The following is a 72089-nucleotide window of genomic DNA, read 5'->3' as shown; positions in this document are numbered from 1 at the left end:
TATATCCCTAAAATGTTACACTTTACCTCTAGATTTTTATAGTAAATAATTGACATTAGTTTTCTATCATATTTAAAAATCTAATCTACAATAATCCAACAAAGATATATTGAGGCCTATTATCTCCCAAGACTGATCTGAGGTCTGGAAATATAGCAGCAAATGAAATAAAAATTCTCACAGTCATGGAGCACACATTTCAACATAATTTAAGTATTATTTCTAATATTCATGATTTAGGTATTTTATTTTTAATTAGCTTCAATCGAGATTTATCCATTTTTATTAACATATTGATATGCTGAACCTTGTAATGTATATAACTTAGAACGCCTGTCTATGTTTCTAATTCATCAAGGTGTAATTGTTATTGATAATTGAGAGACAGGACTAGCTGGATTTCCTAGGCTGACTAAGAATTCCTAAGCCTAGCTGGGAAAGATAATAACACATTTGTCTGTATACTTGAGATTGTTTCATTGTTTCTTGTTTTCTGAGCTGAGACAAAAGGCCAGTCTTTCCTTCCACCTTTCTCTTTTACTATTTTTCCTCTCTCTCTGGCTGCATTCCTTGCTTTCTTCTTGCTATATTTATAGGTAAAGGCATACTAATGGCCTTATTATTATCCATTCAAATAAAAAAATTCTTAAAGATTTAAATAGGAAAAACTTGAAAGATTCTTTTTAAATAAGAAAAATTTAAACAGAAAATAAGAAGGCCATCAGAATGCTTTTACATGCAAATATAGCTCTATTACAAATATTTTAACCTGGAGTTGTATGCATTAAGTTGATATTTTAGACAGTTTATAATTCACAATTTGTTTTCCCCCTTCCCCCAAAATTTTGTTATGATTTACCTTGTTTTTATGGGGGAAATATTTACAATTTTCTGAATAATTAGATTTTTAAATTGCTGTTCTAGCAGGGTTGTTCTTTTTACATTTTACTGGCATTTTTCCAAGGAGACATAATCTGTACTATTTTGACTCAGAACGTACTAAAGGTTTTTGTTATGAAGAAACCATAAATATATGAAAAGACTTTTATAAATTAAGAGTTTTCTATTATTTTTAAAAACTAAATCCATATTTTTTTCCTTGGATATTTTTAACATTAAGGATTCAGTGTAAAATTTGGGGATTTTCTTGTATCTCTATTAACTTTTCTTTCCATTTATATGCATTTTGTTTTGAAAAAATAGCAAATATGTATTATAGATTATATCTCAATACTTCAATCTCTGCCATCATTATTAATTAATAGATGTTCATCTTTGTCACTTTTGCTGCAAGCCTTTTATAAAGAAACAAAACATTTCAGTTAAATGGTTTTTTTTACATGAGGTAAATCCCCTTAGGCACCTACCTGCACCTTCACCTTCTCTCCACCTGCAAGGTCTCTTCTGCTGCTCTCTAAGTCAGTCAGTCACTACTGACATTTTGGTTGGTATTCTTGTGGTCCATCTTTTTGCATTTGCCTTGCAGACATATTTATATAAACTTGGATTAATATTTTAAATTTACATAAGTGCTGTGATACTCTGCAATCATTCTGCACCTTGCTTTATTCACTTAATTTTATAATTTTTGAGTTTTATTTTTCTTTATACACACACGTCTCATTATTTTAACTTTCTCTAACATTTTCCACCTTTTTTCACTTTCCCACTGTCATATTAAATTATCTCATACCACATTTTTTTAAACACCCAATGCTTTTTCTCTTTTTATTTACCGAAAATTGAAATGAGAAAAGACTCCCTATAAGTTCTCACCACAATTACCACTCTATTAGTCCCCGAAACCTGTTAAAAAGAAAAACCTTAACCAAATTAAATTTAACACAGTCTAATTCAGCAAAGGATTTGTAAATCAGGCAGCCTCCCAAGACAGACTAGGCTCAGAAAGACCAGCACAGCCACGTGGTAGAAAAAGATTTATGGACAGAAAAAGGAAAGTGACTTACACAAAATGGAAGTGAGGTACAGAAGAAACAGCCGGATTTGTTACAGCTTTGGCACTTGCCTTAAGGGAACGTGGTTTGAACAGTTGACTCCCTTTGATTGGCCAAAACTTGGTGATTGGCACAAGAGTAAATTACAGTTGGTATACATTACCACTTAGATTATAGTTCACTTTGTGCAGAGAAACCCTTAGGCCCAACTTAAAATACATAAGGAGGGAGCTTTAGGCTAAAGTTGATTTTTAGCAAGCCCTACGCTCAGATTTCCCCCATGTACAATGAATGAACTTCCGATAAGCCTATCGAAGTCCAGATTCTCCACATATACAGTAGATTGCAGTAGATTGTATCCTTTTTTCCCTTTGTCAAAAACATTTTTTTCCCACTATTTCCCTTTCTCTCTTGCATCACATTTTTATCCTTTACCAGTGGATCGTTTGCATGAGCCTTCTTTTTTGTTGTTTGTTTGTTTTTTAGGTCTCGTTGTGTCGCCTAGCCTGGAGTGCAGTGGCGCGATCTCGGCTCACTGCAAGCTCCGCCTCACGGGTTCACGCCATTTTCCTGCCTCAGCCTCCTGAGTAGCTGGGACTACACAGGCGCCTGCCACCACGCCCGGCTAATTTTTTTGTATTTTTAATGGAGACGGGGTTTCACCCTGTTAACCAGGATGGTCTCGATCTCCTGACCTCGTGATTTGCCCGCCTCGGCCTCCCAAAGTGCTGGGATTACAGGCATGAGCCACTGTGCCCGGCCGCATGAGTCTTCTCTTGATCCCATTTTACCTCCTGCTACTGCTCCATTTGTCTAATCCCCTTTCTGGTAGAATTCTTAAAAATAGTTATGGACATTTTTGTATCCATTCACTAGTGAGGAGCCCTTTAGTTTATTCTTGCCTCTCTTGCAATGTATCTTGCATCTATCTTCCTTTCCCACAATTCTGGCACACCAGTGGTATACTTCTATAGTTGCTTTCCAGGAAGAAAGTTTCCTGTTATTTCTAGATTTATTTGGGTCATTTTTCAATGCTTAATTAATCATTAACAAGAAGTCAAATGTTATTTTGAAGAACGCAAGGTGTATAAATGAAACAAAGAAGCTAATAACCTTGAAAAATTGAAATGGAAATGTTTTCTACTGTGTGATGTTAATGCTTAGAATTTAGTGGCAAAGTCAAAATATCAGTAGCAATTAATATAATGTGTTCGATGAAAGAGATATTTGGTTAAAGGAAATGAATATTATTTATGATGACTACCCACCCTTTATAAGCCAGAGATAAACAAATGTTCTATTCAGTTTTCTTTCGTCTCAGCTATTTGCTAGTGTTCAAATCTCTAGAATAATTTGCCCAAGGCATAGTTTTCATGAAGCACTGCTCTAGCTAGGAAGGCTACTGGTAGTATAGAAAAATTACTTATGAAGTTAAATTGGATTTGCAGAACTTTAAATACTATAAATTCTCTTTCTTTTCTCTCTTTTCTGTCTGACCACCTAGGAAACCTCTATCACAAGGGTCTTATAACTTGGAATGTTGGTTTCTGAGGCCCAAAATGTCCAAATTATAAGAAACTGTTGGTCAAAAAGAGAGATGAGAAAAGGCTACTAATTGAAAGAGAAACAGGCTTTTGTGCATTCAAAAATAAGACCTTCACTTGGAGGACAGAATTGTTGATATTTGGCAATCTACTAACAAAATCCTTTACCCTACTTCTGCTAACAGTATTCAGTTTACCTTCTCTCTTTTACAAACATCACCATTTCCCCATTTCATTTTTGTTTTACAATTTTCTTTGGAATATAATCTTTAAAACACATTTCACCAGAAACTATGAAGTAAAGATGACTTTTCTAACTATCCAACATGTTCTTAATTCTATTAATAGTCGTCTCTTTCAATTCAATTCAATTTGATTAATCTATTACCATTAAACTGGATGGCTGCTTGGTAACAGGCACTGGGATCTGGAATACACATGAGCTTTTCCTCATGGAGTTTATGTTCTAGCATGAAAGAAATAATTTAAAAATATAGTGAGGGTAATGAAAGGTCATATAATATGAAAGTGTACAGTAAGGAGATCAACGAATAATCTCCTTGGGAAGTAAAATTTAAGCTGAGATTTGAAGAATATGTAAGAATTAGCCAAGCAGGGAAACTCAGGCATATCTGCCACATAATCTGAAATGGAACTGAACTAAAGCAGTGTATCTGGCTAGAGTATAAAAATACAAGAAGAAGGCATTTTTTACAAATCTAAAAAGGGAGGCAAGGCAATATTACAAATTCTCTTTTCAACAATGTGTAAAGAGGTGAATACTATACTACCTGATACGGTTTGGCTCTATGTCCCCACCCAAATTTCATGTTGAATTGTGATCCCATCGCTTCTCGGCCTTTTGGCTAAGATCAAGTGAATTGTGATCCCAAGTGTTGGGGTTGGGTGCGGGGGGCTGGTGGGAGGTGATGGGATCTTGGGGGTGGTTTCTAATGGTTTAGCACCATCTCCCTAGTACTGTCTTTTGAGTGAGTTCTCACGAGATCTGGTTGTTTAAAAGTATGTGGCACTTCTCCCTTAGCTCTTTCTCTCCTGCCACCATGGGAAGACATGTTTGCTTCCCCTTTGCCTTCCACCATGATTGCAAGTATACTGAGGCCTCACAGCCATGCCTCCTGTACAACCTGCAGAAATGTGAGTCAACTAAACCCCCTTTCTTCATAAACTACCCTGTTTCAGGTGTTCTTTAGAGCAGAGTCAGAATGGACTGATACACTACCTCACCAGTACCAAAGTGTCTTCTGGAGAAAAAGAAAACACTGTATTTGTTCAGAGAAGACCCTTGATTAGCCACTTAGTATATAAATAGAGTCGCTGAAGGCAGAGGTGTTCGCAGTTCTGTTCCGCCTGAGACAGGGAGAAAGTTGGGTAATTTTTCTTTTTTCTTTTTTCTGTCTGGCCTCAAAGGTAAGAGAGGAGAAGGAAAGGTGTGGAGAAGTAGTAAGGGACAAAGAGTGTCTTAATTTGCATTTCCCAAAAGCATAGCTCTTTTTTTTTTTTTTTTTTCCTCTCAGAGGTTTTGACATGCTTTTAGACACAGGAGTTTTTCTGGGAGATGATCTCAGGAAGCAGAGTGGGGGAGTCAGGAGGGAGAAACAGAAAAGGAAGAAAAGCCAATAAAAGGAGTGTTGTTGACCTAGTAGCTGTGATGGGTAATTATGTTCCATCCTGCTGGGGACCTCTGAGAAACCTGGAAGACTCTGCCTCAGACTGTCACTTTTATAGCTTCCCTCAGCCAAGCTTTTGCCTGCTTCTGCATACAGGCTTGGCAGTCTCCTAAGGTGCTGGAGACAGTCCTAAGGAAGAAAAGGTAACCACATGAAATCAAGTGCCATGATAAAATGTGGCATCGGATACAAAGAATCAACCAAATGATAAAATGCTGGGTACTATAGGAGAACAAGGTCATGAGAACCCTCAAGTGTAAAGTGGAGAGACAACTTTTGGTAATTCAGAAGCCTAATATACAATTTTCATCAGTTTGATTTGCTGCAATATAAACCTTGATCCACATCACACATCTCAGATTTATTCATGAAAATCTTCATCTCGCTCTTGCCCCCTCTCTTTCAAACACACATACAGGTGTACATACATCTTACACTCAACCTCATGTCCTATAATGGGGAAATAGGATGCTTGGTAGAAATTAATTAAAGGCTTAATCTTTATATGTTGGTGACCTGAAGTAAAGAAGATGACAGTCCTTGCCAGAGCTAGAACCTAGAGCCCACTTGACTCTGACAGCATACATACATCCTCCAAATTGGGACTTTTCAATAATCATAAAATTTTTGGATTCTCAGGGGGTATAGAATTGTGATATGATCTCCAGATTCATTGGGGCAGGAGACTTCAAGTGTTATCTAGTTTTTATATGTTAAAAATTTGAACTCACACGTTCTTAATGAATTTTGAGGACAAATTCATAGGATTCAATCTGAATTTCTGGTTACAGGGCAGAGATTGAATTAGAATGGGGGTAAGAGTAGACATAGGGAGAAAAATTAGCAAGTATGTTGCCATTGTCCCACCAAGAAACAAAATCATTAAGGCCTGGCTATTGAAAGATAAGGGGACGAATGAGTGAAAATGGTAAGCATTTGAAGAAATAGGAAATTAAGGTGCAATTTCGTAAAATTGGAAATACTGATGAATGAAAAGGTTTTAGGGACAAGATATATTTAATTTGGAGCATGTTTGAATACTCTGTGAGGGGAAATAAATGAATCTATACATATTGGGTGAGATTTACATATTTGAAATTCAAAAAAGACATTGGGTTAGAGATAATAATGTGGAATAAGAATCACCTTCATAAACTTATCTAAAACTATGGGAATGGGTTACATCTTCTAAGATTAGACTGAGCTATGGAGAGAGAGAGAGACAGAGAGAGAGAGAAATAGAGACAGAAAGTAAGGGGGAAAAAACTCTAAAATCATAAATCTATAAGGGCAGGGAGAGGAGACATTAAAGAAGACTAAGAAGGCATATCCAGACATGTATAAAAAAGCAAGATAATAAGCTCACAAAATTCAAGAGGAAAGAGTCTTTAGAAGGAGATTCTGAATGCTGTAGAGTGTTCAAATACAGTAAAGATTGAAATATGTCCATTTATTCTAACAATATGGAGGGCAGCGTGACTCTGGTGAAGAGTGTTTTAGAAAGTTTAAATATAATAAAGACTGAAATATATCCATTGACTTTCAACCTGGAGAGCTGGATGACCTGGGTGGGGAGAATTTCAGTGTAGTGATGGAATGAGACATATTGGAGTGAGTGAGAAATGAAGAAATGTAGACATCAAGGGGCAGAAACTGGTTAAAGAAATTTGGCTGAAGGGCTTTAGTTTGCACAAAAATCAAAGGAAGTAGGTATTATTCCTACCATCTTAGGGTTGGGCAAACTGAGTTTTATAGAGGTTATATTGTCAAAAGCCACAGTAAATACCAGAGCAAGAATTCAAAGATCTGCTGCCTTCAAAGATCCAAAATCTATGCTAAATTTACTTAAATCCATTATACCACATCATCACGTATCACATCAGCTTAAAAGTGTATATTGAAAACAACACATACTGAAGATGAAGCCATTTTATCATATGTAAATGATTTCTCAATGAAAATTAAACATTAATAATATATAGAAATAAACATGCAAAAAAATTAGCCTCATTAGTATCAAAGAAAAGCTAACCAAAAACATTAAGTAAAATGTATTTTTTTTACATATTACTTTGACATAGATGTGAAAAGATGTAAATTGGTTTAGGCATTATGAAGAACAGTATGGAGGTTTCCAAAGAAATTAAAAATAGTACTTACTACCTTATAACCCAGCAATTCCTCTTCTGGTCAATCCCAAAGGAAATGAAATTACCATTTTAGAAAAATATCTGCCCTCTTGTGTTCTGATGTAGAAATAACCAAAGTGTCTGTTGATGGAATAATGAATAAAGAAACTGTGAGATAGATATTAGTGGATATACATACATACATATATGTATATGTACATGCATATATACGTAGTTGACCCTTGAACAACATGGGTTTGAACTGTGAGGGTCCACTTATACACAGACTTTTTTTTCAATAAAAGATACACTGAATGTGCCTTCCTCTCCTGCCTCCCCTTCCACTTCCTCCACCTTTTCGGCTCTGCCATCCCTCCTTCTCAGGTCCTCAATGTGAAAATGATTATAATGAAAACCTTGATGATGATCCACTTCCTTTTAATGAAGAGTAAATATGTTTTCTTCTCCTTATGATCTTCTGATAACATTTCCTTTTCTCTAGTTTACTTTATTGTGAGAATATAGTATATAATAGATATGCAAAATATGTGTTATCAACTATTTATTTTATTGGTAAGGCAGTCAACAGTACTGTATTATTAGTTCAGTTTTTAGGGAGTCAAAAGCTAGAAGTGGATTTTTGACTGCAAGAGGAATCAGTGCCCCTAATCCCCCCTTTGCTCAAGGGTCAACTGTATGTATATACGTATTGATCTATATGTATATATGTATATACGTATATATAAGTATGTATACACAAATATATGTATATATGTATATATACATATATACACACACACTTACACACACACACACACTCACACACACACACACATAACGTATAGGAATATCATTCAGCCTTGACAAAGAAGGAGATCCTGCCACAATATGAATGAACCTGGAGGATATTATATTCAGTTAAATAAGCTGGACACACAAGGAGGAATATTGCATAATCTCACTTATATGTGAAATATTAGAAGAAAAATCGAGAAGTGAAATATACAGATGTAGAGAATCAATCAGTAGTCATCAGGGGTTGTGGGGGAGGGGAGTAGCAGGTACCTAAGATGAACAAGTCTAGAGATCTAATGTACAACATAAAGACTATAGGTCATAAAATTGTATTATATTTGGGATTCCTGTTAAATGAGTAGATTTCAGCTGCTCTTGCCACAAAAACAAAAATGAATAACTATGTGAGATGATGGATATGCTAATTTGCTTCACTATAGCAACCATTTCACTGTCTCTATATATCCCATAACATCATGTTGTATACCTTAAACACGCACAATAAATTTTTTAAAAAATGAACGGGTTAGAAAGGAGTTGTGAAGCATGTAATTTCTAATGCGCTTCTGGGAAAGCAATTGATATTCTCTCATGAGACTGTAAGCTCCTTTAGGGCAGTTTTCATGTCTTAATCATCTTTGTTTTTCTGCTTCCTTCTACAATTTCTGAAACAATATTCCCTTATGAAATATTTATTGTATTTTATTGAGTTGCACTGAATCAAATAAATAAGAACGTGAATTCTAGTTCTAAGATATGAATAATTGTAAAGTTATTTAAGTATACCTTGTGTATCATTCTCGTTGCATGTGATTTACTTCTGAATTACTTCACTTCCGAGAAGCATATTTCTGTGAATGAAAAATGTATGTGTAATGTGTGTCTGCGAGTTTATGAGTATGTATTATATGTGTTTTTGATTAATAGATCCAGTTAATTGAAAGCCAGTCAATTTTTCCTACTCCTTTGTAAATACTGTTTGATTATTAATAGCTCTTCAAGGAAAATTTTGCTTGTTATTTCCCCATTAAAGTTGGCTGGTTATAAACTGAGAAGTCAAAAGGTACTCTACAGCTTTAATTAGAGTGCCTGCTAAGTTGCTGCAACAAAGGAACACAAAAATCTGGTGGCTCAAGCAAAATAGAATTTGTCTCTCAAGTAAGAGTGGGCAGTCTGTGGAGGAGAGGTGGCTCTGCTGTATAACATACAAAATATGTGTTATCTCTGCTTCATAAAGTGACCTAGAGACTCAGGGGCCTTCTACCTTGCTGCTCTGTTAATCCCTAAAGAAGTAATTCTCAAACTTTACATGCAACAGAATCTTCTGAAGAGCATGTCAAAACAGATTGCTGAATCTACCCCTGGCGTTTCTGACTCAGTTGGCCTGGAATGGGGCCTGAAAACTTGCATTCTTAACAAACTTCCATGTGTCAGTGGGAATCGGCTGATGCTACTCGGGACTACATTTTATAAACCACTGTCCTAAAATGTTAGCTGCCTGGTCCAAGCTAATTACCAGCATGATCCTTCAGATTCAGTTTATGAAAAGGGGTAAAAAGAAAGAGAAATCTATCTGCCCAGTTATTTTAGTGGAATGGCTTAGAAAAAAATATATGTTTTTTTCTCATATTTCTTATTTGAGAACTTAGTCACAAGGCAGGAAAAAAATGGCAATTGAACTTAATTGCTGAGAAAATAGTAAATGTAGTCTCTATCTGGGCAAATATATATCCAAATAAAACTCAAAGGGTTCTATTACCAAAATAGGAAAAAAAAAAAAAAAGAAAATATCAATACTAGGAGTACTTTAGCAGGATTTGCTATAATGCCATAGATAAGCATGGTATAGAATTGCTAAGACCAAAAAGAAAAGTATCTATAGAACGACATGAGAATAACAATAGCAGTAATAATAATAGCCAAGATTTCAGTGTTTATTTTATTCAAGCTCTGTGCCAAACACTGTACATATGATATGTTCCTTATTTTTCATGAGTATTCTATGAGAAGATCATACAATGTCCTCTATCTCTCCAATTTTCAAGAGGAAACATTAATTTATTATTGTAACTTTATTAGTTATTTGATTTTTAGATTTGCCTAACAATCCCAAAATGTACATAAAAATTACTCAACTTCTTAAGCACAATATTGGCTTGGCACAGTGGCTCACGCCTGTAATCCTGGAATTTTGGGAGGCCTAGGTGGGCAGATCACTTGAGGCCAGGAGTTTGAGACCAGCCTGTTCAACATGGTGAAAATCCAACTCTACTTAAAATGCAAAAGACCAGCCTGTTCAACATGGTGAAAACCCATCTCTACGTAAAATGCAAAAAGTAGCCAGGTGTGGTGGCACACGCCTGTGGTCCCAGCTACTCGTGTAGCTAAGGCATGAGAATTACTTGAATCTGGGAGGCTGAGATTGCAGTGAGTGGAGATTGCACCACTGCACACCAGCCTGGGTGACAGAGTGAGACTCTGTCTCAAAAACATAAACAACAACAACAAAAAAGTGCAATATTTAAAATTATTTCAGTTCTACTTTAAATCTTTTGCAGTCTAGTTTATCTGTTATTCCTTTGCTAATTTATTATGTATAGGTATCATCACTTAAAAAACTTACTGATTAATATTAATAATAGCTAACAAATGTTGACTATTTATTACATGCCAGAATCTTTTCTACTTTTTAAAAATGTATTCACATCCATCATGGCAGACAGAAGGCTGGAGTAGACTGCAGCTCTGAGTCAGACGGACAGAGCAGCATGTGGAAGCCCACATCATGAATTTTAGCTCCAGAACAACTGCAGTAATAAATCAGGAAAGCCAAGATGAACTACAGACTCTCTGAAGAAAGCGGATTGTTCCTGCAGGACCAAGGAGATACCTCAAATACTCTGAGTGCCCAAATTGCAGAAGTGGGAAAGGGAGATAATCTGCCCCTGAACACACGCCCCCACTGGGGAAACTGAAGGTCTAGTTTATGGGAGAAGATTCCGACCTTACCCGGAGCTGAGTCAATTTAGAGAGCCAAACAAAATACAGGGGTAGAGGAAGCAGCGGAAAAGGCCCTGAGAGCTTGCATGGGTCCCCAAGCAGTCCATTCCTGCCTGGCATCACAGGGATCGTTTGGGAGGGTGGCCAGCAGCGTGGGGCAAATGCCACAGGGAGTAGGAAGTCTCCAGCTGAACTTTGTCACAATTCGAATGGGTCAAGAAGCCTCTGGCCAGAACTCGAGGAAGATGTGAATCCTATGTCCAGACTCCACAGACGAGGGAAGAACTAAAGCCCTACTTTCTTATGCAGCTGGGAGGCAGGTAACCTGGGGCAAGTTCTCAGCTCTGCTTGCCCACTCCTGGAAACATACTTGGTGTGTTAGTGGGGAGGGACATGGTAGGAGTGAGACCTGCCCTTCAGATTGCGTGGGAGCTAGGTGTGAGGCCTATGACTGCCAGGTTTCCCCCACTTCCCTGACAACCTACATGACTCAGCAGAGGCAGCCATAATCCTCCTAGGTACATAACTCCACTGACCTGGGAACCTCACCACTATCCCTCACAGCAGCCACAGCAAGACCCATCCAAGAAGAGTCTGAGCTCAGACAAACCTAGCCCTGTCCCCACCTGATGGTCCTTCCCTACCCACCCTGGTAGCTGAACACAAAGGGCATATACTCTTGGGAGTTCTAGGGGCCTGCCCACTGCTGGTTCCTCTCCAGACTACCACAGCTGATGCTTTCTGGAAAGTGCCACCTCTTGGCAGGAGGCCAACCAGCACAAAAATAGTGCAGTAAACCACCAAAGCTAAAAATCCTCACAGAGTCCATTTTAGCCCCCCTGCCATCTCTACCAGAACTGGTGTGGGTACCCATGGCTGAGAGACCCACAGATGGTTCACATCCCAGGACTCTGTGCAGACAACCACCAGTACCAACCCAGAGCCTGGTAGACTTGCTAGGTCTCTAGGCCCAGGAGAGAGAGAACAATCATTACAGTTTGACTCTCAGGAAGCCACATCCATAGGAAAAGGGAACACCCCATGGGGAAAAAAAAATATGAACAACAGCCTTCAGCCCTAGACCTTCCCTCTGACAAAGCCTACCCAAATGAGAAGGAACGAGTAAACCAACTCTGGTAATATGACAAAACAACACTCTTTAACACTCCCCCAAAACCATACTGGCTCATGAGCAATAGATCCAAGCCAAGAAGAAATCTCCAATTTACCTGAAAAAGAATTTGGGAAGTTAGTTATTAAGCTAATCAGGGAGGCACCAGAGAAAGGTGAAGCCCAATGCAAGGAAAACCAAAAAATGACACAAGAAGGGAAGGGAGAAATATTCAATTAAATAGATAGCATAAATAAAAAACAATCACTTCAGGAAACACTGGACACACTTACAGACATGCAAAATTCTCTGGAAAGCCTCAGCAATAGAATTGAACAAGTAAAAGAAAGAAATACAGAGCTTGAAGACAAGTTCTTTGAATTAATTCAATCCAACAAAGACAAAGAAAAAGAGTAAGAAAATACGAATGAAGGCTCTAAGAAGTCTGGGATTATGTTAACGATCAAACCTAAGAATAATCAGCATTCCTGAGGAAGAAGAGAAATCTAAAAGTTTGGAAAACATATTTGGGGGAATAACTGAGAAAAACTTCCCTGGCCTTGCTAGAGACCTAGACATCCAAATACAAGAAGCACAAAGAACACCTGGGAGATTCACCACAAACAGATTATTGCCTAGGCACATCGTTATCGGGTTATCTAAAGTTAAGATGTAGGAAGAAATCTTAAGAGCTGTGAGACAAAAGCACCAGATAACCTATAAAGAAAACCTATCAGATTAACAGCAGATTTCTCAACAGAAAACCTGCAAGCTAGAAGGGTTTGGGGTCCTATTTTCAGCCTCCTCAAACAAAACAATTACCAGCCAAGAATTTTGTATCCAGTGACATTAAGTATCAATATGAAGGAAAGATACAGTCTTTTTCAGACAAACAAATGCTGAGAGAATTCGCCACTACCAGGCCACCACTAAAAGAACTGTTAAAAGGCGCTCTAAGTCTTGAAACAAATCCTGGAAATACATGAAAACAGAATCTCTTTAAAGCATAAATCTCACAGGACTTAAAAATACAATTTAAAAAACAAAAACAAAAAACCAAGGTACACAGGCAACAAATAGCATGATGAATGGAATGGCATGTCACATCTCAATAATAACATTGAAAGCAAATGGCCTAAATGCTCCACTTAAAAGATACAGAACCTCAGAATGGATGAGAATTCACCAACCAACTATCTGCTGCCTTTGAGAGACTCACCTAACAAATAAACACTCACATAAACTTAAAGTAAAGGGTGGAAAAAGGCATTTCATGCAAATGGACACCAAAAGCGAGCAGGACTAGCTAGTCTTACATCAGACAAAACAAACTTTAAAGCAACAAGAGTTAAAAAGGATAAAGAGGGACATTATATAATGGTAAAAGGCCTTGTTCAACAGAAAAATACCACAATCCTAAACATATATGCACCTAACACTGGAGCTCTCAAACTAATAGAACATTTACTAGTAGACCCAAGAAATGAGATAGACATCAACACATCATAGTAGGGGACTTCAATACTCCACTGACAGCAAAGGCAGGTCATCAAAACAAAAAGTCAACAAAGAAACAACGGATTTAAACTATACCTTGGAACAAATGGACTTAGACAGATACAGAACATTCCATCCAACAACCACAGAATACACATTCTATTTAACAGTGCATGGAAATTTCTCCAGATAGACCATATGATAGGCCATAAAACAAGCCTCAGTAAATTTAAGAAAATTGAAATTATATCAAGTACTCTCAGACCACAGTGGAATAAAACTGGAAATCAACTCCAAAAGGAACCTTCAAAACCATGCAAATACATGGAAATTAAATAACCTGTTTCTGAATGACCATTGGGTCAAAAACGAAATCAAGATGGGAATTAAAAAATTCTTCTAATTGAACAATAGTGACCCAACCTTTCAAAACCTCTGGGATACAGCAAAGGTGGTGCTAAGAGGAAAGTTCATAGCCCTAAATGCCTACATCAAAAAGACTGAAAGAGCACAAACTGACAATCTAAGGTCACATCTCAAGGAACTAGAGAAACGAGAACAAACCAAACCCAAACCCAGCAGAGGAAAGGAAATAACCAAGATCAGAGTGGAACTAAATGAAATTAAAACAAAAAAATATGAAAGATAAATGAAACAAAAAGCTGGTTCTTTGAAAAGATAAATGAAATCGATAGACCATTAGCAAGATTAACCAAGAAACGATGAGAGAAAATCCAAATAACCTCAATAAAGAATGAAATGGGAGATATTACAACTGACACCACTGAAATACAAATGATCATTCATGGCTACTATGAACATCTTTACTCACATAAACTAGAAAACCTAGAAGAGAGAGATAAATTCCTGGAAAGATATAACCCTCCTAGTTTAAATCCTGAAGAATTAGATACCCTGAACAGACCGATAATAAGCAGTGAGATTAAAATATTAATTAAAAAATTACCAACAGAAAAAGTCCAGGACCAGACAGATTCACAAAAGAATTCTACCAGACATTTAAAGAAGAATTGGTACCAATACTATCGACGCTATTCCACAACATGAAGAAAGAGAGAACCCTCCCTAATTCATTCTATGAAGCCAGCATTACTCGAATACCAAAACCAAGAAAGGACATAACCAAAAAAGAAAACTACAGATCAATATCCCTGAAGACCATAGATGCAAAAATCCTTAACAAAATACTAGCTAACCAAATCCAACAACATGTCAAAAATATAATCCACCATGATCAAGTGGGTTTCATACCAGGGATATAGGGATGGTTTAACATACGCAAGTCAGTAAATGTGATACACCACATAAACAGAATTAAAAACAAAAATTACATGATCATCTCAATACAGACAATTGCAAAATTGTGGAACCAACCCAAATGCCCATCAATCAATGAGTGGATAAAGAAACTGTGGTGTACATATACGATGAAATACTACTCAGCCATAGTAAAGAATGAATGAATGGCATTTGCAGTGACTTGGACGAGATTAGATTGGAGGCTATTATTCCAAGTAAAGTAACTCAGGAATGAAAAACCAAACATTGTATGTTCTCACCGATACGTGGAAGCTAAGCTATGAGGATATGAAGGCATAAGAATGATACAATGTACTTTGGAGACTTGACGGGAAGGGTGGGAGTGGGGCAAAGAATAAAAGACTACAAATAGAGTGCCGTGTATACTGCTTGGGCGATGGGTGCACCAAAATCTCAGAAATTGCCACTGAAGAATTTACTCATGTAACCAAATATCACCTTTACCCCAATAACCTATGGAAATTTTTTTTTTTCTTTTTGAGACAGAGTCTCGCTCTGTCGCCCAGGCGGGAGTGCAGTGGCGCGATCTCGGCTCACTGCAAGCTCCGCCTCCCGGGTTCACGCCATTCTCCTGCCTCAACCTCCCGCATAGCGGAATTTTTTTTTAAAAAAAGTATTAGCCTATAAATTTGTGGTACTATTGGGAAACCATATTATCAGGTAGGCACTCTAATTATCTTCATTTATTCAATGAGATAACTTTGAACAAACCTATTCAAAGTCCCAGAGTACACAGAAGCTGTTCTGTGCTCTTAACCACTATGAAACTAATCTGTAAGTTATTATTGTATTATAAAGAGTAATAAAATAATATTAAGATGCTGTAACTAGACAGTAAAGAAATGTTGCATGAGTTTTCCATCATATACAATATATATAAAACATATTTTTCACTTTGGTAAAATTTCCATGAAATGCATATTTTGAGACACATTACTAGGGAGTCATAATGGAGCTCAATGGAATTAAAATGGGTCTCCAAATGAGTAGACAGTATCCATCTGGTCTGTTACCATTTCTAAAATGTATGTGCTTTTGTTGCACATTAGCATAAGCACTTTAGTCATTGAAGTTTTAATGAAAGAACACATGGAACTCAAAAGCGTTGTCTATATTCCCTGTTTCAATTCCTTGCCTTTCATTCTCTTTCTTTCTCTCTCTCATTGACATTTTAATGAAAGAACACACACGGAACTCAAAAGCGTTGTCTGTATTCTCTGTTTCAATTCCTTTCCTTTCATTCTCTCTCTCTCTCTTTCTCATTGAAGTTTTAATGAAGAACACATGGAACTCAAAAGCGTTGTCTATATATTCTCTGTTTCATTCCCTCTCTCTCTCTGTCCCCCCACCATCCCACTTTGAGAGACAGTCACCCAGGCTAGAATGTAGTGGCAGGATCTCGGCTCACTTTAACCTCAGTCTCCTGGGTTCAAGTGATTGATTCTCATGCCTTAGCCTCCTGAGTAGCTGGGATTAACAGGCATGCACCACCCACACATGGGTAATTTTTGTATTTTTAGCAGAGATGGGGTTTCATCATGCTGCCCAGGCTGTTAAATTCCTAGCCTCAAATGAGCCTCCTGCCTCAGCCTCCCAAAGTGCTGGGATTACAGGTGTGAGCCACCATGCCTGGCCTCTCATTCTCTCTTGATCTCACTCATTCCAGTAAGGCTTTTATTTTGTTTTGTTTAACAAGGAATAGCATTTAATAAAGAGACTGGACATACTAGGATTTGAGTTTATACTCAGTTATTCCAGAGCTATATGATTTTAACAGGTGAACCTATTGAAATGTCAATTCCTTTATCTGATAAATAATAATAGTCAAAATATAAATAGTACCTGTTATGAAATGTGCATTGTCCTCAGCAATTAACAGAAATTAATCCAAATTCTCACAACAAACATATGGAGTAGGTTTGTTATAAACACAGAGGGGTTAAATAAACTGATTGAGGTCCCATAGTAAGTAAAAAGCAGAGCATGGACTTGAATCCAGGTGTTCTGCCCCAAGGGTCCTTTATCATTTTTTTAAAAATCATAGATTGACAGGACATTGCAATGTTTGTACAAAGAGGTCCATTCACCCAGCTTCCTCCATGGTCACAGGTTATGTAAGTATAATAAATATCTAAACCAGGAAATTGATCCTCATATATGTTTAAAATATGTATGTGTGTGTGTGTATGTGTGTGTGTGTGTGTGTGTGTGTGTGTGTATATATATTTTTTTTTTTGAGACAGAGTCTCGCTCTGTTGCCCAGGCTAGAGTGCAGTGGCAAGATCCGGCCTCACTGCAACCTCTGCTTCCCAGGTTCAAGCAATTCTCCTGCCTCAACTTCCCGAGTAGATGGGATTACAGGCGAGTGCCACTACGCCCAGCTAATTTTTCGTATTTTTAGTAGCAGCAGGGTTTCACTGTGTTAGCCAGGATGGTCTCGATCTCCGGACCTCGTGATCCACCAGCCTTGGCCTCCCAAAGTGCTGGGATTACAGGCATGAGCCACTGCGCCTGGCCTAAAATATGTATTTATATGTTTAAATATATATGTATATAACGCATATATGTCATTTTTATTACACACTTTTTTTATGTTGTCATCACTGTAATAAAGATAAATATTCCATCACCACAAAAATCATTTTTGCCATTCCTATGTACTCAAACTGCACCATCTCTAGCCCCTTCCATTCGGGCTTTTGCTTCACAGCACTGAGACTGTTCTTGTCAAGGTTACTCATAAATCCATTAGTCAAGTCCCCATGTTATTCAGGCAGCCATCAGCACTGGACATGGTGAATCACTTCCTCCACTGAAGCCATTTTTTCTCTTGTCTTCTGGCTCACCATTCTCTTGGTTCTCCCCCAACCTCATATGCTCTCAGTGTCTTTTGCTGGTTTCTCTTCCCGTCTTCTGAATCCTGACACCTTTATATTAACTCATTTCTCAGACCTCTATTCTTTTCTTCCTCTATCTTTTTGCTTTACACTTACTCCCAAGATCTTAAATACAATATGATTTCTAATGTGTATCACTAATTTGGGGTTCTTCCAAAGACTTTATTCATTTACCCAATTGTTCACTGGACAACTCACTCGAATCTAACATTCCATTATCAAGTTAACATTTCCAGAAACAAACTCCTGATTTATCCTCCCCAAATCTACTTTTTATGACATTTTACTCATTTTAATGAATACTCTATTCTTCCAGTGGTTTAACTCCAAAACATGTGCTTTTAATCACCTTCTACTGCAATTTTCATAGATCTCCTCCACAAAAACAAGTAAGTACATAAGTAAATAAACAAATAGTGAGAGAATTACATTAGTTTAAATGTACCTTGATCTCTTTCTACTCCAAAAACTGACAATAAAGAAATCTATTTTGGCCAGGCACGGTGGCTCACGCCTGTAACCCCAGCACTTTGAGAGGCCAAGGTGGGTGGATTGCCTGAAGTCAGGAGTTTGAGACCAGCTTGGACAAAATGGTGAAACCCCCGTCTCTACTAAATATGCAAAAAAATGAGCCAGGCACGGTGGCAGGCACCTGTAATCTCAGCTACTTGGGAGGCTCAAGCACAAGAATAGCTTGAACCTGGGAGGTGGAGGTTGCAGTGAACCGAGATAGCACCAATGCTCTCCAGCCTGGGTGACAGAGCGAGACTTTGGCTCCAAAAAAAAGGAAAAAGAAAAAAATATATATTTTCTGGTTAAATTAAAATCTATCTACCCAAACCATTTCAAAATAATCTCAATGTGCCAGTTAAACTCATGATTCAAAAACAATATTTTTGTGTCAAAAGGCAAGCAGAACATGTAACCAGCTGTTTCAGGTTGACATTTCACATTTCAATCTATTTCTATAACAATGCAAGTTACTTGAAAGCAGAGACTGTGTTTTCCTCATATACAGATTCCCAGCAGCTAGTAAAGTGCCTCACGCATGACAGGCACACAAAAAATATTGATCAAATAAATAAAAAATAATTACAACTAAAAGAAAATAGATTTGAGTGTAAAAAAAAGCAGTGGTTAATGCCATATGCTGCATAAATACATTAATAAATTCCATCTTACAAAATTGATGTGCAGATAATATTTTAATAATATAAGAGTAATCAGCTTGCAATTTCTTCATTCCTTAAATAAATTTATTAATACATTAAATGTATTAATTTCCAGTATCTACTATACCACTGCACAAATAATGGGATTATAATAGTGCTACCACAAAATCTAACAACTTTAATGGAATGTTTTAGTGATAATTCAATTGTGAACTATTGGTCATAACCAAGTACATGCCACAACTCAAACATCCACACATATAAATTGATACCTGTTAATATACATACACAGCTGCTTTCTATGAGCTGATGGGAATTACTTTGGATTTAGTTGTTTTTGTAGTTATGAGTATAGGCTTAAGGATAGAGCATCAGTTGCTTTACACCTTTTGTTTTTCTCTTCACTGTCAATGGCACACTTTGGCACAGTCAATGTCAGGCTTCGGAATATTTCTCTGACCTTTCTCACTGCCATATGTGGCATAAATAAAGTGCCCCACTTACATGAGAGTTTTCCCCACTCAGCATCATGTTGAGTGCTTTACAGATTTGTTGTGCTCAAAATGATTAAGGGTGCATGCAAGTGAGCTGTAGATAAGAGGAGGAATAATGTGGCTTCCACACAGTCATTGGCACTGGCATATGTTGAATACATAGGAGCATCTTCATTAAAAAAATGATGCTACTTGCTGAGTGTTTCGGTTGATTTACACAGACAGTACAATGTAGTGTCTTTGATGTCCAGTAGCATGAAAACTATATGTATAAGTCTGAGTATATCGAGTTGTCTGTTAAATTCTATATATAACATATTTGCATTTTATTCAGGATCATCAAACGGGGAAATCAAAGTACAATCACCTTGTTCTTTCCTGTAGGTTGAAAGCACTACAAATTAAATGACTCTGCCAAGTTCCCAACAGGGGGAGAGAAAAAAAATCAGCTTTGCTGTTTGTTGTTAAATGTCAGCAAAAGTCACATTTTAAAAATGTTTTTTAAGAAATTTTAGCTCTAAGGTCAATGATCTCTTGTATTAATAAAGGATTTCATCCAGAGGAAAAGAGCAAAGATGAAATGTGCATGTGGATTCATAATCAACATGAAACACTAAGGAGGCAACTCAATCCCAATTAAATAAAAAATATTTGCCCAAAGCTTTCTTGAAGTTTTCCCAAATCCTTCTTAGTACAAGTTGCTCCTATTAAAAGTACTTCAAATTGGATTCTCAATAATAAACCATAGACTAATGAAAGAAACTAATTTAACTGTTGCCTAATTCATTTTGTTTTTGCTGTTGTTTGGTTGGTTGGTTGTTTTTTTGTTTTTTTGGTTTGTTTGTTTCATTAAGAAACATTTAGGTCCTAAACATTTTCACTTTGCTAGCTTTGAAAAGTTCTCTCAGAGTCTCATGGCATTTTCCTCATAATAAAAAAGATAGACTGTGATGTCAAAAATAAAAACCAAGCCTGAATGGAGCTTGTATCTATATATAAGTTCTCAGAAAGGGGTGTGATTTGGTGAATTCACACTGACGCTTTTTTGGGTTCATGCTGCATTTTAAGTTTTCTTAAAGCCACAAACCTTCCATAAAAGAGTACATCTAATATTTAGGGTGAAGTGTATGGAATTCTAGCTTGATCTTTTACCTCTTTCATGTGCCAATCCCCTTTGTCTGGCTTATTGTAGTTAATTAAAAATTAGTTACTTTTTATGTCTCTTAAAATTTGTGATGAAAGACTAAAGAAGGGAGATCTCATTAATGTTTTTATTTTGTTTTTTTCCACAATGTACTTATCATCATTCCATATCTATGAGCGATTTGTTACAGTGAGTTAATATCAGAACTCAGATTTAACTTACAACTAGTACCAAGACAACTGAGCATCGTTGCCTTCCTGTATTTTTCAGATGACCTTAAATTGGATACACATCTCTCCCTTTTTCAGCACTTGGAAATAATAGACAAGGATAATATCAAGCAGGGCATCTTCTGTGAAAGCTGGAAAATCAAAGCATTCCTCTTGCAGCCTCTGCATCCTTCCTTGTCCCAGATAACTTCTCACAGCCAGGTTGCTGGGGCTTATACTGATACCAGTGTCCCAGGGGCCTCACACTCTGTCCTACACCTTCCAAGAAGTGTTCAAATATATTCATGCCTCTAACTCTTCAAGAAACATTATTTTCCATTTGTCTTATTTTCTCAGAGACAAATTTGTGGATCAATTTCTTGATTTCAAAGAATATTTAGCTTCACGTGAATTTAGCAGCAGCCATACAAAGTATAAGAATCAGTCTTTCGAAGATACTAAGACAAAACAAAACAAAACAAAAGCAACAAAAAAGAACCCAACTATTGGCCACCTGTAGCACTAAAAGACATCAAGACAAAATTAAATGCTTTAAAATTTGGGGGATTTTTATTTTCGAATAATTTTTTTTAATTCTAAAAAGAACAATCTAATAACTACCCATATTTTACCATCTAAAATTAATAGGTTAGGTTTTTGGCAAATTTACTAAACTACATTTTGCATATTGCTACATTTTAAAATATCTATATAAGATATAAATGTTCTACCTTTCTATTTGGCTAATTAGTTATAAAATGTGAACATAACAGGCAAAATTTTCCTGAAAACACTGTAACAAATTTATGACAATTATTGTTTCTTATATAGATCGATCATAAGTATTGGTCACACTCATTAAAAATTAAAAATGTGTCATTAGAATGAAGAAAAGAAATATGAAATGAGTCAGACTACTTTATGTACATGAGTTATTAACTCAATAACCTCCATATTAAGGGCTTACTATGTGTCAGATATTATAGATAGGTATGTTTGTATATTTGAGATATATATATATGTATATATCTCATTCCCACATTCACCCTGGCTGAAGGCTATTTAATTCCTGTTTTTTATTTGAGAAAGCAGAAGCACGTAAGGTTAAATGACTCCACCAAAGGCTCACAAGTGAAGACGTGATTTGATCTTTAATCTGCCTGATGTTTAAACCTGTGCTGCTGACTAAGCCACATTGTTTATTCTGTCACCAAATGTGAGTGAAAATTTGACACTCTTCTGTATTAGTCAGGGTTCTCTTAGAGGGACAGAAATAATAGGGTATATCATTACTATATTAGTCAGGGTACTCTTAGAGTGACAGAACTAATAGGATATATATATATATATTTATATATATGAATATAAAATAGGACTAATAGGATATATATTAAGATATATATATATATATATATGGGGAATTTATTAAGTATTAACTTACATGATCACAAGGTCCCACAACAAGCTGTCTGCAAGCTGAGGAGCAAAGTGAGCCATTCTGAGTCCCAAAACTGAAGAACTTGGAGTCTGATGTTCGAGGGCAGGAAGCACCCAGCATGGGAGAAAGATATAGGCTGGGAGGCTAGGCCCATCTCTCACTTTTCACATTTTTTCTGCCTGCTTTATATTTGCTGGCAGCTGATTAGATTGTGCCCACCAGCTGACTCAAATGTTAATCTCCTTTACAACAGCCTCACAGACACACCCAGGATCAATACTTTGTATCCTTCAAGCCAATCAACTTGACACTCAGTATCAAACATCACACTTCCTACCATGTTACCATGCAGATATTTTCCACAATTACTATGCCAGGTAGTAATCATTATAAAAATAGCAGTTTTTGTGGCATGATTTACTTTAAGAGAAAGTTTATATTTGACTAATTTTATTGAATAAGCTACAAATTAAATTTGAGACAGTTGGTGTATTTTAACATTTGAATTATAGTTTAAAATTTGACTGATACACAAGCTGAGACGGGATTTGGCTGATCAATGTGAAAAGGGAATTTTTTGTAAATAAAAATGATTGCTTTAGCCAGATTCATTTTCATAAATATTAAAACCAATATTTACTGGCATGGGTTGCTTCTCTCATAGGGCATATCTAAGTTAAAATATTAATTTTGGCAAGGGATTAGCTCATAACATGGCCTAATTGCCGTTTGGCACTTTCAAGAAATTCGAAATATTGAAGTGCATTTTTTTTTCTTTTTCTAAAAGACAATAAATGCCTTTAGCACCTGCATAGTAACTGTTGCTTAAAAAACATTGCAGGCTAATTTTACTCAGCTAGGGTCCAAAGGAGCTTATGTTGCAGTCGTTCGCTTGTAAAATTTCCCATTGACTTAGAGTTCCCAAACCTAATCAGTCAATATTATTTTTCTATGAAACCAGTTGATATCTAATGGTTTATATGTATACCATCAATTATACATATAAAACCATGTAAAACTAGCTGCAGGTAATTATTTCTCCTCTTTATTTGCCAAAATATTTATTGGCATAAATGATATTGTAAGAAGAATCTATAACCAACCTAATAGAAGCAACCCACCTAACATACTTTTTGTGTATCCATTTACAGATAAACAACTACATAATTTAATAAAACATATATTCCTTAATAATTTGCCTTAAATGATATAATTATCTTTGGTTAATGTATGTAAAACAAATACACATTTTTTAAAACAATCCTTTATGGTATCTCTCTATGCTTCAGTGAAACGAAAAATGTAGGTTGCTTAAATGTTATTACTTCATTTATATTATAGTTGTTGTATAATAAGTGACATAAAAAACCGTGTCTAAAAACTGCAGATTTCTAGTTCATCTGTACCTTCAAAATCCGACTAAATAGCTCAAGACCACTCCACATGTGTTTGGGAAGTTTGACACATTTCTTTGGATATCTGAGGATGGCTTCCCGGGTGGGTAATGTGAAGGCTTTCATTCTCCTGGTCATTTGTACCTTTAGGTTCAGTTGCCTCTTCTCAGGTTGACTCTTGGTGCCCGCTCCACTTCACGACCTTTGCAGAGGCACTGGCCCTCTCCCTTAATTTTTTAAGCAAAGCATCAATAATGCAGTTGCAGCATTTAGTGAACTTTTGCTTAGGTTTCAGGAATAAACTAGAGGCCTACTTTGCTGCTCAAAACAGAAAAATAATCTTAAAATAAAATATTAGACTCCACATTTTTTAAGTAATTTGGACACCCTTCCACCAGAAATTTACACTGCTCATTTTTCTCCTTTCAGCTGAGCCTGAACTACTTCTTGGGGGTCTTTTTTCTCAGGATCACCCACCCAGCTTTCCTATTCTCTTCTGACTAGGTCCATCCACACTATCTCTCCTGCAGCTTGCTCTTGATTTCTCATATAGGACATCATATTGTTCTTACTTTAAACTTTTCTTATGTTTAGGTGAGTTTCTTAAATACTTTCATAATCAAAGGTTAATTCACAGAGTTTTCTAATTTTTTAAGTCATCTAACTTAATTATCTTAGCAAATATAAAGACAAAATATATTATTTTCATTTTCCATTTGCCTGAGTTTAGTCAATTTTTTTATTGAATTCTACTTATAACTTTTTTTAGTAATCCATTTGAAATCATTTTGGAAGAATGTGTTATATAAACTATACTATATAAATTATTGATCCATAGACAGACATAAACACACATACAATATTTTACCTTCATTTATTTTCCTATTGTGTGATGCATCACATGTAAAAAGTCTGCCGAAAATCTAGATCACATAGATCACATAAACAAATTGATTCAGAGCAATAGTTTTTTTTTTGTTTTATTGGGATAAGTTAAAGATTTACAAATTAGCTTTTGAATGTTTTAGAAATTATAATCCGTTATTAAGCTATGTAAGTGCAATGCCCTTTTCCAAGTGAATTTTCCTTGGAAAAATAGCAAAATTTACTTGCAACCTCTTTTTCTTTTTTAGTGCCAATAGTGCACCCAATGCTGAAGCTAGTGATTGTGAAGTTAGCTGAAGCTAGCACATGTAAAGCATAGTTCTTGCCCCAGAACTTTCACTGTATGAATAGCTAAAAGAAATATGCAATTATTCTGCATTTGTTTCTAATTGTTCTAATTACCTCACTTATCTAGAACTATTCATCCCTCAGCTTTGAATTTTGTTGCCTTACAGAGCATTCTATTTATTTTTTTCCACCCTCACCATAAATGTATGATTCTTTGGGGAGGGAGGAGGGACTTCCCTTAAAGATTACTTTTAAAGTCATCAAATATGTGACATTTATGGAATCAAAATAGGAAAGAAGGATTGTGCAGTAGGGTAATGACAGTACTTGCTGCTTTCCATAAAGCACTTTCCATGATGAATTGATTAAAAAGGCCAGGAGCAGAATTAAACAGATTTCCATGGATCTCATCCAGATAACATTTTTACCAGCCTGTCTCAGGCAGTGCCAGGAAAACTGTAGATAAGTTACTGATCCTTTCTTAGAGCAGATACTCCCAGAAAGCTCACTGTTTTTTAGCTTGTAAGATAAAATATTTGTGTTTCATCACCATCATTATCATCAGCATCATCTAATGATCTCCCGCTAAATTCCAGATAAAGCTTGATGCTGAGTGTTTTACAAACATTACCTGGATTACTCACACCAATATTAACAGTCAAATAATAGTATCTTCATTTAACAGATGAGAATATGAAAATTCAGCATGTTGGCAACTCGTTAGAGTCATGTTTATTTGCTTCTAAGACCGGTAGTAGTTTTTCTTATACTGAGTGCTTCCCACAATATAACATCACTTTCATAAATCACATATGATAAATTCTGCAATTTTAAAATTACTACACAACACAGAGATGATCAAATAGAACTGTTATAAACTGCCAACCTGCCTATAATATGTGCATTATATCATAGGAAGTAATTAAGCATCATATTTTTCCATATGATCACTCTTTTTTAAATATGTGGGGCCCACTTTTCTCTTCTATATATTCTTTTCTCTTTGACACCCTCTTCCACTAATGGTTTTATTCTTGAAGGGCATTGAAAAATATTCTTGACTTTTTTTTTTCATGATCACAGTCTTGGGCTGTGATCCTGGAGAAAAAAGAAACACACAAAGTGAGCCCCAAGATTGCTCTACCATTCTGCCTAGGACATTTTGCTACCACTGACCCAGCAAAGGGCCAGAGTGTCTCCCAGAGCTAAGGCAGTAGAGAAAGAAGTTCTTAGATGTGGAAGGGGCTGTAATTTGCAAGACAGGACACTGAAGAAGAGAAGCTATGCAGAGTGGGAGTGGGAACAGAAGTGTACAGGGATAGTCACTGCAGGTACTTAGCTGGGACTGAGTTGGGCACTTGAAAGGTAGAACTGCATGAGGCATTGCAAAGATGCCTGCTAAGGAGCTGAGAGCTAGAGGGTGAGGATGAAGCTGTGTAGTTCTGGAGAATGTTGGAATTAAAAAAAAACAGTGAAACCATACGATCATTTCAAGAAATTATAAAAGCTCTCAGCAAGCTAAAAATGAAAGAAAATTTTCTTACCATTGTAAGTGTACAAATGAAAAGCCTACTGCTAGAATTATATTTCATAGTGACTGAACACTCTTCTACTAGTATTTGAAAGACATGGGTCATATTCACTCTAACCGTTTCTGTTAAACATTTTACTAAAAGTCCTAGCCTGTACAATGAAATGGCCAAAAAACAAAAGGCAAAAGGCATACAGTATGAAAGAGAAGTAAAACAATTATTATTTGAAAATAACATGTTTGTTTACATGGAAAGCCCTAAGGAATCTACAGAAAATAATATGTGGATTTACTAAGATCACAGGACACAAAATCAATGTATAAAATCAATTATGTTTCTAAGAACTAGCAACAAACAATAAGAAATACATTTTAGAAAAAAATCTCTTTACATCAAAAATATCATTTTTAGAAATTAATAAAATACGTCCAAAATATCTACATGGAAAACTAAAAAACATGACTGAAAGAAAAATTTAAAAAGAATTAAAACAGCGTTGAAAGACTCAGTACTGCTAAGATATCTATTCTCTTTAAATTGATATATAGATTCAATGCAATCACTCTCAAAACTCCAGGAGGCTTTCTTGAAGAAAAGACACACTGATTCTATAATTTATGTAAAAATTCAAGAATATAGGATAGTCAAATAATCTTTAAAAAGAGAAACAAATTTGGAGGACTCCCACTGTCTACATTCAAGATTTACTATAAAGCTATCATAATCAAGACTGTGTGGTGTTGACATTAGAATAGACAATTGTAAGAATAGAAGAAAGAGTCTAGAAATAGACCTCCTGTTCAAATGATTTTCAGCAAAGGCACCAAGTAAATTCAATAAGGAAAGGAAAGTCTTTTAAACAAATGGTGATTTGACATCTGAGTAAATATATAAGGTAAAAAAAAAACAAGTCTCAATTCCTACTCTCAGCATACACAGAAAATAATGTGAGATATAATGTCCACATAAACAGGAAACTCAGACCATAAAGTTGTTAGAAAAAAACATAGTAGAACGTCTTTCTGACCTTGGAGTAGATAGCTTACCTAAAGAGGACATGAAACATACTGTCCATAAAATTTGGACTTCATAAAACATTAAAATACTCTGCTCATCAGAATGTATTGTTAAGTAAATTAATACACAAACTACAATGAGAGACAACATTTGCACTACATGTATACATATGCACTACATATGAGACAACATTTGCACTACATGTATCCATATGTACTACATATGAGACAACATTTGCACTACATGTATACATATGGCCCTGAAAAAGGCAAAAAAAAAGGTAAAAAATTAAGTGAAAGAATTGAGTAGACAGTTTTTTAAAAAGAAGGTATGTGAATGACCAACAAGCTCATGAAAAGATACTAAACACCACTAGTCATTAGGGAAATACAAAGTAAAACTTCAATGAGATACAACTTCACAATCACTAAAACACCTATGATTTTTTTTTAAGACTCATAATACCAAATGTTTGCTAGCCTTTGGAGTGACTAGAATTCCTACACATTGCTGCAAAGAGCATAAAATGGTATAACCACATTGGAAAACTCTTTGGCAAGTTCTTCTAAAGTTAACCATACATCTAGTCTCTGACTCAGCAATTCCAGTCTTAGGTATATATGCAAGAGATACGAAAACTTACTTCTACAAGAAAGACATTGTATAAGAAGATTTACGGTTCTTTTACTCATTATAGCCAAAACATTGGAAGCAGCCTAAACGACCATTAAGAGAGAATGGATAAACAAATTTGATATATATTCAACAATGAACAAACAATAGACTATTGCCTTTGAGTGGTGGAGATTGACTAGACAGAGGATAGGAAGGAGCTTTTGGCAGCCATTGAAACGTTCTGTATCTTGACTGGGATATTGGTTATATACGTGCACGTATTTGTCAAAATTTACCATATCGTATATCTAACGTGAAGATTTCATTGTATATAAGCTTTACTGCAACAAAAAATATGAAGAAAAATCTGTATGAGAAAACTACAGTTAGTTCTTGGCACGGAAGGAGGAAGGCTACTGATAATTAGAAAATGTGACCATAAAAATGCTAGTAAATTTATCTCCCCTGGGAAATCCAACATGGCCAAAGATAGCACTGGAAATATTGGTGAGCGATACGCTCTACAGCAAGATAATAAAATACAATGTTTTTTCTTATTGATGTCTCAGATGATTGAATCTGTTTATTTTATTGTTGCTCTAAAATGAAAAAGACATTAAATTTTTAATTTAATTAGTTTTATACCTCTTAAAGTATAAATCTTGGCAACAAGTACGCTACTTTTCAAATTTTATTTTATTCAATAAAATCGAAAGGCCATGAGGGCAGAGAGAATGGAGAATTTGAATCAAAGTAACAATATGATCTTAATTATAATGATGAGATTAAATTACCATGTGGAATGTTTTTGATAAACATAACTCATCTGATTACTACTTCAATTAGCCAAAATTCCCTGAATTCGTATTTAGCACTTACAATATTTAACAAAACAATTTACAATTGAAAAAATAGTATTTCACATCCAGAAAGGTAGAAAGGGAGTAAACTGGTTTCTTTAGAGATAGCATAAACATACTCTCATTTGTAACCAAAACCTTAAAATAAGAATAAACATTAATTACTATTCAACAAATGGTTATTGAGGATCTGCCATATTCTGGGAACAGTGTAATGTCTGGAAATATCAAGGTGATAGTAAGAAAGTCACAATCTAGGCCACAGCTTTGAATGGAGATGTTCATTATAAATAATATAAGTACTTTAATAAATCTGTGTTTGAAGATTTATTAAATTGCTTTATTTTTTTAATTCAGGAAGGTTTGTAGAAAAACATTCAAAAGAAAGCAATTAAAAATGGCCAATAAATATTCATGAGTATAGTTATATTCTAGTATCTACTGAGAAATTGAAAACAAAATGTTCAAATATAGTGACTGGTTAAATGAGTCTTGATACAGCTATACCATGGAATAAACAATACATAGTTTACAAACATTCCTGACTTGGACTTTGGGCAAGACGTTTTTATCTTTTTCTACATCTCAGTTTTCCCATTCAAAAAAAAGCACAAAATATCTTCCTCACCTGTACTGCAGGATTATTAGAATGGTTAAAAACTACAGAGTAAACATAAGCACCTAAAAAAGTGAAATATTTTTAAAAACCCACAATTTGAATAAAATGAGAAATTAGTAAGTGAATGTCACTTCCTCTTTATCACAAATATCTACATTCCTAGACTTAACAATAAACCTATTCCTTTTATGAATGGGAGACTGGTTAAAACAATATAGGAAAAGAGCCAATTCTAATCCTGTGGGTTTCTCCTATGCTGACTGAAGTTTCAAACTGAAAAGGTTTTCATAAGCATTTTCAGTTCACCGCCATGTAGATGCATGAAGTGGGGAGATATGTTATCCGTTGCTCTCGTTTATACATAATAATCCTACATTTTTCTCATGAGGACACTTCAGATTCCATTTTCATCATCACACCCTTCATAATTCTTGTTTGAGTTCATATTATGAAAACAGTGAATATACAAATCTATTTCAACCTTACTTTAGTTTATGGGAAAAAGCATCCAAAGAAGCATAAATGCATAATATACAATACTTCAATACTTCTCTCCCCACAACTCTGGTTACTTCTTAATAAAATGGCAGAAGTGGGATTTATTCAGTCTTCAGAATGAAAAGAATATTCTTAGGTAGAAGTGACTTCTCCACTGCAGTCAGAATGGCCATTTCATTAGACAAGTCTTTGTTTCCCAAATCTTCTGCTTTAAACCTTTGCCATCATTGCTAGTATTATGCTATGCTGCTGCATGGAACAGTGGTCCCCCTTTTCCAGGTGATTATCAAATGTCTTAGACTGTTTTGTGCTGCTGTAACAGAATATCACAAACTGGGCAATTTTCTGAGCAAACAGAAATGTATTGGCTCACAGTTCAAGGGGCCACCATCTGGCAAGGGCCATTCTTGCTGCATCATTACATGACACAAGGAATCACATAGTGGAAGGTCAGAGAGCCGGAAAGAGCAAAAGCGGGACAAACTCATTATTTTATAAAGGCACCATTCCCAACCATGAGTGGAGCCCTCATGATGGAAACACCTTTTAAATGTCCCACATTTTAATACTGTTACAATGGCGATTAAGTTTCAAAATGATGATGAAGGGACAACCGTTCAACCACAAGAGGAGATTACTTCTATCAGTCAATCAGTGAAATGTTCTCAACTATAAAAGACAAACCTAAGTAAAGAAAAAAATATGTCCAGTAAGGTCTACTTAGTATTCCTTAAAATAATGTTATGTGATAATTATATGTTATCATACCCAGTCAGTGAGTCCAGACATTCATCTAAGAAGAGCGCACCTTCCACCCCCACCTTAGATGAGGCTGACAGAGAAGTTTGTCTCCAATCAAGCTCTCCAAATTCAGCCAGGTTCACTGCTGTTTTTGCTCTTTTATACCCAGATGATTGATAGAAATGGCATCCAATGACTGCTTTTCCCTTCCTTTCTGGGAGTCTAAAAGATGGACTTTTACTATTTTCTTTTTCTTTCTTTTTTTATTTTTTTATTTTTATTTTTTATTTTTGAGGAGGAATCTTGCTCTATCACCCAGGCTGAAGTACAGTGGTGCAATCTCAGCTCACTGCAACCTCCGCCTCCCAGGTTCAAGGATTCTCCTGCCTCAGCCTCCCGAGTAGCTGGGACTATAGGCATGTGACAAACTCTCGGCTAATTTTTTGTATTTTTAATAGAGACAGGGTGTCACTATGTTAGCCAGTATGGTCTTGATCTCCTGACCTCCGGATCTGCCCGCTTCAGCCTCCCAAAGTGCTGGGATTATAGGCGTGAGCCACCGCACCTGGCCTTTTACTATTTTCTAATAGAAATATTATAAAGTAGCAAGCAAACAGCAAATAAAAATTCTCACTGAATACAAAATTTAGACAAAAGGCAACCCCTTCTTTTATCTCAATCTTTGTTGTGGCTCAAGAAATCATTTCTTGGGAAAAGAATAGTCTAAGCTTTGCTTTGTCAGTTAAACAAATCTGTGCAATCCCCAACATAAAGCAAGCACTGGAACAAAGTAAATCAGAGAAAGTATCCTGGGCTTGTTACTAAAGAATTTTCTGAGTCTCCTAACCCATTAGATTCACATGACCTACAGTTATGACGGCATGTTCTGTCACCCAAAGAGAAATTACAGATACTTCAGGCTCAGTGCTGTAATCTAGAAGATTGAATGTGAATACTTTCAAAACTCTGCCACCTTCAATTAAATAGTAGCATCTACCTATGTTTTTCTGCAAAGGCCATGGTCTTGGAAATGCTCAATTTCTTTCTCTTCCTCAGCCCACAAGTCCAATTAATCACCAGGTTCTTTAGCTTTTTTATTATGAACATATTTTAAATCCATCTACTCCTCAGGTGCTGCCTCTGCCATTATCCTTGTTCAGGCTCTGATTACTACCCTGGCTGTTGAGATGAAGGATCCTTTGTCTAACCGCAATATCCTCTAAACCACTCTCCAGGCAATCACCAAGGTAAGCTGCCAGCCAGAGACTTACCATAAACACTGGAAACCTACCAATGTCTCCAGATTTCTCTCAGAACAAGGTCCATGTGCCTCATCATGGTATAACAAAACCACCTGCGAAGCACAGGCAGGAATCTGGGGTCACAGAGATTGCATTCTACTTTCAGTTCTGCTACTCACTTGGGGAAGATACTTTTCTCTCCCAGGCCCAGGTAGAGTAGGCAATCTCTGTCTCATAGGCTTGATATGAAGGTTTAGTTGTACTGAATTCATGGCATTTTTCTACAGTAGCCAAATGCAGAGTAAACTTTCTAGAAATCTTCATTATTACTTTTATTGTTATTAATAATTGGATAAAATAATTCATGTGCTATTGCTGTAATTCTTTACTTATCAGTAATTTTTTCATTGCTTTCTCTCCCTATTCGAGGAACTTGCACTCTATTTTTTCTTCCTAGCCCGCACCAGGCATCCCTTAGGGTCATAGCCCCATGTCTACTCCCTCTAGGCAAGTAAGGTGATCAAAAAAGAACTATCTGGCCAGTCTCTCTGACATAGCTCTGTGGCTTCAAGAAAATGTATGTGAACGAAGCTCCAACAAACATGGAAGAGTGTCCCCGATAGTCCTTTTTTTTTTTTTTTTTTTTGAGACGGAGTCTCGCTGTCACCCAGGCTACAGTGCAGTGGCACAATCTCGGCTCACTGCAAGCTCTGCCCCCGGATTCACGCCATTCTCCTGCCTCAGCCTCCCGAGTTGCTGGGACGACAGGCGTCCACCACCACGCCCAGCTAATATTTGTATTTTTAGTAGAGATGGGGTTTCACCCTGTTAGCCAGGATGGTCTCGATCTCCTGACCTCGTGATCTGCCCGCCTCGGCCTCCCAAAGTGCTGGGATTACAGGCATGAGACATCGCGCCCGGCCGATAGTCTTAAACTAAATTCCGTGTGAGCTAGTAGAGGCGAAGCCAGAAGAAAAAGATTTTGCAGGGTTTATGGGGCAGGAAGAAGTTCACTCTGCTTTCTGTCTGCATCCTAAAATGCCAGCAACACCTAACACTTGGTAAACAGTTGCCCACAGCATGGAGGGAAATAAGTGTTTATTGTATGTGGTCAATAGTTATTGACTGTAATATAACTGACAAGAGTTATTTGCAGCTGGTGGTATTTAAAATAGTCATAGAACTGGACCCTGGCCCTGAGACAATTTCCTAGAGATCTGATATGGTTTGGCTGTGTCCTCACCCAAATCTCATCCTGAATTGTAGTTCCCATAATCCCCACATGTCATGGGAGGGACCCAGTGAGAGGTAATTTAATCATGGGGGCAGCTACCCCCATGCTGCTGTCCTTGTGATAGTGAGTGAGTCCTCAAGAGATCTGATGGTTTTATGAGGGGAGTTTCCCCCTTTTGCTCAGTACTTCTCCTTCCTGCCATCATGTGACAGAGGACATGTTTGCTTCCCTTTCTGCCATGATTGTAAGTTTCCTGAAGTCTCCCCAGCCATGCAGAACTTTGAGTCAATTAAATCTCTTTCCTTTATAAAATAGCCAGTCTGGGACAGTCCTTCATAGCAGCGTGAGAATAGACTAATACAAGGCCCTTATCTTTAATTCTTATTAATCATTTAATTAGATATTTCATTCTTAGTATCCATATCTTTCTCTGGAGCTCAGTCATCATAGATAATAGAACATTGAGGTAAAAACTGCCACCGGGGAACAGGTGTTCCCATATTCCTAAATCACACTTACTTGGGACAAGATGAGCTTCCAAAAAAAGACTGCTATTTTAATGACGCTCATCACAGTCATGACTGGCTCAGGGCTTTCAAATCTCCTCCCTCAACTGCAGCAAATTTAGAAAGCCTGCATTTTTTAAAGCATTCTAAAAGATTCAACAGTTTTCTCCATGTAATCAGAGACACTAATTATCAAGCTTATTTCAGATAAAGTAGTAGTTAATGCCAATTTATCAAGACGGGAAATGAATCTGATTTTATTTCTATTGCAACTGCCCAAAGGCAGGTGGCTTAAGGCAAGTATATTTAGTTTAATGAGACTCTAGGGGATAAACAGTCTAAGTTTGAGCACCCTCATTATGCATCAGCAAATACAGTGACCTGCCTGCTGCAGGAATTCAATTTATATTTACATAAAACACGGCTGTAGCTAGTCCACTGATAGAAGCATAAGATATTAGACTTCCCTTCCCTCTGATGGAATTTGTGCATTCCTTCTCCAATACTTGGATCTTAAACTTATTTGGGAAGTAATTTCTTATGGTCTAAATGCTTTTCTCTTTACCCCTTTTAAGCCTATTCCCAAACCTTTTACTTTCTAATTTTCAGGTACAGTAAAGAATCTAAAACAAATTTTTGTCTTTTATTCATTAACATGTTCTCACTGTAAAACTATCAAGGATTTACCATCATGCAGATTCATGGTTGCTCAATTCAGAGCTCCAAGTTTCCTAGGACAGGTGCACACAAAGAAAACAATAACCCATAATTCTAGTGTCCAGAAGTAAACATTGGTAATATTTTAATGGGTTGGTCATCTATAGTTCTTTGGACTTAAACCATTAGACTGAGATTAATCAAGGAGAAAAGATGACAATTAATAAAGACACATAAGACACATTGTTGAGGCTGTGTCTAGAAGGAGAGATGTGGCTGGGCATGGTGGCTCATGCCTGTAATCCCAGCACTTTGGAAGGCTGAGATGTACGGATCATTTGAGGTCAAGAGTTCGAGACCAGCCTGGCCAACATGATGAAACCCTGTCTCTACTAAAAAAAAATACAAAACTTAGCCAGGAGTAGTGGTGTGCACCTGCAGTCCCCGCTACTCAGAAGGCTGAGGCCGGAAAATTGCTTGAACCTGGGAGGCAGAGGCTGCAGTGAGCCAAGATCGCACTACTACACTCCAGCCTGGGTGACAGAGCCAGACTCCATCTCAAAATAACAATAATAATAATAATAAATAAAAGGAGAGATGTCCTGACTAGTTTCCTGGAACTGAATTTGGGGCCAAAGTCCTGCATGCTTAGTACCTCCCTTTGCCATACCTACCCTGATTTCTGACATACCACAATGGTTCAGCAGAACACGGATGGGAAAACACTACAAGAAAACATTCAGTCAAAATATTATACGTAGATAAATGATATACAGGCCAAAGGTGGAGTGAGGTGGTAAGAGAAAAAGAAATACAAGGGGAATGAATTTTAGAATTGTAGTTCTATTCTCCGGCATATGGATTTATTTCACATCCTCATCCCCTTGAAGTTAAGTACAGCCATGCAATTTCCTTTGACCAGTGAAGTGATGGGTAGTTATTTTTCTTTGCATTTGTCTGGGTAAGTTTAAGCGTGAGTGTGAATATGCCATCACCTCTTTTCTCCTGGCTGTAAATACTCCCAGTGTGACTTGCCCACCACTCTGGCTGCAGCAGTAAAGACAGTGCAAAGGCGAATCCCCAGCTGACCTGTGATGGGTATGTGGTATGAGCGGGAAACAAACCTTTTCTAATGTAGACTGTTAAGGCTGTTTATTACCACAGCATAACCTCATCTATCTTTACTGATATCAAAAGTGGGGTACAACTCAACCAAAAGCTCTTACATTTGGGTCATTGCATTACAGCTCAGGGATTTATAGTAAGAAAACTAACACTGGAGGCTGAGAATATGATTGACCAGGATACTGCAGGGATGGAACATTTGATAAACTGTCTCCTGTAGCTTCTTGGAAGGCAGAGAATGTTCCTGACAAACTTGTATCTTTAGAAGAAAAGGATAGAAAATGTTGGTAGTTTGTGTGCCAGTTAGGGCAGGCTCTATGTGGAAAGACAACATACGCAAAAGATAATTTCAGAAAACAATTTATCAGTTTGTAAGAAGAGAATTAATGACAACTTAGAGTTTACTAATTTAGAGATGTATGACATTCAAAGAGGCAAGTACTTCTCAAACGAAAACTGACTGGGGTAGGGGGAGGCTGAGAATGTTTATGAGGCAGAAATCCTATTAAAACTCAGGATCGAATCAAGGTTGTGGCCACTACACCTCATTCTTATCTCCCAACTTATTAAATTCACCCAATGTAACAGTCTAACAAAGAATGTGACATCAGTAAATCTTCTGGATTTGGCAAAGTTGTTAAGCGAGGAGTGATTATGAGAAGCGTACTTTCTGAAGCATAACAAACTCAGTGTACCTACAATTAAGTCATAAAACAGACAGATAACTGAAAGTGAGAATGCAAAGATGCATTGCAAATTTATAAGATGGGTGTCTGAAAAATGCTGTGGATATATCAGTGGGGTTTCTAGATCAAAAGGAACCAACCACTTTCAGACATGAGAAACAGACTATCCACTTTACTCAGAGATCCTAAACTTTGTGCTAAATAGTGTGAAGGGATAGAACTTTTGAGTTCTGCCTTTTTGGGAGAAAACTGATACACAGCAGAGCAGAAACCCCAGATGACCTCACACGGATATATAGCGATGCATGAAATCAGCTCTGGTGATTTTAAAACCCCAAGGCTTGACGTCAGTGCCTGACGTCTATTAACTCATTAATCCCAAGAACTCTATGTGATAAGTTGTCACTATTAATCCCAAGAACTCTATGTGGTAAGTTGTCACCAGTATCGTTCCTGTTTCATATATAAGAAAATGGAGAAACCAGAGAGGCTAAATAAATTATCCAAAATCACATAGCCAGAAAGTGAAAAATGAAAACTGACTCCAGGCTCTACAATCTTAACTACTATGATGTCTAAATTGTCATTCAAGATCATGTAAGTTAATGATTCATTAAGATAATATTCACTTGAAAATAATGTCCTATTTTAAAAATTATTTGAGAATACTCTTCTATAACATTTTGCTTTTATTTACTATTTTAGTAAGGAAAATAGAAAAATGAATATGATGATAATAATGAAAAGAAGCATATGAACCTAATACACTTGAGAAAAATATGGGAATCATTAGGTACAGCAAATTGTTAAATCCAAATCCTCAACTGGAGGCAAATTGGACTGTTGAATTTAAGCCAACCATCTGTGTGTTCAAGTATAAAGAAAAACAACAGAATGAAAGAACATCGTGAAAATGCAAGAAACATTTTATTGTTGGTTGGATCTCAAAAGAGAGATGTTAAAACTTCTGGAAAGATGGCAGAGGACATATGAATTCACATTATTCCTTCCCTGGAACATGCAAAATTAACAAAAGGATTCAAAAGAAGGGAAGGATGAATAAAACTAAGGAATGGCTACAACATATAAAAACTTGGAAGAATCTATGTAGAACTGAACTTTATCTATGTCTGGCAAAACCTCTGACTGAAGTGTCCGACCTCCCAGATTGCTATCTGATGGCCAATTGTGTGGCAGACCCTCTCCTTATTGTAGCCTTGTATGTCCTTGATTACCAACTCCCCTCTCCCTCTCACACACAGAGTTCTCTAGTTCTACCTGGCCTCCTACGTGCTACTGTCTGGTACAGACATACCTGCTACGGTTTGAACACCCTTCCAATTCAGCCACAGCTGCCCCTAATTTTTTTTTTTTTTTTGAGATGGAGTCTCGCTCTGTTGCCCAGGCTGGAGTGCAGTGGCACGATCTTGGCTCATTGCAAGCTCGCCTCCCGGGTTCACGCCATTCTTCAGCCTCAGCCTCCCGAGTAGCTGGGACTACAGGCGCCCGCCACCAACACCCGCTAATTTTGTTTTTGTATTTTTAGTAGAGACGGGGTTTCAGCATGTTAGCCAGGATGGTCTCAATCTCCTGACTTCGGGATCCGCCCGCCTCAGCCTCCGAAAGTACTGGGATTACAGGCGTGAGCCACTGCGCCCGGCCAGCTGCTCCTAATTTATGTAGCTGCCCGTGTCCTGAGTTTTTCAGCACACACTCCATTCAGTTCCTCCTCTATCCCTTCCAGGTATGACTTTCTGCTCTGCTAGAAGAAATACTTGTTACAGTGCAGAGATCTCTCCAGAAACATCAGCCACTGTCAGAGATAACATTCTCCATTTTGTCTACTTGTCCACCATTGCATCCTGCAAACTACAGCTTGTGTATACAATGCAGAATCTTACTTCCCAGATGCCGAACTCCTTTCTTGGCAGGTGAGTTAATAATAATAATAACAATAGCAACAGCGTTAATCGAGGTAATATTGACCCTGGACTCCATTAATTAGGAATAGATGCATACTGGGCCCCAGACCCTCTGAATCATGTATCCACAATGTTACTGTCCCTATTGGTTAACAGGACCATGTGCAGCATATCAGGAAGAAATTACTCAAGTGTTTTTTATTTGTATAACAGCCTCCTCAGATTCCAGAAATGATACAAACTCTTCCCTATTTCCAATATTTCCTACACGAGAATTGAGGCAGGGAGAGCGGTAGAGAGAAGGAAAGACTCTAGTACTCAGCTATCTTATTTACTGGAAGATTTCACTATGCTTTGTTGATTTTAATGCCAAATATATGTTTTTTTCTTAGCTCTATCTAGATACAAATAAATCAAGAGCTACATATACTCTAACAATCATTCCAATGGTATCTACTTTTCTCAGACATCAGTCTTCTACTTGTAACATTTCTAAAATTTGTCACTTCTGTAAGAATAAATTGCTTTCCAAAGGCCAAATAAACCAGAAAAAGGACTCCTCAAAGCTGTTGGCCCTTCAACATTAAATTTGTTAAGCTTGGGTGTCAGAGGTTTTTGGAGGTTTTTTTTAATAACATTATTGAATTTAAAATATTCCCTGAGTACATTCATGTTAATTATAGGAAACACAGGGGTGGGAAAAAATGCCATATTAAGGATCTGCAAAATATTTACATTATAATAGATGGATGTGAATGAATATTTAAATAATACCTGAGCTTTTCAAATCTCTTTGATACTGGGGACATAGTGAGGTTGCAAAGACAGCTGCCACTTAATTTTCTACTGTGGTCAGTTTTTCTGTGTGACAAAAAAATTCTTTGTCATTTTTTTCTGTGCCCCGTAAAGTGTTTAACAAATTCTGATTTGTCATGTTGAGGTAATCACATTAAAAAAAAATGATATTAGAATTTTCTCTTAGGATTCACATTTAATGTATACTGTACTATTTCCTCTTCACAAAGCCTGCATTTCTATTCCTTCTCTCTATTTCCCCATTTCTATTAATTAGCTACTATTTGGCATAGAGCTGTTAAAACACAAATAAGTATAGAAAACACCGTTTTTTTTGAGATGGAGTCTAGCTCTGTTGCCAGGCTGGAGTGCAGTGACACGATCTCGGCTCCCTGCAACCTCCGCCTCCCAGGTTCAAGTGATTCTCCTGCCTCAGCCTCCCAAGTAGCTAGGATTACAGGCATATACTGCCACACCCAGCTAACTTTTGTTAATTTTAGTAGAGACGGGGTTACACCATGTTGGCCAGGATGGTCTTGATCTCCTGACCTCATGATCCGCCTGCCTCGGCCTCCCAAAGTGCTGGGATTACAAGAGTGAGCCACCGCGCCCGGCTAATGCAAATAGCTTTCATCAACTGGCTCCCAACTCAGGCTTCCAGACCAGTTCTTAATCTGGCACGATCAACAGAAAATAGAGTTCTAATCTCAATACTCTGTGATATGACAACAAATAACATTCATACTGATATCTTTGCTCTGAATTGAGTCTCACTTCTGTGGCCTGGTATTTTGTCTTTATTTCATTGCCTTTATCTGTATTTCTTACTTGTATCTTTATCTGTTTTCTGTTTTCTAGAGTTAGTTTCTTTCCAGAACAGTTTAGTTCCAAAGATATTTGACCCATCCCTTGTGAAGATACTTGTTCAGGTGACAGGAGCTACTTGACTTAGCCTGGTTAGTGTTTTTGTATAATTGAAAATGAAATCAATTAGAAGGTTCAGTCTAGGAAAACCAAAGACTTATCTGGCTTGTTCACTGCAGTATTCCCAGTGCCTAATAAAGAAACAAACAGAAGACACCTCATAAATATTTGTTGAATGAATAATAGTCAAATCTCAATTTTAAATCAGTATGTGGTGATGTTTAAAATAATACTAATATGAGTGCTGTCAAGTTTAGACATGCTAGGCAAAACAATAAAAACAGGGAGAGCGAGAAGAATTGCTGTTGGCAGTGCTATCAAAGGGCTCAGTGAACTCATGTGAGTTCTGATATCATCAGGCTTTGGGTATATAATATAAAGGTATCTGGAAGACATTGGTGGTATGGAAGACAGAGCAAATGGGACAAAGAAACTTGGTATATGGGTAATTAACATATGTGGTGGTATGTGGTATTTAAAAAAAACCTTCTTTTTCCACTGATAACTCCACGAAGTTTTTGAAAAGCTGTTGTTTTTCAAGAGTCTTGGATTTAAGTCCTAGCACATCATTAAAAATTGATATTATTCAAGTTACTATGCCCTCTTCCTACTTGAGATGTTTCTCATTTTTAAACTCAGGGTGCCATCCTCAATGTGACTGGGATCTCTGTGAGCTCTGGTGTTTACTTATTCTGTAACACTGTGAGGAGTAGAGGCTTTATTTTCAATAACAAGGGTAATGCTCCTCAGGCACAAGAAATACCCTGGGATGTCTATCCTGGTTAATGGAACATCAAAATATATGGGGTAATTCTGGCCACTATTGATGGCTCAATCTGGCCCACGGTATCATCTGCCAGGCAGAGCAGTTATTGAAGATTTCTGCTGGGCAAATAATGCTTGGAAACAGCTGAACTTGACCTGAAAGTGGCACGAATATGTCTGGAATGCAGAGTCAGGTGACATCCAAGCCACTTAAGTATTTATTTGTATTGACCAGATTAAATAGAATTCAGGTCCCTCTTGGAGACAAAGACACAAATCCTGTCCACTGTTGGAGGTTCAGTTCTAAAGGATGGGGACAGGAAGGTGTGATGGAGGCCAGAACGCAAAACAGAAAAATAGAGCCTTTCAGATAATCTGTAATCAAAGTGAAAAGACCAGAATAAAAAAATAACAAATGAAAAACAACCAAAAAATCTAGGCTTAGTTAGACCAAGGTATTCAGGAGCCTGGAGCTTCTGAATAAGCTTTGTTGTGATCTTGGGAATACAGTTCCACAGATGACATATTTGTTCCTAGGGAGAAGGAAAAAAAAACTGTATTTGAAAGGAGTTCTAAATCCTGATAGTATAACAGTTCAAGTTATCTGGCCCTGGGGACTCTCCCATACTGCCCATTTAATAAAGATATAAAGAAGGAAATTTTCTTTATAGTTTAATAAGTAACTGCTTGGGTGTCAAAGCCGTAGTGTCCACACACCATGCCGCTGGTTACACAGGAATTGTCCAAAGAAGCTTGCCAAAAATGCAGATTTCTAGGTTCTTAGTCCCAGAAATACTAATTCAATAGGAACAGAGGCACAAAAGTCTACAGTAAAAAACAAACAAAAAAAACAAAAACAAATAAACATCTGTGGTGATTAAATGCCGAGCAGTACAAAGACCACATTTTGAGAAACAGTGCTCTGATACCTTGACATTCACTGTGTGGTCCATGGACTGGCAGCATCACATTGAGAGGTTATTAAGGGGAAAAATCTCAAGCCCCACCCCAAACCAGCTGAATCAGAATCTATGTTTAGCAGAATCCCTGTATGAGACATATGCAGATTAAAGTTTCAGACTCATTCTAAAATTTCAGAAGTTGTGCTTAATTTCAGGAAGCAGTAACTCTGAGGTGTACAATGCAGCTACAATGTACACCTTAACAGCTAGTACTGAGCCTCCAGTAATAGCAGCAAAAGTCTTCAGCAACCAGCATGCTTAATTTATGCAGACAGGGATGATAGAACTGATGCACCTGCTTACAAAGATTTTGGGGATTATAAACAAGTAACTTGGGGATAGGAACAGGACTCTATCTTCAAAAAGATGGAAGCTTAGAATTTTTGAAAACAACAATTTTTGAATACAAAATACATTTTTGTATTCACAGGCTGTTTAAGGCTAGAACATTTACATTATCGTATATAAAGATTAAAACTGGGATTAGAAATTTAGGGGTTCCTATATGTGATGACTTTTCTCTTTCTGTTCCTTAAATTTGAAAACGAATACATGATATAAAAGGTTTCTTTAAACTAAAAAAATAAAAAATCAGTATTTTATTTCCTAAATCCTAAGGATGATTGTCCTCTGTATGCCTGACTTCAGTTGAAAAAATCTGGCATATTTACTGATGTGGGCCCTTATTACCACCAAATCATGACCAGCTGTCCTCCGTTTACTTATTTCAACACTGTCTCTTGTTTGTGGCTGCTGAGGTTATTTACAGAGTCTGTCATTTTCTGTGACTTTTCATTATCTGCCTAATTCTTTTTTTTACAAAAAAAGAAGTGCTGCCAGGAATTGAGTCATGCCAGATGCATCCATCTATCTCTCATGTTTCAGAGTAGCCAAGACTCTGAGCTATATTTTATCCATCTATCTATCTATCCATCCATCCATCCATCCATCTATCCAAGCTTCCTCTTTTTTGTTTTCTTTCTTCATTTTCCCTTTCCATATCTCTATTTCAATTCATTTAAATCCCTCTTTTCTCTTCCTCTAGTATTGGCTTTTTAATGTGTCATTTATGTATTTTAGCAAGACACACAAATCAATTCGATTGGAATCAATTAAAAGTTATTATCTTCTGTGCAAAATGGCAAAAAAATAGCACCCGGCAAATACAGGCATTTTACAAATGTTGGGCATTCACCAAATATTTTTAACAGATGATTACATGGATTGGATGTTGCTATGGAAAGTGTAGGATATAAACTATAATGCAGAGTTTTTGTTCATAATTGAGTTAGGGAGAATGACAAAGAAGCTGCCTAAGCTGAGAACGGCTAAGGGGTTTGGAGGAATGCAAACTGTGGCTTGTTCACCAAGGTGATTCCCTTTATATGTTTGGCCTTGAATGGGCCCATCAGGGCACAGTACTCTTATTCAGACAAGAACAAGTTCACTTGTCATTTGTTTCCAGAACCAGCTACCTAATTTGCTGGGCTCAATGCCAGTTGATAACACAAAATTCTTTTAAAAATTATTAAGAATACCAAGATGGTGACAGCAGAGTGGGATCCTCCTGAGTGTTGGTACCAGTCACACACCCATAAAGCCATGGCAATCACGGTACCCTCAGCCAAAAGTTATTTTCGGATTGTTTGGCTCTGCTGCTAGTTTGAAAACAAAACCTTTAGCAAATACATATTCCATTTTCTTTTTGTTAACATAGAACCATCCCTTAGAGTGTATCCATTATTTACCTCTGGTAGAACAAAGATAATACATGAAAAGGGAAATAGTAGAATGGCAGAACTTAAGTATCGCAAAAGAATGATCCTGACCACTAAATAATATTAACTGAAAAAATTTTTATAATTACTTGTAATCTAGGTCCACTCACCACCAGTACAGGCACATATAAAAAACTGCAGCACCTTTTTCCCCTCTCTCACAACCCCTGGAATTCAGAGAATAACAGGATACATTTTCTGGCTGAAAAATATGGAACAATGAGCTGTTAATACTGACTGAAATATGGAGTAGCTTCTTGGCATAATTTGAAAACCAATCCTTTAACTTTCACTACATGGCTACAAAGAATCCTCTGATAATTCTTGTTCACATATACTTTCCTAACACCCAGCACTCTGACCCTGTTCACACAGTATCGTGGTTGTTTACCTATCTGTATCCATCACTAGACTCTAAGACCCTTCACAGATGGTCTGCTGTCTGTTTTTTACATGGCATGAGAATTTAAGATGGCTTTTACTTTTATAAATAATGGAAAAAATCAAAAAGAATACTTGATGACATATGAAAATTACATAAAATTCAAATTTCAGAGTTGGAACACTGCCACACCCATTCCTTTATAGGCATACCTCTTTTAATGTAGTTTACTTACTATGCATTGCAGATACTGTATTTTTTTTTATAAATCAAAGATTTATAGCAACCCTGTGTCAAGCAAGTCCATCAGTGCCATTTATCCCACACCATGTTGCTCACTTTGTGTCTCTGTCATATACTGGTAATTCTCACAGTATCTCAAACTTTTACTTATTGTTATATCTCTTACAGGGTCTGGCTCTATGGCCAGGCTGGAGTGCACTAGCACGATTTACAGAGCGTGTCATTTTCTGCAACTTCTGTCTCCTGGGCTGAAGTGATTATCCCACCTCAGCCTCCTGAGTAGCTGGGACTCCAGGCACACCCCACCACACGTGGCTAATTTTTGAAGTTTTTGCAGAGACGGGATCTCACTGTGTTGTCTAGGCTGGTTTCAGACTCCTGAGCTCAAGCCACCCGTCTGCCTCAGCCTCCCAAAGCGCTGGGATTACAGGAGTGAGGCACCGCGCCAGCCTTTCAACGTTACTATTGTAATTGTTTGTGGCACCAAGAATCATGCCCGTGTAAGACAGCAAACTTGATAGATAAATGTGTGTGTTCTGACTGCTCCAGGCACCAGCTGCTCTCCTATCTCTCTTGCTTGCCTCAGGCCTCCCTATTTCCTAAGTCACAACAGTATTGAAATTAGGCCAATTAATAACCCTACAATGGCTTCTAAGTGTTCAAGTGAAAAGAATAGCCACACATCTCTCACTTTAAATCAAGAGCTAGAAATGATTAAACCTAGTGAGAAAGGCATGTCAAAAACTGAGATAGGCCAAAAGCGAGACCTCTTGTGCCAAGTCATTTACTTTTATAAATGATTTTTTTAAAATAAAAAATAATATTTGATGACATAAAATTATGAGTAAAATTTATGTGTAAGAATTGTGAGTAAAATTGTTAGTAACATTGTGAATGCAAAAAACCAGTTATTGAGGGAAATTAAAGGTGCTACTCCACTGAACACACAAATGATAAGAAAGTTAAATAGCCATGTTGCTGATAGGGAGAAAGTTGTAGTGGTCTGGATCGAAGACAAAACTAACCACAACATTCCCTTAAGCCAAAGCCTAATCCAGATCAAAGCCCTAAATATCATCAGTTCTATGAAGGCTGAGAGATGTAAGGAAGCTGCAGAGGAAAGGTTTAAAACTAGCAGAGGTTAGTTTATGAGGTTTAAGGAAGGAAGCTATCTGTGTAACACAAGAGTGCAAGGAGAAGCAAGTTCTGATGTGGAAGCTGCAACTAATTATCCAGAAGATTTAGCTGAAATCATTGATAAAGGTAGCTACACTAAAGAGCAGATTTTCAATCTAGACAAAGTAGCCTTCTATTAGAAGAAGTTGCCATCTAGGACTTTCATAGCTAGAGAAAAGAAGTCAATGCCTGGCTTCAAAGCTTCACAGGAAAGGCTGACTCTCTGTTCAGGAGCTAATGAAGCTGGTGGCTTTAAGTTGAAATCAAAGCTCATTTGCTATTTTCAAAAATCCTAGGATTTTTAAAAATAAAGAATCCACTCTTTGCAATAACAAAGCCTGGATGACAACACATCTGTTTATGGTATAGTATAATTAATATTTTAAGCCCACTCTTGAGACCTACTGCTCGGAAAAGATTATTTTTTTTCCAAAATATTAACACTCATTGACAATGCACCTTGTCACCCAAGAGGTTTGATGAAGGTGTACAAGGAGATTAATGTTGTTTTCACGTTTTCTAACAAAATGTTAATTCTACAGTCCATGGATCAGATTTATTTTGACTTTTAAATCTTACTATTTAAGAAACACATTTTATATGGATTCTTTTCATGGATATGGGCAAAGTAAATTAAAAGCCTTCTGGAAAAGATTTACCATTTTAGATGCCATTAAGAACATTCATGATTCCTGGGAGAAGGTCAAAATATCAACACTGATAGGAGTTTGGAAAAAGTTGATTTCAACTCTCACGTATGACTTTGAGGGCTTCAATACTTCAGTGGAGAAAGTAACTGCAGGTGTGCTGGAAATAGTAAGAGAACTAAAATTAGAAGTGGAGCCTGAAAATGTGACTGAATTGCTGCAATCTCATCATCAGTATTGAATGGATGAGGCAAAGAAAGTGGTTTATTGAGATAAAATCTACTCCTGGTAAAGATACTATAAACGTTGTTGAAATGATAACAAAGGACTTAGAATATACATAAACTTAGCTAATAAAGCCATGGCAGGATTTGAGGGAATTGACTCCAATTTTGAAAGAAGTTCTATTGAGAGTAAATTCCTATTTAAACACTATTGCATGCTACAGAGAAATCTTTTGTGAAAGGATGAGTTAATGAATGCCTCAAACTTCCTTTTTGTATTTTGTTAAGAAATTGCCACAGCCACTGCAAATTTCAACCTTCAGGAATTACCACTCTGATCAATTAGCAGCCATCAACATTGAGGCAAAAGAGAAAGAGATTATGAAAAAAAAGATTATGACCCACTGAAGACTCAGATGATCATTGGCATTTTTTACCAATAAAACCTTTTAAATTTAGATATGTATGTTGTTTTCTTAGACATAATGTTATTGCACACTTAATGAACTATGATATAGTGTAGGCAAAACTTCTGTATGCACTGAGAAACCAGAAAAATTGTGTGACTCACTTTATTCTGATATTCACTTTATTGTGATAATTGCTATATTGTGGTGGTCAGGAACTGAACCCACAATCTGTCCAAGGTATGTCTGTATATATCATCTGTGACCATTTTGGCACAGCAGAGTTTAGTAGTTGGGACAGAGACCATATAGATCATGAAGCCTAAAATATTTCCAATCTGGACCTTTATAGAAAAGTTTGCTGACCCCTGCTTCAGTTTGAGACCTGTGTCTTCTTCATCAACGTGTTACCTGAGCCTAGCACAATATACCTTGTAGTATACGTTCCCTATGTTGACAGCAGCAGGAATAAAGAGGGGAAGAAATAAGAGAGGAGAGTCACCTCCTTTTTATGTGACATTCTTCTGGAGGCCCCTCCATCTCCCTGGGCTCTCTCCTGAATAAGCTCTAGTCTAGTTCATCTGTATGGCTTTTAAATTATGATTTGCCCCTCTGGGTAAGACACGAGAGCACATCTTGCATTCTAGATTGTATTATACATAATTCTGTTAATGAAGGAAGTCTTAGTGCTGTGATGTTGATGGTCATATCAGTGTTGATGAAGATCCCTAAGGAAGTTTAATATTGGCTGCTGATATCCAAGTTAGCAGTAATTGTAATTGTATAGAAATTACCATCAGTAATTGTATAGAAAAAGAATAGTTATAGCAATTTACTCCTTATTCACCTACATTAATTCCTGTTACTTGTTGAATCTCACATGGCTGTGGAATTTTCACATTTAGGGAAGATAATTCTAATGGACTCCAACTGCTATTTTTTTGGTTTTTCGTATCTTCATGGTCCTGCAGGAAATAAACATTTTATTCAATAGTGTCCTTTGCAACCACAAACTTTACCAAATTGCCTATGATAAAAAGCATTGACTTTTAAAAAGATCAGTTTTAAATTGTTTATTTTAATGGTCACTATCTCTCCAAAACATATGCAAAAGTAAACTTTTTATGTTCTAAACTAGGTGGTTTTATGATGTTAATTTAATCAGGCCTCTTGACCTACATGATAGTGTGTTTTTTCATTCCTGAGATTAAAAAATTACCATAAAATTTCCTCTCATACTTTTTAAGGTAAAGAATAGATAGTGGTATATAATAATACAATATGTTTAAAGCCTTAGAGAAATATTGTGCATTTTACAAATGTAATTTTTTTTTAATGTAGAGGATATATTGGCTGGTTACCCTGTCTCAATTAGGGCTCTTAAAGGCAAACAGGAGAAATGAAACACTTCTATTGACATTAACCAGAAATGGAAATGGAAAGACTGTAAAACCAGGCATAGAACGTAAGTGGAGACTAAGAGAAGCAGAGCACTGTTGAGGACACTGCTCCTGTGCCGTCTTCTTTAAGCATCTCTGTGTTCCTTCAAAATTCACAAAATTCACTCACAAAAGTCCTAACCTTCATAGCTCAGAATTTGACCTTCTTTGGAAATAGGGTTGTTGCAGATGTAATAAGCTAAAATTAGGCCATAATGGAGTAGGGTGGATCCTTCATCTAGTATGACTGATGTCCTTATAAAGTGAAATATTAAGACTCAGAGACACATACAGGGAAAATATCATGGGAAGATGAAGGCAGAATTTGGGATGATCTTTCAATGAGCAGAAGATGCCAAAGATTACCAGCAAACCGCCAGAAGCTTGGGAGAGGCATGGAACAGATTCTTCCTCAAACAGCCTTCAGAAGGAACCAATCCTGGCTGACACCTTGCTCTCTGCCTTCTAGCCTCCAAGACAGTAAGTTTCTGTTGCTTAACATACCCATCATATGGTACTTCACTTCGGCAGCCCCAGGAAGTTCGTGCTATTGCTGACTCTACCCTGCCACACCATCAACAGTCTCTAATGGTTGCAGTGTCTTTGCTCATCTCTTGAAATTCAAAGTCCCAGGAGGAATCATTCAATTCAGCAAGCCGCGTCACACAAGCAAGCTGGTTGCAGGGAGTTGGCGAAGGAGTATTTTACTCCTTTCAACTCCTTTCAAGGCCCTATCTCCTCCCAAGAGGGATCATTGGTGACTCCACAAATAGGAAAGTGTTAGGGTGCTATGTTGCCAAAGGTTACTACTAATGGCTGTGGTGTGGGGTTAGCATCATAGAATCTCCAAGTTGGCTGAGAAATCTACTGCATCCTATAATGGTTTGGAATCATTTTGCTGCCAGTGATTTCTTTCTCATGTGTTAATCCCAGGCTAGGCACAGTAGCTCACACCTTTAATCCCAGCACTTTGGGAGGCCAAGGCAGGAGGAACACTTGAGCCCAGGAGTTTGAGACCAGCCTGGGTAACAGAGTGAGATCCCATGTCTACAGAAAACTTAAAAACTCACCAGGTGTGTTGGTGTGCACCTGTAGTCCCAGCTACTCGGAAGGCTGCAGCAGGGGCAATGGGAGGTCATCAATGGTGGAAGCTCAGGGTTACTTGAGCCCAAAAAGTCGAGGCTGCAGTGAGCCTTGATCATGCCACTGTACTCCAGCCTGGGTAACAGAGTGAGAACCTGTCTCAAAAAAAAAAAAAAAGAAAAAGAAAAATCCAGCCCTTTGGGAGGCTGAGGCAGGAGGATCACTTAGAGTCAGCAGTTTGAGAACAGTCTGGGCAACACAGTGAGAGACAACTCTGTCTCTACAAATAATAGTAATAATAAAATTGTGAGAGCTCCCATATGTGAGTGACTTGTTACTTAGAGTATACATAATAAAAAATCTAATAAATCACAACTACTTCTATAATTAAATTTATATTTATTAACCAAAGTTGAATAAATACACATTGAGAGAAGATTTTACCTATCTGGGTAAGACGTTATTTACTGCATCAAGAGACCATGTTTATTTGACATATTGCTTGGCAGACCCCTTGTAATAACTTGCAGTAACCTCAGGTCTCCCTTGCTTATCCCCAGGGTTCCACAATTCACAGGCTTGGAGCTGTTGTTTTCTCATGAAACTGATTTATTGGAAAAGCTCATTTCTATGAGAGCATAAACATGAAAAGCCTTTTTTTTCCTCCAGTCCTTACTTTCACTCGTTTTGTTGAATCATTCTTTTCCATCATTTAACAACTTGGAAAAACCCTATAATTTCATAGGTTTTTTCAGTTACAACTAGTTCATGTTAATTTCCAACTTCAATCACAAATTAATTTAAATCCCATCGTTTCCCCTTCCCCCAGCAAAGTCGCAGAGCCTAGCTCTGAGGAGCCTTCTCCCACTCCTCTGCAAGGGCTAGCTTTCCTGGTGCCTTGTGACAGGGAAGGGGAAGAGGAAACAGGACAAATGTTTCCATTTGTAAATGGCCTGTCTCCAATGGCTGTCCCTGTGTCTGGGCAGCACTGACTGAGACAGCATTTGTCTCACTCAGTCTCACTCATTTGACTGAGGCAAGTGCTGTCTCACTCACAGTGTGTGTATGTGTGCGTGTGTGTCTTTCAGAGTCCCTGTAGGAGTTTCTTGCTTCACAGTTCCTTGACTGAGACACTCAGCTGCAGTCTAACCTCTCCTCTGAGCTTCCACCATTGATGACCTCCCCATTGCCCCTGCTGCTGAATTTCCCTGACTAGAAGACAGCCCCCATGAATGAGGTTCAGCAAGACTATTCAATTTTACCACCTAAATGTTATTAGCATTAGTATCTTTGCATACCAAGTGGTGTAGTACCCATCTCCACACGGGCATCTCTTGCCAATTGTCTCCTGCTCAAGCCAAGTCAGGAAGTTTGCTGTTTAATAATACCTAGGAAGTATTTCTTTACAGAAGTTTGGGTTTAACAGGGATGTACATTGGTCAAAGCAAATTGAAGTGTGCAATTAACATCTGCATATTTCACTATGTGTAAGTTAAACGTCAATTTAAAAGGAAGAATGCCTAAGAATGAAAAATGAATAATTAAGAATTCTAAGGAATAAAAATAAATGCGTATTTTTTTTTCTGGAAAGCACCCTCAGTTTCTTTGACTAAAGTTCATGGAGCCTTTTCTTTCTTGGCTTGGCTTTGGATGGAAGTACTCTTTGCCCCTGCAAGAGAGGAGAAAAATCTCACTACCATGAATACTGTGTTGCCTATAAATCCAAGAATCAAATTACTGTGACTCTTCCTTTCTCTTTTGACTCACCTCTCCTGGATATTGACTGGGAAAGGTTCAGAAGGTTTGGCGTGGTAACTGGTGTTATGTAAGGGCCAGATCTGCTGCCTCTTGGTAAGCTCTTAGGGAAGTATCTGGCCCAGGTATTAGCAAAAGTGACTTGATTAAAGTCTCTTAATTTTAACTGGGTCTTAGTGATGAATTTCTTGGCAACTTGCGTCATCAACCTCTTACTAATAAATAAATACAACACACATAAAGATGTATATAAAAAGGAAAGTTTTAGGGAAAACAATGTCATGGGAATCAGGAAACTTTTAGCCCAGCCCTGATTATGCCAGTCATTTATTTTATAAATAACTATTGAGCATTTACCATGTGCCAGGATCTTGGTAGGCACCAAGGATTTGATGAAGAACAATTAAGATCAACATACAAAGTTTTACAGATGGGGAAATATACAACTGTGGATGCATACAAAGTAGTTCTATAGGAATGCAGAGGAGAGATGCTGAACCAAGATCTGGGAGGATCAGAGAAGAATTTCTTGAAAACATACATTTGAGCAAAGGCCCAGTTTTAGTAGAGTTAGCCAAAATGGAAAGGACGCCTGATATCCTAGGAGGGAGAATGGAGTGTCACTGTATTTGTTTCTTTAGGCTGCCAAAACAAATTGCCACAAACCAAGTAACTTAAAACAAGATAAATTGATGCTGTCTCATTTATGGAGATCAGATGTCTCAAATCAAAGTGTTGACAAAGTTGGTTCCTTCTGGAGGCTCTGAAGAGAATCTGTCTCGTCCTTTTCTCCTAGCTTCTGGTGGTCACTGACAAATCTTGGCATTCCCTTGTATGCAGATGCATCCAATCTCTGCATCCATCACCACCCCATATCCCTGCCTGTGTGCCCTCTACTCTCCTCTGCTCTCCTTATAAGGGCATCAGTCATTGGATTTAGGGCCCAACCTAATCCAGGATGGGTTCATTCCAACTTAACTAATGACATCTTTGAAGACTAGATTTCCAGACAAGGTCATATTCTGAGGTTCCAGGTGGACACAAATTTTTGGAGGACACCATTCAACACACTATAGTCATTAAATGTCTGTGTGATATATAGCAACTTATTGCCACGTTGCTTTCATAGTAAAATCTCTTACATCTTCAACTTTTCATATTTTATTGTAATTAATGAATTGAGAGTCCGTTATCCCTCATAAGCATGTTAGTCCCTTATAGAAGAGGATTGAGTCAACCTCAGCATCTGCCCCAGAACCTAGACAACCAACATATGTCCCTTGAAAACTGATAATTTTTTGAGGCTTAAGTTCCTCATTTAAAATTACGTAGTGGTCTTTCTACATAAAATATGATCTTTCTTTCTTTATCCAGGGGCTGTAAGCCAGAGTGTGTCTTGGTCTAGAATACAGCAATACATACAGGTCAAGTACAAGAGAAGGTGGTTTTAAAATGTGCTTTTGGGCTGTGTTCCTTCTACTACAACTCATTGCCACTGTTAAATTTGTGATAACAGTAATTATGATAATGCTTGGGTGACTGAGAAGGGATAATGATAGTTTATAGACATTGTAGCCGCATATTTTGCTTTCCAGCACACTTGTGAAAAATCTCTTGAAAAACTAATTTCAGATATTTAGTAATATTTTGTTTGCAAACCTTGACAAGGTTTCTATTAAATCAGAAAGTTCTTCATTACTTTCATGCTAGAAATCTGAAAAATTAAGCAAAGGCATATAAAAACAGAAAAATTATAAAAGATATCCATTGCCTTCCAATAACATGTTTTTCTACGTAACTTTGTCATTTTTAATGTGGTTTAGCATATATCATCTCTTTGATCCTCACAAATGTCTCATATGGTAGAGCATGTTATCTGAGGTCCAGTTTCCTAAAATCATAAGATGGGAATTTTGTGCAAGTGACTTATTGAGGTAGGGCTCTGAGGAGAAACATAGAGCAAGTGAAGGAATCAAGATATCCTAAGGGAAGAAGCCAAATGAAGATGTGGTTTTGGCTGAAGTTTGCTTCAGTCTAATCCCACAGGAAGCTCTAGAGTGTGAATAGCATCACAGAGTTGTCCTACATCTAGAAAAAGGGGCCAGGATTTTGTGCCTCTACATTAGTCAGTTATTGGCTGTGTGTCTGTCACTGGGAGCCACAGATGTGACCTTTCAGGCATTTTGGGTGAGCTGGCTCTTGTGTGTCAGGCCATTATCTAAAGAAAGAATGGTTGTGGACCATTAGTGTCCAACCCTTACAGGTGGCAGGGGCAGATCCAGGTAAAAGGTATCTGGACATGGTAGCAATAGCATCTATGCCAGTGAGTGTCATAAATAAGCACATTTTACAAAAGTAACAAGTAAGGCTTAAAGAAGTTAAGTCATTTTCCGAGGCTACTCAGCCAATAAATGGCAGAATTAGAAAATAAATTCAGCTCTTGCTTCATAGACTATGTTCTTCCTGCAGCCTCTGGAGAAGCTCCCTTCTGATGAATGTCTCACAACCACTTCTTTGATAAATTCTCTCTGCTGTTATGAGTGATTCCTCTGGGCAAAAATAGGAGGGCTCATTCTAGAAATTACTAAATGGTATTTTCTTCCTTGGAGCAAATTATGATAGTGATGGTTGCAGATTACACATGTGTAGATGGACGAAACTATGCTTTTATCAACAATACCTTATGGTCTCTAATTTTTCTTATACACAAATCTTACTTTTCTCATTTTATTTTTCTTTCGATGAAAGATCTTGCTCACTATCACCTAAAGACTGTTAAAAGTTAAAAAGTTGACTTCAAATGAGCTCAAGGGCAAGCATTAAAATATTTTGCAAGCTACTACTAAGAATAATCAGAAAATTAGAATTTTACCAAATCACCACAGGCACAGTGCATTCTATCCTCATACTCCTTATCTCAGGAAGAGGAAAACATATTTGAATATCTGGCACTTTTACTAGAGCACCCGCAATAATATCGAGCCATGAGACATCATTAGACCAAATCTAAATAGAGCAAGCCTGAGAAAAAGCATTATGTCTTAAAAACACCATAAAAAAACCCATTTCATGCAATATTCTTTTCCAGAGTAGCATGCAGGCTCATTCTGGCACTTTAGAAATGAATCACTTGCTCCGATCGTCTCATCCGGGAACTTGAGTAAATCATCCTGCCTCAGAGATGTTGCTAAAATACTGGAAAGAAAATTAACTTGCCAACATACTTATTCAAATGCCTATATGGTACCTGCTTTGGATTAGATTAGATTAGGGATTTTATTTCCGTAGTCAATTTTGTGAATTACATTCCATTCTTGAAGGTAGCTAAGCGCATGCGTGTTACAAAGTCATCTCAGGGTCTTGCACAGCATCCATTATTTTAGTTGTAAGCTATACTCACTTCTTCATTAGGTTATGAATATTCAAGCTATGATAGTCCTTAACATTAAATTTTCCATCATCTGACAAAAATGCATATTTAAAGATGATTTATCATAGTATTGGTTTGTACACAGTCCTTTTCCCACACCCAAATTACGAAAGTGATAGAAAATTTCTGGTGTATCTGACCTGGCTAAGTCTTTGGTACTAATGTCCCCTATAAATTTTATTAGGACATTGAATAAAATGCCAAGAAGTTGCTATCTTAAAGTAATCTAATTAAAATGATACATAAACTGTGTCTAAGAGGAAAGATGTGATTTAACTAAACAAATTTATGCAGAAAATTTACACTTAAAAATCTACTTGAGATATAGGCAATTTTGAATTAATTTGGTACCTTAAAAGTGAACTGCTTAAAAAGAACAATTTAATTTTATGCTAAAGAGATAACATGCCAATAAAGTAAGAAATTACACATATATGTGTATTTTAAATGAATATTGATGTCTATAGTTAAAAGAAAAGTGCCAATAAAATCTGGGGACAGTTAATTTTTGTCTGCAAGAGAACGGGAATGTAGTAATCCTTACCTATATAGACTTGGTTAATTAATGTTTGCAAAGTGCTTTGAGTTCTTGCATAATCTCCATAGCAGGATGAAACAGACTATTATGAAAACCTGAGTAAGCCACTTGGAAAAGCTGTCATAAAAACTCAGGCTTCAACCACTAAGAAGAAAATGATACATTAGTGTGTGTTACCATCAGAGGAGACTTTTGACCTATCACTCCCAAAGAAAAAATAAATGAAATAAAAGAAATATTCATTTCAGCACCATCTCATGCCCTCCTACAGCCCAAGTTGCTACCTTAGCCATTTAGTTTTTGATCCATTCCAGGGAGGTCTTGAATTGAGAGAGGTGCTATATGATTAATATTATCTGTTACTGTTAGCTGGTTAATATTCATGTGTAATCTTTTCCCATAGGTGTCTGAGTTTAATAAGAGGGCTATTGGGATGCATATAAAACATTCTTCAATACTCCTTTATTGAAAAACCTACCGATCTCTAATGCTATTATTTTCATCAAATAGATAGTTTTGCCTTATTATCACTACTGATTATTATGATTCTTGGATAAGATAGTTACTGATGTAATGACAGGCTAAGAAGATGGAGGATTTACTGATCTTTGACTATCATCTACATAATAGGAGGATATTTTTCAAGCCAGAGTCTCTTATCTCATGTCATTACACTAACTTCAACTTTTTTCCTAAAACAGATTCTTTCTATATGGAGAAACTATTTTGAAAAAGACAACACGTAGTGTGTAGGATTTAATAACAAGCAACTGCCTAGGGGCAGAGCCTTTTCTGACTATGTTTCAGATCTAGCCAAAATCACCAATTACTGGACGCTCTGGGGACCGGACCTTACAATGAGTTTTCTGACCCCATGAGGATTTAGATAAGCTCTGGATAAGTTCTGTTCTGTGACACGAGCACTGAGTTGCTTAGCAGTAAAAATCTTTCTCCTCTCAAAGACCTCAGTCAACAATATTTCCCCAGAATTCATGAAGATGCAATAGGAGGAGGATGCTGGGAGTCTCCATGTGAGGGTAGTTTTTGCCAATCTCACATCAGGTTTAAGATACTAAGGGCATTTTCAACCCTTTCTGAACCCTTTTCTAGGTTCAAGGATGGAAGGAACCCTGCAAGTGGTTCTGCTCTTCCCTCCCTTCATTGATACAGACAAAATCAGCCAGATAGGGCTTAGGAGAGGTAAGAGTTCTGAGAACCTAGAGGTGTTTGTCAGCTACATCTCCATAATGGGGATATAGCATCTAAGGGAAAGAAACAATATTACATCTTTAGGGGCCAGTTTATGCACCAAATGTTCGGGGAGAGGCAACGTGGTTGTCAAAACAATGGTCTCCGAAGTGGGCCTGCCTAGGTTTAGGTCTCAGCTCTGTCCTTTCTGGTAACCACTCGGGAAATCTGCTCCCCATTTATCATAAGGGATGATTTTTGCAGAAGGTATCTAATAAGATATTGTGATGAGCAAACAGGAGAGCAGTTAAGAAGCCTAGAAGAGGGGCTGACACATTGTAGACCCACAATAAATCTTAGCAAGCATGCAAATTAAAAAGGTATTGTTACTCCCATTTTATAGTTGAAGAAACTGGGGCTCAGAAAGGTTAAAAATGCGATAACCAGGAACACACAAGTAGGTAATAAATGGAAGAGTTGGAATTGAGCCCAGAAATGGCCCCTTGCAAAGCCCTTTCCCCCATTCCCTCAGCTCCAGGCCACGCTAATATTGTCAGTAGATTTCATCACCCATTACGGGGTAGAATCCAAGGGGTTCCAGAAATGTCATAGTGCCCAGAAAGCCACAATTAGAGATTCATATTCTCGAGGACAGAATTGTGTTTCCCCTCAGTCCTTTTCTACAAAGAAATTTTTCCTGGAAGGAGTGTCACAATTAAGAGAAAGATGAGGGAATTGGTATCAGGCTGAGCAGGTGCCACCTGCTGGGGACTGGGCTAGGAACTTTATATGCACCACTCATCTACCTCGCACAAAGACATTCAGTGTTGGTGTTATTATCCTCATTTTACAGATGAGGAAATGGAAGCTCAGACAGATAAAGCATCTGTCCCAAGGTTAAGAGCTATTAATTGATGAAGCTGAAGCTCCCCCACAGCCAGTACTGTCTGTTTTCCACTCTAAGCTTGCTTTCTGGCAGTACACTACTTAAATGTACCAATTTCTTAATGGACCTTAGATCAAATTGCTTTATCAACCATCTGGCAGTCACAATTCTAGCCAGACCTTGGGCTGCAGGCACCTTAATAGGGGACAGGCACAAATGGACTGTGGAAATGCAGGGAAGGGGATGAGAAGCTTGAGACACAGGAAGCTACCAGCCCTTATCCTTACCCAGCAGGCAATCAGAATGCCAAAGGCCACTTGCCATACTGGATGCTAAAGTGGATTCAGAGTAACAAGCAGTTAAAAATGGATTTTGCCATTAATGCATTTCTGATTAATGCCCTTCACTCTGTTCAGAAGTAAAGCAAGTTCATTTTCTTTGCAGAAGACCCATACCTTGGAGATTTTATAAATATTGCTCTTAATCTAACTTTTGTGAAGGAATGGCAACATCCCTTTGAGTGAAATTACTACCTTTTAGAGGCACTATCTCCCCTGGTTGCTGCTGCTTCCCTGAGCACTCATTAGCCTTCCCGTGGATAGGAAATAGTTTTGTACAAGGCCCTGAAATGCTAAACGTCCTTAGGTTGAAGGGCATTTGTTCCCCAAGCCCGTCTGACTCAGCAGTGATATATGTGCAGAGGAAATCTTTCTTTGCCTGTCTTAGCTTTGCTCTTGTTCCTCTTTCAGTTGAAGAAATGTGATTTTTCTTTTTCTACTCAAGTTCTATTCAGAAAGCAAAGGAAGTGCATAATTGTTTGGTTGTCCTTTGCATCCTTCTGCAGCATATTTCACAGGAAATCTCATTGCTAAAATAAGAATATTATTCCTAATTTATTAAAATAGATGTGGGTTGGTCAAAAGCCATGGTGGAATAAAAACTGCATCTTACAGCAAAAAGGTCCACTTTACTGAGCTACAGCAAGTAACATTTTGTCAATTGAATGATGATCAGACCGATAAATTCTGGACAGTCTTGAAAGTGTTTCTTATCGCTCTTGGTTTGAAAGGCTTTCCTGGTGTTCCAGAGTTTTTTCTGGTTGCCTTAAACTATTAAAGGAAATATCTAACAATGTTGGGTAGCAGATGCCAGATCCTTCCACTGAGGCCTCCCCAGCGGAGGCCTGATGGGCCCTGTCACAGAAGCTGTCAGGTTGTGAAATGTCACTACTACATAGCAAAGGTGCCTGGCACCGCACAACTTCTCTTCCCCAGCCTTTGCAAAAGGAGGAGAAATCAAGGACTCTAGCAGCATCACACTATTCACACAGTACGACCCCAAAAGATCCAACTAAATGTGGGCTGAAAAAGCCACTGACCTTCTTTGCAGATCTTGTACCCAAATAATTAAATCTATCATCAATCTCCATCTGTCTAGGCTCTGACCTAAAAGTGACAGTTGAATAACAATCAATGCCAGTCCCTCAATTACTCAGTGTCACAATATCACAAAATAATTTTGATTACAAAGACTTTGATTTTCCATAGAGAGGTGAAGAATCCTAACAGTTATGACTGTGGAAGCCAGGAACAATCATTCATAGATGAGATGTGGTTTTGTCTCCAGATACTGCTGAAAGGGATTTACCTGATTTAAAACAAAATAGAACCAAACAAACAAATTACCTCCGCAATGTAAGAGAAGGCTCACTGGTCACTAGCTGTGCGACTGGGGGTAAATTGTTCGACTTTGCACTGTCTTGGTTTTCTTATTGTGAAGTAAGTATTAGAATATATCTACATAATAGAACAGTTACGAGAATTAAATAGGTACTTAGAACAGTACCTGGAATATAGCTAATATTTATTTGTTACCTATTTCTATTAATTTCTCATATAAAGGATGTCAGTTTCTGACTACAGATGCACACATGAATGACAGCCCAAGAGTTCATATTCATACCTAACTCTCCAAGTCCCTTACCAACATTGTTGTATGAATCCAAGCTTGACTTCCCCCACTGCTAAGTAAGATTGGCCACACAATTCTCTATACACAGGGATGTGATACAAACGACTTCATTGACTGGCACAAGGCTTCGATGCTCCCTGGAGTGACCGATGTGAAAATGAGTTTGCTAGATTAAAAACCCAACGTGACATATATGCTGACTACAACCCTTCCTGAAAATATTAAAGTTGGAACATGAAGGGAATATCATTTTCAATATCATATTTTCATTGAGCTGTGGGATCATGGATTTAAAAAATAATAATAAGTAAAAAGCCTGACCATAACAGGTCAGATTTTTTTTGTTGTTACTTTCTATTTTTGTTCCTTAAAAGTTTCTCTTTCTGAGGATTTTTCTGGCTTCAGGCTAAATAAATGTTAGCTTAGCCCCCATGTGCTGTTGCCTATCAAGGGATCCTCTGAATGGCTTAGTGCCTCCAACACAATGAAAATAATAATAATATGAGTTTTCCGGGGATCTACTGTAGCCAAATAAGGCCATACATCAGAGGGCCCTATTTGAAGCTATATTAACCAACTAAAGAATAATGCTAGCAGGGAAGAAATTGACAAAGGATACCGATAGGAAAGGTGTGTGCCTGGATGGGCAGGCAGCAGAAGGTCGACACATCGGGTCAGGCAGAGGAAAAAAATGTTCACCCTAATGATACTTTTCTTTGTGCTAAATCACACCTCTGGAGATGGAATGAAAGATGAGCCAGGGGAAGCAAATCCAGCTGCAGGTACTTGTCAGCAGTACTGGTACTAAGGACCAAAGGGACTTAACATTCATTCAGAAAAGATTCACTCCAGACAGTCATGGTGTTTGCCAAATGTTACTGGAATTTCACAGCAAGTATGTTGATAAATTCCAAAATACCCTCAGAATACCTGGAAAGTTGTTCTCTTCTAGTTTAAAAATAGATAATACCAAGTTACAGATTATTAAACTATAGATACCTATTATTTATTTATTTATTTATTTATTTATTTTTCTATCTGAAGAATTGTTTTTTTATATATATATTTTTATTATACTTTAAGTTCTAGGGTACATGTGCACAATGTGCAGGTTTGTTACACATGTATACATATGCCATGTTGGTGTGCTACACCCATTAACTTGTCATTTACATTAGGTATTTCTCCTAATGCTATCCCTCCCCCCTCCCCCCACCCCACAACAGACCCCGGTGTGTGATGTTCCCCTTCCTGTGTCCAAGTGTCCTCATTGTTCAATTCCCACCTATGAGTGAGAACATGTGGTGTTTGGTTTTTTGTCCTTGCGATAGTTTGCTGAGAATGATGGTCTCCAGCTTCATCCATGTCCCTACAACGGACATGAACTCATCATTCTTTATGGCTGCATAGTATTCCATGGTGTACATGTGCCACATTTTCTTAATCCAGTCTATCATTGTTGGACATTTGATGTTGGATAAGCTTTTTGATGTGCTCCTAGATTCGGTTTGCCAGTATTTTACTGAAGATTTTTGCATCGATGTTCTATATACCTATTATTTATATGTTAGTCATATAGCCTTACTAAGTGCCATGTCCTTCATCTTTAGTGATCATGACTCTTGTTGCGTGAGACTTAAGGAACAATGTTTAACCTTGTATACATACTTATATTATAGAAGTACAAATAACACCCTGATGCTGCTAAAGCTAAGGGCTTTGCACTCAGGCACTGCAATAGACGCAATTTGATGAAGGAATTATTGCATAGACTTGTCCTTCCTTTCCGCTTTTCTCTCTCATTTTCATTTAATGAGAAGTGCCTTAACCTAGACATGTAATGGCAATTGTGTTTGTGCAGTGGGATGGGGAAGGCTGATTGAGCAAGATCAGGCCTGGGGAAAATTATGATGCTCATTGATTGTATTTATCTTTGCTGCCCTTTGTCTCCTTGTTCTCTAGAGCTCTTTGCTTACCATTTCGCTGCCACACAATGCCCTTGTCCTCACACCAATTTCCCCTTATCAAAACTTACTCTCAAAAAATAATCTGATACTCATCATATTAGAAATGAATAAAAGAAAAAAAAACTCTACCTGTGAGTCATTCTGTGAGGAATCAATGTTTTGACAGACATCAAAGCTTTAATACAAAGAGGAAAGGTCTAAGGTAAGAACAAATTTTGTGAAATTCATTATTTCAGCAGCCAATGCCTTCGATGTGTTCAAATTCATTCTATATGTTAATGGAAACAGAATAACACGGAGCTTGCCCTGGCAGTATTTACAGCCTAACAGTAGACATGAATTACAAGCACACCGCCACACTGAGGTGTGAAAAATGATACAAGAGAAGTATAGAAACATGCAGAAGAGTCAGTAACTCACTCTCCCTAGAGAAGTTGGAGACTGTCAGATTGTTGGTCTTAAAGGAAATATAGGAACTTTGCCAAGAGAAGGAAGATAAATGTTTATCCTGCTGAGGAAAGAGAATGTGAAAAGCGATTATGGCATGAAAAACATGCCATGCTGCAGACCTGGCCAGAAGAATTCCACAAGACCTAATAATCACACATTGTAGGTGACTCTGTATGAGACCAGGCCTGTGAATGTGAATATCTCTTGCAGGCAAGCAATTATATATTTTTTTAAAGAAACACTGTGGACCCCTTGCTCATCATCAGTTTACAGAAGTACCATCCCAGTGAGAATAGTTGAACATGTTTTTATGATATTCAAGGATAAGAGTCAACTGCATTCCCGGTTGGTGAATTCCAGTATCTCACAAACCTTACTCTGAAGTGCTGAGGAGACTTGAAAAGGGGCACACAGATGTAAAAATTAGACAAGCAGTAGGCATTCACCCATGGCAGAAATAGAAACCTGCCCTCCCAGTCTGACATATTATAGATGCTATCTGCCGTTAATTTTGTCTCATTTGTTTCCCAGTATTTATTACTTGGGTTCCACTAATTTTAGCTTTTTTTCCAAACACTGTGTTTTCACTTTGATACTGCTAGAATTCTCCATTCAGAATTTAAGTGTTAAGAAGTTTGATAAAAGTTTTAATTACCAACACATTTAGTTGGCAACTGGGGGAATGGGAGGGATCCGTGCCATGATAAGTTGTATTTTACTCTGAATTTGGTAAAGTGTCAGTTTCAGAGATCAGAGTTCCAGTTATTATCCTGGTTCCTCTGCCTCTTCCTCTTCTTCCTCTTTTTCTTATTCTAATCTGGTGTCCAATTTAGCCTGGCCTCCTCTAGAAAGAGACAAAGTCATCTTAGTAAAACAAATGCACTGCTCACTTTCTTACTATAGTTTCATGTTTGCTTTTCAGGTTATCCGGTGGGGACATTTCTGAAAGCTACCAATTTGCAGTTGCAAAGGGGTACTACGTGTAATGTGCCCTGCATTATTTCTATGTGGCCAGCACCACTCATATCCCTCTGATCAGTTTAGTTACCATCATAGGCATGGGCTGCAACATATTTGTGCTCTAGGGTTGCTGTTGCTGCCAGACAGGATGTTGCCTGCCCCACCACTATTACAGGGACAAATTTAAATGTGCAAACTCAGGAAATGTTAGGTGTAAATGCAAGAATTAAGAGAGTTCCAGTAGAGTGACATCTATTTTTAAGACATGCAACAAGTGGGTGATGAAGAAATTCCAAGAAGAATCAAGGACTAAAACAAGCACTAGGGAGAATAGAAGATAGTAAAGTATGGGTATACAGCAGTGTGGTCCAACAGCACTGAGATCATAATTTAGAGCAAAGACCATGAATTTTTATAGACCCAGGTCAGGATGTAAAAATTGAGAAGGCTGCCAAAGATATGTCTTTTTTTTTTTTTAAGTGAAAGATCATAGGTATTAAGCGTGTTTGTAAGAGCTTGGATTGAATTGATGGAACAGATAATCTAAGACTAAGAAGAAAGGAAGTGAATTCTGAAATTTATTGACAATTGGGGAAAGTAAACGAGTCAATGTTCCCCAAATGTCAAAGCACCAATGAATAAGAAATAATTGAACAAGTTATCCAGTTAGGGAGTAGGGTGCTTGCATCTAACATATCAAAGGTAAAGCTTCTCTGGATGACAAAATATGCTGGATATGGTCATGAAAGGATGTGGCTTTGGTGGTTTAAACAGAGACAAACTCTTTGCAGTAAAGGTCAAGAAACACATGTGTAATCAGGTAGCCATTAAAGTCACCAAAATAATGTTAGACCTTGCGTGGTAAGGAAGAAAAAGAGCCAGAGAGCAAAGAAAGCGTGAACAATAGGGTGATTTGCAGTTTGAGAATGTAGAAGAAAAATGTAAAGGTTACTCTAAAATGCCTCTTTTTACTCTGTAGAAAATGAATTATATTTAGATAAATATAAAGTGCCTCATCTTCCCATGACACACCCAGCAGGATCCCTTTATGGTGTCAAATGTCATGGCAAGTTCTGAGCTCATACTGGCAAATTCTTAATGGGAGTTCTTGGAAAGGGGATACTATGAAGTAGATTTAAAGAAGCTAAATGTTACTTTGAAGTCACTTCACCCTTTTCACTAAAGTTGAGAGTCGTCTAGCTATACTCTTTATTAATCCAATAGTCTAGTGTTGTCATTAGCTCCAAGAAATAAAGGTTATCCCTGCTTGGAATCCTCCATCTATTCTTTTCAAACATAATCAAGATGGCAATTAGAAGAAATCACTTAGTTTTTGGAATTCAATTTGATTTCAAGTATTTTATAAAACATAATTCTCAACGAACTCTATTAGTATTCAGAAAACAAATGTATCCATTTTTTTTCTCAGCATACATTTATTCCCTCAAAGTGAAGTGAATGGTAATCGGGCTAAAAAATTAATTTAAAAGCATATATTTGTTTCCTTCAAAATAGGATGCACAAAAGCTAGAGATATAACCACTGTGGTCCCAATCTTGGTAGCTAGAGAAGCTGTCAATGTTTACATATCTAGTTGAAAAAGAGAGAGCAAATGAATGAAATTAGATTTCAGGCACTGCGCTAAGTCTGAACTGTAAGCTACTTGAGATGGTTAGCCTTTCCCATAAAATGAAGACATAAAACAGTGTTCTTTGCAGAAATCTTTCTCATTCTCATTCATAGGAAGGTGGCAAGAGAATCAATGTGACATTTGGGAGTGGAGTGGCATTTGGGCCAGAGAGCAGTTGCACACCAGGATGAACACTTGAGAAATTTGGCATTAGTACATTAGCATCTGTCTTGGAAGCCCAGCGAAGTGCCAGATGTTGTTTGTGAAATAATCATTTTTACACGCCTGGCATTTGTTTCGCATACTATACAACGGAACCTCATGAGCATTCACTGGCATAAGAACAGTGCCTGCCATTAAGAAATATATGAGAGGAAAAAAGGAGGAGCCCCAGAAAATTATTTTATTATTGTAATTTAAAACTCTTTTTTGAATAGTTCCTTCTTCTTTAATATGCCATGATAGACTCTAAAAGTTGCATTAGAGCAACATTTTATTTATGTAATTAATAAGATGTCTTATGAGATAGCAGTTAGGTACAATTGCAAAAATTTATTCTTATAATAATACTTAGTATCGACATACCATTTTGAATTCCGCAGCCATTTTGCATTTATTAATTCACTTAATCTAACAAGCATTGCTGTGCATGTAAGACATGCAGTGATTTTGACTCATAGGATCCAGAGAGGTCATAAGAGATCAGGAAACAAGGGATAACAGAGGTGACAAGGCATTCTCTGAGTCACCTAGGTAAATTCATGCCCTGCCAATAATACAACAGTTGTATGTGAACCCAGTTCATCCTCGCCCTAACTTCAAAAGTTACAAAGTTACCTAATGTGTAATACCAAACGTTGAGACAAGAATTTCTTTTTCATTGATTATTGTAACCAAATGAAATGACAAATAGTTTTCCAATTAAAAAGAGGAATACGAACCCAGCGAATCACATACACATCATAAAATGTGGTGAAAGCATGCAATACTGGCTCAGAAAAGTTCTTTCTGGCTCCTTTGTGCATTTGGCATCCCACATACTCTATCACAAAAATAATTATTTTGGAAACTCTCAGAGCCTGTGGTCAGTGCTTGCTCCTATGGAGAGCCCTGGCATCACCCTGCAAGTTAGCCAATGCACATTTTGGAAAGCTCCAACTGAGTGCTCAGTAGTGAGTTCAGTTTTAAAAGAAACATAGTATAAATCTAAAATATGGCCTTAAGGGCTCACAAACTAGTTGTGGAAAGAAGATTAACCCTGATGGAAAGGGGAAATATTAAAATGATATTTGATGAGAAGACCCAGGAACACTCAAATCCTATCCTCAGGTTGAGATGACTCATTACTGTGTAACAAACTATTCTAAATGAGTGGAGAAAAACAACACCATTTTATAATTCTCACACACTTTGTTAGGAAGTTAGATAGGGCACTGGGTGGACGGCTTGCCTATGCTCTATAATGCCAGGAGCCTGAGCACCGAATGCTGGAGATGACTTAAATTGCTGGGAACTGGAATGATCTAAAGGTTTCTTCCTTCATGTATGTGACCTATTTGGTTGGGATGACTCAAATGCTGGGCTCACCTGAGCTCAACAGTTGACCCTGGCACCCACAGACATCTACACTCATACAATTGTGCTGAGCAGGCCATCCCTGCGTCTACACACAATGCCTATTCCAGCTTACTCTTCGATAAAGTAACGCCCAAATCACATTAGCAAAAAGGAAGGTAATTTTTCAGGTTTCTTCCCCAATAAAGAGGGAGAAACACATTGGAAACTGTAGAAAAGACAGAAAAAAAATTGTGTCAGTAAAAGTTTAGTCCAGAGAACAGAGATCACTCTAGGAAAGGATTCAATACAGAGAATTTGGAGTCTTTGACATCCTCTGTGAGGGATGGGGGAAGAAATATCAGGGAGGCCACTGCTGGCTTTCAGGAAATCAAAAATATAGGAATTTTAAGGATGCCACCATCAAAGATTTCAGCTTCCTATAGCACGAAATTAGGTGATTCTCAAAAGGATCTCTTTTGAAAACATCAAACAAAACCTCATGCGTGCCATCTGCCATCACCCACACACCTGGGAATAATGACTTCTCTTTTCTTACCAAATATCAAAGAGTATCTTTCCCTGGCAGAATTTAACATGAAATCTGCTGGTGATGGATTCTAGAAAATGCAGTTTCCAAGCTTTTCCCCCAAAATATAGAGACGAGTGTGGCATGGGATACAGACAAGGTTCAGTGGGTGACAGACAATCAAGCAGAGTGCAATTGTGTATTTCATTCAATCTAAGGAACCATCAGTGGTAAGACAAACTGATTTGCAAGATATCAATTGCATAAAAAATGGCCAATGGTGTATGCAACATGCTGTCCAATTTTAGAGATATCAAAATGTGAAAAACATACATATGGTAAAATTGATAAAATGCAGTACATTTAGAAATGTGTGCTGATAGACAATGTTGGTTGCCTGTTTAACCAAGCCCTCTTTCATCCTTGTTAGTTAATGGGAGACTGTAGTTTTATTTGGGTATTAATGTTTTAAGCCTCAGCATTGAACCAGAATTTGTCTAAATCAGCCTTGCTGACTCCATTTCTTATTGCCAGTGATTAATCTGGGGGTGGGCATTTGTTCTGTTCTTTTATGTGATGGTCAGTCAGGTAAGGCCAAGGAGACATGGGAGAGGCATAAGAAAGCAAAGTTTATTATACTCACAGGTCCTAGAGAGGAGGTTGCCACGTGCCACTGGGGCCATATGGGAAGTGCCAGGTTTTGGTCAGGTGGCAGAAGACAGGAGCTAGGAAAGAACTTAGGCCAAGGTCTTTAAAGGGAAAAGCAAGACAAGGCAAAGTAAATCATGTAGGATTGGCTAGTTTGAATAAGTTCTGTTGGCTCTAAGCTAGAAAAGTGGTCTAGTTGCCTGAAACCTGGCCCTGGGATGATTAAGGCAGAAGAATATTGTCTCTTGGGTGTATTTCTGAGGTATATGGGCCCAACAGAGGAGATATGACTCTGGATTGGTTAGTTTGCACTTTAAAGACATGTCCTCAGCAGAGCCCTTCAGCATCTCCAAGAATCCTCTAGACCCAGGAGGGGAAGTCTCTTCAGCCAGAAAGGTTTTTAAGATTTTAAAACATAATAATATACAAAAAATTACACACACACACACACACACACACACACACACCAGCATTTAACTTGGTTCTACCCAGAAGAATATAGAAGGACATGGGAGAAATATTTTCCTTGCCAACCAAAAAATAAACAAATGGTAAGCAACAGCAAGATGAGGAAGCCCCTTTGCTCATAGCTCCTTTTTCCTTGCTTGGAGTGCTGCACTCTGAGAGTAGGATGCTTGGGGCAATGGTGGTCATCTTACACTTGGGAGGGGAGACAGCCTCCACATGATGAAGATGGAGAAACAAAGGGACTATGAGAATCTGGGTGCAGATGACACTGTTGAGCTGGTATATCAATCCTCTAATGTTTTCTCCTTATATTTATTATTATGTCAGATAAATTCACTCTTACTTTTAATTAAGTATTCTGATATTTACAGCTGAGCACATCCAAACTGAAACATACAAATGTCGAAAGATTTCTGTAATAGCAGCAACCAATTTTTGGTTGGATTCATAGATCAAGAAGTTGTATATATAGAGGAAAGCAACCTTCTCTGACTTTAGAAAGCTTAGTACCACTATTTTGTGTTATGGCCATTTTATATCCTATTCCTATCAATATATTTAGCAACAGCCACTTGAATATGAGAAATCCAAGATCCAGGTTACAATGTCTGTAAAGTTAGGTAGATGCATCCTATTCTGCTCTTCAATGTTATTCAACCTACAAAGAAAAACGAAAAGAAAAACCGGTTTTCTTTATTGTTCAGCCTATGTGGTATAAAATATGAATACCCTGGTATGATGACCTGAATGTTTGTTACCCCAAAATTCATGTTGAAATCCTAATGCCTAATGTGATGATATTAAGAAACGGGGCCTTTGGGAAGTAATTAGGTCATGAGCTTGAGCCTTCACAAATTTAATTAGTGCTCCAATTATTAAGGCACACAAAATAACTCTCTTGTCCTCTTTCCATCATGTGAGAATTACAACAAGAAGATGGCAGTTTGTAACCTAGAAGAGGGTCCTCACCAGAACCAATCATGGAACCAATCATGCTAGCACCCTGATCTCAGACTTATAGCTTATAGGCCACTTGCAAATATATTTCTGTTGTTCATAAACTACCCAGTCCATGATATCTTTTTATGGCAGCTTGAATGAACTAAAACACCCTTGGTTTTTATTTTGCCATTCCAGTCACCCACCTAAAGACTGAGTTCTCAGATTTCTTGGCATTTCCTCATCTTGAATCTAAATTCCTGCAGAAGGTCCACTGTTTGGTTGGACATCCTCTGTTAACAGTCTGACTGGGAGGGGGCAGAACGTCAGTGACAAATGACAGAAAACGGAGAGGGAAGGGTGAGCAGCAACTGATAAGATCTGCCATTAAGGGGAGCTCTTGGAGTTAGGCCAAAGATCACCTGGTAAGGGAGCACTGTGGTTGGTCACCACAGGTAATAAGAAGAAGCAAACATAAGCATGACTCATTCTTTATGCAGTGCAATTCCAGAACAAGTGTCTTAGTCCATATCTGTGTTACTATAAAGGAATACCTGAGGCTGGGTAATTTATAAAGAAAGGAGGTTTATTTGCCTTATGGTTCTACAGCCTATACAAGAAGAATAGTGCCAGCATCTGCTTCTGGTGAAGTCATCAACCTGCTTGCACTCATAGTGGGAGGTGAACAGGAGCCAGCATGCACAGAGATCACATGGTGGGGGAGGAAGCAAGAGAGAGGGGAGAGAGGTGCTGTGCCCTTTATAACAAGCAGCTCTCACGGGAACTCAGAGTGAGAACTTACCCCCTTCAAGGGAGGTCATTAATCTATTCATGAGGGATTTGCCCCCATGATCCAAACAACTCCCATGAAGCTCTACCTTCAAACTTGGGGACCAAATTTCAAATGATATTTGGAAGGGACAAACATCCAAACTATAGCAAGAAGATACATACTGTGGCATCAAAGGTACCAATACAGGAAAAGTTAGGAAAATAAGAATGCTCCCTGCAACACCCAGGACAAAGCTGAAGACTCTGTGCTCTCCTCTCTAGCAGTGTTTGGAATCTTGAACACATCTACTTGGAGCATGGATATTTCAATTACGGTAATATTGTATGATTTAGGATACCTTGATGTTCTCTGACAAATCGTCCCTCTGCCCTCTGGCAGACATTATATTTCTTCAGCTTAAATCTTTATTCTCAGATTTAAACTCACTAGACAGCAAGTACTTCATACAAGTATAAAACCATGCATATAGCTGCATAACTTGCTTTCACAAATTAAAGTCTCTGGGCCTCACCTCTTGATTCAGTAGGTGAGGAAGAGTTGAGGTGCAGAAATCCAGCTGAATCTAATGCAAGTGGTCCAAGGACTACAGTGTAAGAAATATGGCTTTATATCCTTTAGTGTGAATGCAAGTACCAAGGGCAAGTCTACCTAAGAAAGTCCTCTTAAGTTATGTAGTTCTGGAGAGTGAGATATAGAAGGGAGGGGGTGGGGTGAGAAGGGGTAAATAGCATAAAAAGAGGTTGAGTTGCCAGGTATAGTTCACACGGCTAAATCCCAACACAGTTTCCCAGATGAGTCAGGAAGGGTAGGATACAATGTCCAGAGAAATGTTATATTATAAGTGGATTTGATCACTGGGAGTTGAATGAAGACCTGTCTTTATTAATTATTCAATATTTGATATCCTCAGTCACCTCTGCTATGAATTGAATTAAGAGAGGGGCAGAAGCTCCACCATAGCCCTTTGTCTTACACCCAGCCCCAAGGAATGCTTTCAAGCAAAAACTGAAGGGAAAAAAAAAAAAAAAAACTCAAAGAGGAGATGGAGACCAGCTGCGATTTATTTCGGTGTGTCAGCTTGACACAAACATGGGTGAAGGCCAGATATGGATTGGTGACTCATCCACGTTTAGAGGCAGCCTGTGTAAAATGTTTTCATTTCCGCATCATGGAAGCAAATCTGAAAGCTTTCACTCAAACCGTGGAATTTAATTTCTTGCAACAAAAAATGACCTACCTCCTAGAACAGCTTTTAAAAGTCCCTCTTTGACTTCTGCTTAGTTTCCAAATCTTACTTAATTACGTTTTGTCTAATTTCAACATAGAAACGACCAAAATCATGACCATTTTGCCTCGAGGTAATCCTCTGCTTCTGCATGCATTGTTTTTAAATAAGTATGAATTAAAGTTTGGCTAATCATTAGTACCACATAATCCTTTCAAAAGAGACTTTAAATACTGCATATTCTTTTGAAAGGCACTGAAATTACAGCCAAAATGCCTGCATTGTGGGCGTCAAAAGAGGTCAGGAGAATCTGTTAGCCTGTGTCTGTGGCCATTCACTCCTTGAATATTCATTTTGAAGAGGAGTATTACCATTTTTGGCAAGCTTTCAGAAAAAAGCAAGAATTCTAATATTAAGACTTTATCCTCTGCCTTCAGACTTTTTTGTCCAACATGGCTTTTTAATGTTCATGATAAAACCAGTCAAAAAAATTCTCCCTGACTGCAGTTGTAATGTGGACATTCCCGCGCATCTTACCCATCATACCAAAGGAGGTCATCATATGCACAGACATGACACTCCAGGGATTCCTGATCCTCATCACAGCATCTGGATGACAGGAGATGTGAATTTTGGTGGCAGATAGTTCAAAATTATTTATTGAGTAATTTCTATGTGCCAGGCTTGAGATATACCTGTGAGACCAAAATCCACCCCATGACTTCTAGTAATTCATATCCCTTTTTAATCCCCAGCTTTCCCATTAAGAAAGATGGAGAGAATTGAACTGGATCTCATATAAGGTATAGCTTAGCTCTATAATTCAGTAGATTTAAAGAGCCTGCAATCCTTGTGAACTGTCAGCAAGGGCATGTTAGTGGGTACTGGTAATAAGAACATTTAACGAATGAAGGATTTCAAAGGGTCTTCAGCATTTTTATCATTCTCTACAGTTACAGATGATTATCTTTTTAATCCAGTTAATTAAAAAGGACACCCAGCCAATCCTAGTGACAAATGTTTTATTTTCTCGCATTGTTTTGTCAGGAATAAATGAAAAAATTACTGTCATTAAAAAAAAAAAATGTTTCCCGGGAGGACAGAGAAAAAATTCTTTTGCAAGTAAGCACAGGATCCCTAATGTCCCCAAACTTGGCAGTGACGAGGAATAGTGCCTGGGAAAATAAAGTCCTGTTTTATTTTTCTTTATTTATTTAGATACAGACTTTCACTGTCACCCAGGCTGGAGTGCACTGGTGCAAGATAGCTCACTGCAGCCTCAGTCTCCTCAAACAACCCTTCTACCTCAGCCTCTTGAGTAGCTGAGACTATAGCCCACCCTATCTGGCTAAAAAAATTTTTTTGTTTGTTTGTTTACATAGAGAGAAAATCTCACTATATGTCCCAGGACGGTTTAGAACTTCTGGGCTCAAGTGATCCTCCTGCCTTGGTCTGCCAAAGTGCTGAGATTATGAGTGTGAGCCGCCATGTCTGGACCAAAAATATCATTTTAATTTTTTGAGGAGATCAAAATGCTGAAATCCTAAGCTGACATTATCAATCAACAATATGATTTTAGCCCCCCCAAATTAAAGAAGTAATCAAGACAGGCTTTAAGACTTTGACGGCAATTTTAAAAGGAAAGGACAGAATTATATAGTGTTTTTACCAATCCTCAATGTTAAGGGAAAAAATATCTTCAGGAATCTCATTGATTGGTTATAGAAAATTTTTATTTTATACTAAATTATGTTTTAATTATTTTCAAAGTTGCTTCTAGTTTATTTAAATACAAACAAGCTATAATGGATGAAAGGATAGATGACTGATTGATTGATGGACTGATAGATAAGTAGAAATTTAGGTAAAATCCTGGAAAGAAATATTTATTTATAAATGTGAAAATGAAAAATATCCCTTTGGATTTCTGGCCATAGTATAAAACTAAAACTATTTTCTAAATAGTCATTATATTTTCCCTCAAGTTTTAAGAATGTTTGTTTCTAGAAGTAGCATAAATTAAACTTTTTAAAAATTGAGGAAGCAAAATGTAGATAAAATTGCTCTCTGGAGAAATCTGACCTATGAAGTATTAGGAA

The sequence above is a fragment of the Hylobates moloch genome, unplaced genomic scaffold (genome assembly GCF_009828535.3).
Source record: "Hylobates moloch isolate HMO894 unplaced genomic scaffold, HMol_V3 SCAFFOLD_15, whole genome shotgun sequence".
NCBI classification, from domain to species: Eukaryota; Metazoa; Chordata; class Mammalia; order Primates; family Hylobatidae; genus Hylobates; species Hylobates moloch.
The sequence above is the reverse complement of the archived record's forward strand: the minus strand, read 5'-3'. Positions refer to the sequence as shown.